This window comes from Aedes aegypti, chromosome 1, assembly GCF_002204515.2.
Source record: "Aedes aegypti strain LVP_AGWG chromosome 1, AaegL5.0 Primary Assembly, whole genome shotgun sequence".
NCBI lineage: Eukaryota > Metazoa > Arthropoda > Insecta > Diptera > Culicidae > Aedes > Aedes aegypti.
In genome coordinates, this window is record NC_035107.1 from 264,075,746 (window position 1) to 264,147,834 (window position 72,089).

Below are 72,089 nucleotides of genomic sequence, written 5' to 3' on the forward strand. Positions count from 1 at the left end.
TAAAAAAAGCCTATCCAAGAGAATATAAATATAATAAAAATAACTAAAGAAGTTTCAAGAGCATGCTCTTTCGTATTATCAAACAAAAGCAAGAATTCATTTCAAAATTTAGGACCCAATTTGAATCCGTACATGGAAAAAAAACTATCTGCACGTCAAGGTCGTGTGTTTTAATTACAGATTTGATCAATAAGAAAACCCACATGACACGAGTGTGGTAACCATATGGATTTCGTCACTGACTTCACGATATAAATTCATGTGTAGCATGCGTGAAGCAAACATGAATGTCTTAAGTGTCAATAATGAAAACCAACTGCTTTGCTTACTGATTACCATATGTAGTGGCTTTAGATAGCCATGTGTGTCTGAACTCGAATGTCGTGAGATAGAAAAAAGAAATTTGGATTCGAGGCACCATTGCTTGTCGCAAGTTCACTTGAATGTTATTTTTTCAAACAAGTGTGCCAGGATCAAGCGGAGCGCCACAAACCCATAATTTGGGAAGCCCGGGATTAGCATATTTCATTTTATTCGAAGCTGAAAACTTGGAAAAACTGTTTGTGGAATCCGATTTTTATCTAACACCATACATTATATCCAATGCTGGAAGTAATGCATTTTATTTATAGAAAATTAGAATGAACTCCTCATCTTAAGTCGGACACCTTCACTAATAGAAAGAAAAATCAATCCGCAAATTTTCCTCTAACACTTTCAGCTTCAGAATTTGCTTCTTCTCCTTTAAAACATGATGATGACTGTCGTTCGACATGCGGTCCGACCGCAATTTAGTTTGCTATGGGTCGAGCACTAACAATTTAGAAATCTGTAACACGGAAATCGACAGAAAGCTCATCGATTTTAAATCGACCTGCATGATCATGACACAAGATAACCATAAGTAAAACATACTGAATCCGTGTTGGGTGATGAGCTATGCACCCATAGGTTGACGCATACGAATCTGAAATCTTCAGTTACTTATGTGGAAAACTATAGAATTCATGATTTCATGAATTGAATGTGCAACACACACGAAGTTTGCAAGAAAATCACAACAAATCAATATAGTTGTTCATGAATCGATCCATAATTTAAAACACACGGATCATTTTTATCAGTGTACGCCCTTTAGAAGGGATCTATGACATTTGGTCGAAAGACATTTGGTCGAATGACATTTAGTCGAATGACATTTGGTCGAAAGTACATTTGGTCGAATGGACATTTCGTCGAATGTACATTTGGTCGAAAAGGTTTAATTGCAACATAAATCATATTACATTTGGTTGAACCGAAATTTCGTGGAATCTAAATAGTAAGGAAACAAAGTTTTGCGTTTAGTCTCATTATTGTCGAGAGAAGTATTTTGTCGCTAACTCACAGAGTGATTGAATAACTACATTTAACCATCAATTTATATGCGGTTATCAAATTTGTTTATTCAATTTGATTGACCCTACTACATATTCATCAACCTCTTGCGTTTTGACGTTTCATGCTACTTTTTCATTGTTCTGCGAGTTAAGATAAGCTTATCTTAAATAGAAGCAAGCCGACTTTTCTCACCTTAGTCAACTCATTTTCCATTACCTTATACATAGAATACGCACAATTATCTTGTTCAATTATTCAAAGTTTCTGCTGCAAACTCTGTTTTTCTCCCGAGGTCATCAACACCGCCAGCAAAGCCATATTAGATTGAAAAATAACATTAAGCTGAAAGTTAAAGTAATATGACACTTCGCCATACAGATTTTTCTTAGAACAAATTTTTCCCACGTTTTAAGTCTGATTTCCGTATTCAGAAATCTTACCCACGTCCGTAAGCTGCAAGGTCTGGAATTAAAAGAAAGATCCCGAGTATTCTCTCCGAATGTTTCCATCAGATGAAGAGCAGCAATTCATTACGAAGAACATCATGTTCACATCTTTGAGTAATAAAACAGCTTGTTGAATAGTTTTTCAAAGAATGATGATATTTGAAAAGAATAATAAACTCACTATAGCTAAATATTTCAGACAATGTACAAAACTTAGAAAACGATAATCATTTTTACCAAATAATCTTTCAATAAATCATTTTAAAATAAGCTTTCGACCAAGTATCCGTCAACTAAACGTCATTCGACCATATGTCATTTGACGAAATATTTTAAAGCCATTCGACCAAATGTCCATTCGACCAAATGTCCCTTCGACCAAATGTACTTTCGACCAATTGTCATTCGACCAAACGTCTTTCGACCAAATGTCATTCGACGAAATGTCTTAAAGCCCTTTAGAAGACATCGAACTGTCATTGCCAATAGACGAATTCCATGTCAAATCGGTTAGTCACAGAACTCGACCATCTTCGATTTTAGTAAATTTTGCACATGTTTCCGGTATGGTAGAATAAGTGTTTTCTATAGAATTATCGATAATTTTGACTCAAGAATAACTTATAAAAATCACCTTTAACATTTTGCATTTAATATATTTGAAAAAATCTAACTCCGAAACTGTTAATTTTAGAGAAAAATGTTGTATGAAGAAGTTGTAGTGAACCAAAGCTGCAAAGAAATAAACACTGAAAAATTATTGAATTTTTTTTCTTGAACAATTCAAGAATAAAACTTAAATTTAACATTACACAAAAACCCCATTTTCATGTTTTTTAATTGTCACCATAGATGCTTGATAGGAAACCGATGTTTGGGACTAAGTTTCATGTTGGAGAAGTTTTTAATATTTTTTTTTTTCCAAAAACAACTTTTGATCAATATTTTAACTTTTGATTTTTTTGTCAAAAACAAACATATTTTAGTGCTACAATTGAATCAAATTTGAATAAAAAAAATGATAAAAAAATTATTATCATGATCACTTTTTCACAAATATACTTATTGCTATATACTTATAGCTATAGCCCTTTTTGAATTTTATCAAGTCCAATTTAAAAAATAATTGTTAAAATTTTTAAATAGGCCATTTTCATTAGATATTTGCGATTTTGCATCAAGACGAATACGTTTTTGAGTTGAAAAGGCCATATTTATCTCCACTTACTTATTTTTTTTATTGAGATTCGTGAAAAACTAATAACCCATTTTATTGTTTTATTAATATATTTTGCATTAAAGTTGATATAAATCGAAATTCTGAAGTAACGAACAAACAAGTTACATAAGGCTCGACTTTTTGCGCTGTTTTCGGTTACACAGCAGTATTGTTCCATGTTGCAAATGTATCATATTGTAACTATTGAATATGTGAAGTAGCCGTTGTTGTAAGCTACTTGTGCTACAATATGTGCTGCTTGGGTACTTCTAAGGACTGTTCATTTTATAAAGTGGACACTTTGTTTATGCTATATCTTTTTTATTTATTGATAAAATCGTTATCGGTTTTCTGTGTATCGTTGACCTATTATTCTAAAATGCTATGAAAATATAAAATCTTTGAAAATGCTTTTGGTTGAAGAGCTAAATAGTTTTTCCAAAAACTCTTAAAAAAAGCTGTCCGTCAAAGTTTAACATTATTTTTCGCAAAACAAAAATCCTTATTTTTATCAACAAATTGTATGTTTGTATCCTTTACTATTCTACTAAAGGTAAAGCTTTAAAAATATCAATTATATTCCACCATTCTATGACATTAGGTAACTTTAGTGATTTACCCATTTATGGCCAAATTTGCTGATACACCATCCTTTCACTCCCAGCAAAAGAGAACAGTAAAAAGCGTGTTCAAAACTAGTTTGGATTACTAAAGAAACTATATTAGTATAGACGAAAGCTAAATCGTGAGATTAAACTACAGTCTTATGTATAAATTTTACTGTTTATGGTAGTTTTACTAAAAAGTCTCATACTTTTAAAATCATGTACGCATATTTATCGATCTACAGCAAATTTTAAACAGTTTTCTCCGAATTTTTCAATTGGTAATCTTAGAATAAGATATGATGAAAATAATACGTGGAAAATAAAATCGATTTTATTACAGCAGTGTTGCCAATTTTGATGATTGTCAATGTACTTTGATAGGTCTTCTAAGAATAAAACAATTGTGTTTCTGTTGTGCTTTGAATGTGACGTGGGGACTTACTAAGTAACTCTATGAAGGCGTAAGTTATTTTTCATAATAATACTATATTAGGACTTCCGTCAGGACGTACTTTTACACAAAAAATTCTACTCATATCAATTCCCATCAAATTTAAAAAAAATTTCTTTAAAAATATACGGGAAAATTGATTTTATTATATCTGTAAAATTGTTGCTCCAAAAATAACTTGATTTTTTCCATCAGGCTTCTGATTGATGATGCTTTCGAAGAACAAGCCTTTTTTGAAAATAGAAAATATAAATTATCGAATTTTCCAGCCAATTTCTTACAATCATTGATTTTGATAACCTCAAAAAATCGACCGATCTAATCGTTGTTCCATATTCGTGTGAAATTTAATTATTTTGGAGAATTTTTATTATCACAACATTGTACAATACTAGTCGAACGATGTGCAAAAAACCGATTGAAATTTCATTGATTAATAAGAAAGATACAGCTTGCACAAGGTGTCCACTTTATAAAATGAACAGTCCTTAATTCCACTGAACATGACGATTTTTTTTTAAATTTAATTTTTGTATTTTTTGAATCGCCTGAAAATTTGCAAACAGATACTTTATGACCAAAAATGCCATTTTGCACCTTCAGACCGCCATTTTGAACCTCGCCTTATTTTTGAGAAGGGCGTATCGGAAAATGCATAGCAAATCTTTAAAAAACTGTAACTCGAAAACGGTTTGTCCGATCGATTTGAGATCTTCTACAAAGTTGTAGGTATTGCTTAGGACTATATGGAGAAAAATATGCACGGTAAAAAAAAGTTACAGATTATTTTTTATTTCAAAAACAAAATTTAAAAATCAATTTTCTCCAGAAACGCAGTTTTGATTTTTTTTTTTTCATTTTTGGATTTGTTTTAGGGGACAACTTATGTGATTTATTGCACAATGTTTCATAATAGAAAAATTATGGACAAAAAAGTTATGATTTTTTTTTTAAATTACAGATTTTGAAAAAAAATCGGAATAGAAGAAAACAATATTTTTTTTATATGATTATTTGAAAGTACAGAAAAATTGCAATCAAAAATTACTTAAGTAAATTTTTTCTAGGTTGCATCAATTTCGAGATATATTCATATTTATATACAATTTTCAAATAAAAAGAGGAAAATAGGCACTTTTCAAACATATTTCGTGTTTCTCCATTCCAGAAATATTTTATTTTGATTGAGTGAATCGTAGCTGAATTGTTTATTGTTTGATCAAAACCTATATACTAAAGTATTTAAAAAAGTATGCACGGTAAAACAAATATAAATGAAATTTTCAAATGAAAATTTGATGTTCATTGTTCTTAAAAACCGCAAAATTGATGTTTTTAATTTTTGGATAGGTTTTGCAGCATATTGTTTGTAATTTCTTGCACCGCATATTTTCAATGATGATTGCTACAGTGATAAAACTTGACAACATAGCGCATTATTTTGTACCGTAATCCGGGGTAACATTGATCAGCGGGGTAAAATTGATCGCAATGACCCTCTTCGTAAAAAGCTCGAATCAACATTTGTTGATGAAATATTTTCAATGCATGAATGGCGATTCTCTTTCCTCTAATCATGAGCTAATAAACAATAAGGTTTTTACAAAAATAAAGTTGTGTTCATGCGTAAATTTTTCAACTTTTGTAAACAATGATTTTCATGATTATGGATGACACCATAAAAGAATCATGTCTCACATAAGTTCTGTAAACGATATGAGCAAGAGAAATGCGGTTGTTACTTAAAATGACATCGCCGAAAACGAATCCGTTGTCAAAATTTTCATAAATATGTTCAATAAAACATAATTCACAAATTATTATAAAGCGTGAAGAATTTCCTTAGGAAATAGCATACATTTAGGCGCATTCCACAATTCAAGGTGTTTTTAATTTTAAAATAACTCAAAAAGTAAATGACTTATAAGAGTTTGACCTTCATATTCGGCTTCAGGGACCATGATTTTAGTAAGTAATGATGTTTTCAATATTACCGAACGATGTTTTCATGGTGTGATCAATGTTACCCCATATCAGCTAAATCAAAAACTCACTTAAAACATTTTTTTAAACATGCTTTAAACTTTCAGAAAACAAAATACAGTACATAAACACGAATAATGGGTGGCAGTACTTGTTTTAAAAATATAACATTTGCAACACATGCATTTTCAAATCAAATGTTTAAGAAATATTCAAAAAAATGATCAATGTTACCCCGGATTACGGTACCCATGAAGTACGTTTAAAAAAAGCATAGTTTTTCTTTTATTCATTTACTATGTCCAAATGTATGGGTATGGGAAAAACGTGTTTGTTCATCATACCTACTAACACAGGCAAAAGTGATGAAAACCCTTGTGGAGCCTGTTTAGTAGAATGCCTGTAAATATACAAAAAGATGAGTAGTACTGTTTCTTTTAATTCTACTATTGTATCCTTCGACAGATACGCGTATTTCAAACTCAACTTAAAGCCGTCTTCAGTGTTGTGTACTTGACTTGACTTGGTTTGTGTTGTTGAAATCAAAATAAAATTTTCCGGAATGGAGAAACACGAAATATGTTTGAAAAGGGCCTATTTTTCTTTTTTTTTATTTGAAAATTTTATATCAGTATGAGTATATCTCGAAATTGATGCAACCTAGAAAAATTTTACTTAAGTACTCTTTCAATGCATTTTCTATACTATCAAATAAACACATATAAAATATTGGTTTCCTTCATTTCGATTTTTTTCAAAATTTGTAATATTTCATAAAATTATAACTTTTTTGTCCATAATTCTTCCAATATGAAACATTGTGCAATACCACTCTTTAATGAATGTTCGAATCCTCTGAGCAGTTTCTCTATTGTGCAATAAATCACATAAGTTGTCCCCTAAAACATGTCCAAAAATAATAAAAATCACAGATGCATTTTCATAGAAAATCGAATTTATTTTTTTATTATTAAAAAAATCTGTCATTATATTTTACCGTGCATATTTTTTCCCAAATAGTCCAAAACAATACCTACAACAACCGCAAAATATATCCAAAAATTAAAACCATCAATGTTGCAGTTTTTAGAACCATTAGCTTCAAATTTTCATTTCAAAATATCGTTTATATTTTTTACCGTGCACTCTTTTTTCAATCAAATGTTTTGGTCAATCGATAAACGATTTAGCTACGATTCGTTCAATCAAAATATTTTTTTTTCTGGAATGGAGAAACACGAAACATGCTTGAAATATGAGTAAATCTCGAGATATGAGTATATCTCGAAATTGATGCAACCTAGAAAAAATTTACTTAAGTACTTTTCGATTGCTATTTTTCTGTACTTTCAAATAATCACATAACATCCATAATGTCCATAATTCTTCCATTTTGAAACATTGTGCAATAAATCACATAAGTTGTCCCCTAAAGCATACCCAAAAATAAAAATAAAATCAAAACTGCGTTTCTGGAGAAAATGGATTTTAAAATTTGGTTTTTGAAATAAAAAATAATCTGTAACTTTTTTTACCGTGCATATTTTTTTCCATAGTCCTAAGCAATACCTACAATTTTGTAGAAGATTTCAAATCGATCGAACAAACCGTTTTCGAGTTACAGTTTTTTAAAGATTTGCCATGCATTTTCCGATACGCCCTTCTAAAAAATAAGGCGAGGTTCAAAAGGGCGGTCTGAAGACGCATAATGGCATTTTTGGTCATAAAGAATCTGTATGCAAATTTTCAGGCGATTCAAAAAATTCAAAAATAATCGGGTTTGCGAAACGGCGTGGAACCGCTCAGAGGTGATCATGATGATCATTATGATTAAGAATGATTCAAAGATGCTTATTGTATCATCAGAACGTATTTATTTTGACAAAAAAAATATTTTGATGTTCTTAGGAACACTTTTTTATTAAATGTTTTTCCATCATGAAATTTTGTCCCAAGCATCTGGTTTCGAATCTATGGCATTTCGTCGAATGAAATTTGGTCGAATGACGTTTGGTCGAATGACGTTTGGTCGAAAGACATTTGGTCGAATGACGTTTCGTCGAAAGTTCATTTGGTCGAAAAGAATCAAGAGGAATTTTAAAGATTCGTTTACAGAGTGACATTTTGTCGTTAATACTCGTTAATAGCGTGTATAGCACAAGGATTTGATGGCAAATTAATAATTCCAATGATTAAAGCCATCAAATCATGAATGAGTTCATACGACCAATTGTTCTGCTTATAGAATTGTACTAAATCTTCCCAAAAGAACATAAGGTTCCGAAGAATTTTCTCTCAAACATGAGATTCGTTAGGCAGGGCTTTACACATTTTACTACTCAATAGTTCATTGGTTGAGAATAGAGTATGAGTGTACCAACTCTGACCTCAACCAGTAGCTATATGGGTGGTGTTTTTGAATACTCTCAAAAATGCTATTTCCAGGTACAGGATATGCAAACATTTAAAATCGCTCGTATGCCCACATGTGCTTCCAAACATGCCAAACACTGCCCAAGGGTAAACTTCCTCATCAATCAACAAAGTCCGTGTCATTGCCTGGGCAAAGTTTCATGTTTTGGCAGTTGAATGGAAAATAGTTCTCCGACTAATGACCGCAGCCCAGTGAGGCCTGGCGAATGCATTTTTGTTTTCCCCTGAATTTTTCTCCAACCCCCAACTCCTCCCACAGACAATAATACAGACAACATTTGAAACGAACTGTCGGTAACCACTTAGAGCTGCAGCCTGCAACTCTGGGAGTCATTCACGTGCCGATGCTTAACATGTGGTTAATGGGTAGGTGGGGAAATGCAAACAGTAAAATGTACGTAAACAGTTTGCTCGGATGTGGCTAGGCGATAAATGTAACTAGTTTGCCAGCAATGAGCTGATTCGCAACGGAACGGTGAATAATTTTAACGAACAATATGGGATACGTTTATATTTTGATATGAAATCTAAAACAATGTTTAGCGGTTGATACCATTATATCAAAACAAATTAACAGCAGAAATAAATATGGGGTTTGATAACGGATATGCTTTATGAACACAAGTTCAATTTATACTTTTCAATTAATTACTCGATTCGGAAATACGTATTGCCAAATGTTGTTAATCAATGGATCACAAATCAATTTTGTTTCACTAACAACTCAACCACAATTTTAATCTCAAGCTCAATCTCATTTTAAATTTCAATCTTATTCTTAATATTTATCTCGTACTCAATCTCAATCTCATTCTCTTTCTCTTTCTCAATCTAAATTTCATTCTTAATCGCATTCTTAATCTCAATATTAATCTTAACATCTATCTCTATCTCTATCTCTATCTCTATTTTTTTCATATTTTAGTTTTAGAAAACGCTAAATTGTTATTTGCGAACTCACCCAGCGATCACGTTAGATATGCGGGCTAGTCATATCCAATTCGTCCATCGTGCGCCAGAGTGTCGGACTCGGACTGCTGCTAATCTTCTGTTTCTTGAGCTCTCCAGGTTTGCCATTTCCTCGTGGTTTCACCTCTGGCTCTTTTCCGAATTCCCTCGTGCCTTTGTTCCTGTACCCGAGGAGGAAAGAATAACTCGCCAATAACTTATGCATACCATATTTTGGTATCATACCACAATTAGGTATTGTTCAGTCATCAATACCTTTTTTTTAATTTCTTTATTAGTATCATTCCAAACATTACATTCATTATTTCTTATATCTAGGTGTTCTGTGTTATTAGACAACACTATCATCCTAATTTGGAAAAACAAATCTAAGATTTTATTAACATTTTGTTAATAACATATTACATTTCATTTGCCGTAGCAGTTCAGATTTTTTACAGGTGAGTTGATTTCACCTGCTTATAAGAGAATGTCATCAATACCTCATTTTGGTATTATAATTTGAAAAAAATGTTTAAAACAATTAGAAATACTTCATTTTGGTATTCGACAGCTATTGAGGACTGCTGGAGGTATTGAACTAGCATTGAAAAATTTCACTTCTGTATGAAAATCCATCAAGTATAATTTAGGTATTACAATACCTGATCTAATTATCAGCTTGGTATTTGTAGAACATGCAGAAGGTATTATTTGAGGTATTTTACCTCTTATGCAGGGCTCATTGATACCTCATTCAGGTTGTAAGTATTGGAAATTATCTGGTATGGAATACCTCAATTTGGTATTCAGTAGTTATTTTCTTCTGCTCGGGTAGTGCTCGCTGTTCTCTACGAGTTGAAGGTTTATAGGGATCAGTCTGAAATGCCATTCGTCTGCATATTCGACATGGCTGTTGAAGCTCAGCCGATCATGGATCATCACTCCCAGGTGTTCTGACCTCCCGCATTGAGTACACTGTCGGTACACTGTCCAACCGAGAGTCTCGCATGCTGCACTGCCCTTCGATTGCTTATCATCACTACTTCGGATTTGTGATGGGCTAACAGAAGCTTCTTCCTTCGCGTCCATTCTTTCACGGCGTCTACTGTCTCAGTAGCAAGTATCTCTACTTCCTCTAGTGATTCGCCGATGACTACGAGCATAACGTCATCCGTGAACCCGACGATCTTCACAACCCGGGGGAAGCTCAGTTTCACGTCATACATGTGGAGTTTAATTATTGAACAACCCTAAATACCGACCTTTGCGCTCTCACTCTCTCCCCATAACGTAGAACTCTTTCTACTCTTGAATTCATAGTCAGTACTCAAGTGATAGCGCAAAGTACCGGTCCTATTGCTGGCGTGAATTATTTCATTAAAAGTTGAACTCGAAATCACGACGTTATCTTCTCGTAATCCGAAATAGAAGTTCCCATTCCGATTCCCGTTGAAAATTACGCGGTGCGACAATTTTTGGGGGCTCGTCCGGGAACGGAAGTTGGATTCGGATATCGCGAGTGTCGGATATTGAAGGATTTGCAGTGAGCAAACGTGTTCGAAGGATTATTGCTTCATCGTAAAAATCAGTGGATTTTCTGAAGTAAATCCGCAAATATTACCACGGTAAACGTGACCGTGAAACGTGATCATAGAACTGTGCGTTGGGAAATAAGTTATTTCCAAAGACACGTGTTCAAGTGAGGGACAATTGGTATCCTATTGTTCCCTGATCCGCAAACCCCAGTTGTGAGTGTCTGAAGATCAAGGTCGGGCTAGACAATAGAATCGATCTTGTGTGGCTAGAAAAACAAATTCCCGGATCAAAACAAACTAGTGAAAGTGATCGTTTGAAGATCAAGGTCAGCTCAGACAATAGACTGTGATCGTGAAAACAAACTACCAGATCAAAACAGAAGTGAGAAAGATCAATAGTGTTCTGAGGTGTGTTAGTGTTACCATGGATGATAGGCCACCTATACCACCTTTTCAACCCCCTCTGTTTGTAAACAGCACTATGCCTATACAAATGAACCCGAACGACAACAGTTTCGCTAGACTGATTGATCAGCTGAATTTTTCCAATGTAACTGCTATGAATCTGAGCCAACAGATGAACAACTTGCGCTCTGAAATGCAAACCTTGATTCAAGAAAATGCAAGGCTAAATGGAATCATTCAGAATATGAGCGGGCTTTCGATGGCTCAACCATCGTGTAGTACTCCGCGAAGTGTTCAATATCGCTTAGACAATGAACAACAGAGCGCTATGAGGCACAGAAGTTTCGAGGGTCATGACGGTGCTAGGGGCAACATCGACGGTGCTGGAGGTGATCACGTTGGTCGCGGTAATGTTGAGGACGGCTACGGTGGTGAAGATGGCGCGAATTGCAACCGTGCATGTGCAAATAACCGGGTTGGTGATAACGGAGGTTTTGGCGGTTGGCGCGGTGTGCAAGTTGCGGAGAGGCGAGCTGGGGATGATGTTGGCGAGCAACGATGGAATATCGCTGAAATAGAGGCTGCGTTTGCCGAGTTCAGTGGAACAGATCTGTATCCAGTCAACAAGTGGATTGCAGATTTCGAGAAAGTAGCAAATTCAATTGGATTATCTGACCTCCGAAGATTTGTGTTGGCTAAGAAGAAGCTAGTGGGCTTGGCGAAGCTTTATATCAATACGATGAGTGACATTACTACGTGGAATGCTCTAAAGGTGTTTTTGCGAAACGAATTTGAATTTAAAGAAAACAGTGCAGTAGTTCACGAGAAGTTACGTTCGCGAAAGAAGTTCAGCGGAGACAATGTGTTGGAGTATTTTCTGGTTATGCGTGAAATCGGAGCGAAGGCCGATCTGGACATTGAAGCAATCATGACCCACACGATAAACGGAATCAACGATAACGGTCCGGATAAAACCGTATTATAGGGATCAAAATCGATAGCAGAGTTTCGTGAGAAACTACGACTATATCAAAGCTTAAAAGATGCGAAATACGGCAGAGATTCAGCAGATCAACATTGTGCTAGTGGGCGACAAGGACAAGGCAGTCAGCCAAGACCTGATGGAACTAGAATTCAATGACAAAAGCATCGCCCATGATTCTCTTACGAGGTGACCGTCGTTTTTCTTTCTTCTTTGGTTCCTTTCTTTTTCTATTCCACTCCTTACGTGCTGCATTCTTCTCATTTTGGCCTTTCACGGTGCGCCATTCACTGCTGTTATTTTGCTCGCAAACGCACTCAGTGCCGCTTCTGTGCTTTTTGGGATCTTCCTCTTCTCCTGATGTATCTCTCGTTATTTTCTCTAAACTGGTGATGGGATTGCTCCTAGGCGTCTCCTGTGAACCGGCTGTTGCATTCACCGAAATCAATGCCTGCTCGGTTTTTTCCACTCTAATCCCTGATTCCTTCTGTCCACTTTCTGCGGCTGTAACGAGATGCTCGTGACCAGCTGCTTGAACCTGAGGTGGAATCCTGCCAGTCGTCTTGAACAGTGCTACTCCCTCCGACTTTGGCGTGAACACTTGAATCAGGAAGCCTGCATCCCTCGTGTTTCCCGGTGGCTCACTCGGTGTACTGCATCTGCTAGTGATGGCGTCTGTGGTATCACTAGCGATCTCTGCATCTTTCCGCTCTTTACGAATAGTATCGCGTATTCGTTTCCTCCACTAGATTCTCCATTCAAATCGATTATTTGCTCTATTCGATTGGGTCCCCCTTCGGGCCGCTATCTCCACTCTTTGTATATAGTCGCCTCTCATGATCCCATGGTTGTCTTTGCAAGCAGGGAGGCAATGCGTAAGTCAGGAATGTTACATCTGAGCTGACCACTCACCGAGGGTGGTGACTGGTTTCAAACGTACACGAAGGCCTGCCAAGATTTTATCAGGACGGAGGCAGTCTCCTCACAGTCCTATTCGCCGTTTCAAGTTGGTGTCACTCTTTCTTACTCAGGGAACAGCAGTGTACACTGCCAGCCCACGACTGTTAGTCGACAAGTCGGCGTAGCAAATCCGTAATCCATGTCCTGTCTGTTGTTCTGCACAATGGCCAGTATACCATAATCAGGATTTTACTGGCATCCATCCTGATGTGCCGGTTTGCACTCCATAGGGCTAAGGCATTTTGAAAACGGTACCAGGTTGCTTGTTCAGGGCCAATTGCAGATATGTGTGTATTTTTGTAGAGATCCTAGGCAAACCAGACCATGGACCATATGGCTGTATGGATGAATTTGGCTTGGAAAAGGCAAGAATGCCAAGCTCCCACCTGGCATCCCCTCACTCGAACTAATTCCGAAACATATTCCGAAAAATGACAACTACATGACGACGTCTTTCCTATTCATCCCGAACAAATTTGTAATGAAAATGATCTAGTGGTCCGGATGCTATATGATACGACGTCACATGTTTACAACCAAATTAAATGTTAACACCAGTAAAGAGCCTGCCTCGTTAATGTTAATGCCGTGCTACCAGATAGTACGCAACCCTTAGCTAGCGGTCTTTTGAAGCTTGAGGTAGGGCCAGAGCTATGTTGGACGCTCCTTCCTGGTTCTTTATATCTCTCTATCTCTCTATCTTTTTTTCTCTCTATCTCTCTATCTCTCTATCTCTATATCTTTCTATCTCTTGATATCTCTGTCTCTCTATCTCTCTATCTCTCTATATCTCTATCTCTCTATCTTTCTATCTCTCCATATTTCTATCTTTCTATCTCTCTATCTCTTTAACTCTTACTCTCTCTTTCTCCATATCTCTCTATCCCTCATTCTGTATACCTCTGTATCTCTTTTTCTCTATGTCTTTCTCTCTATCTTTCTATCTCTTCATCTCTTTATCTATCTATCTCTATCTCTATCTTCATCTCTTTATCTAAATTTTCTTTGACCTCTGATGTAGTTTCAAGTTTAATTCTAACAATTTTCACCATCCTTGAATTTTCGCATTTAGACAGTGCATTATGTAAACATGTGCGTAAACTCACACTTAAGAATTATATCAGCGTCTCAGTACATTAACCACCGTCTCTCTTGTACTATCTGACAGCGCTCAACTTGTAGCCGTATTTTAGAAAGTGAAAACATTCCCCTCTAAGTTTGATTCACGGTGCAGCACCGTAATCAGGGTTCTTTTCTCCGCCACCCGAACGCATATGAATAATAAATATGGCTAGTTAACTCCGAGTGAAACTGAAACTCATCAAGAGATAAACACTTGTTTCGCACCAGGCAGCCATCCCTCGTTGTCTTCTTGCCGTCGTCTTTGCTTCATCGTCGTAGGTGGACTTCCACAACTTCAACACATCGCGAGCCTGAGCTTCGAGCCCTTGGATCCTTCAGGCGTAACGCACATTCATCTTTGGAGCCGTAGAGGGCCAAGAGAAAAACTTTTTCCTCCAGTCATGCGGCGCGCATTGGAGCATCTGAGGTGTAAGGCACTCACGCCGAGCGGAGGGATTTCACGAGCGCACTGCCCCATGCATAGTTGCATCACGCGACCACAATTCGATTGCCTATAAGGCATCTCCTACATTAGGGTGTGTAGAAAAAAATCAATGAACGAAAAGTCATGGTGCTCTGCCCTAGAGTGAAAGATATACTTGTTTATAGTACTTTTATTAGTATCAAACTGGTATAATCCAGTCAATAACTAACAAGTGCTAGAACAATCAAAAACCTTATATACTTATGTTATTATAACAATAAGAGAAACCATAAATGAATCTGAAAATAAAGATGAACATTTTGATTAAAACACAGGACATAGGAGTTTAAACCATAGTGACAACCAGTGCTGTCAAATGTTATGAATATCACGTGACTTTGACAATCGAATATTGCCAATATCATCGTTCCCTGTGGAAAACGTCATCGGAAAATGTGTTTCCCTGTGACCTTTTCCGAATTATTATAGGTAAGCAATATTTCGATATTTCACATGGGAGGGTGCTATAAGCATTTCAATTTTTCCAAAATTTTCACATTTAACAGCACTGGTGACAACAGCTATTATAGATGTATTGACTTTTAATACATTTGGGTAGTAGGCTATGCTTTTAAAATAAATCAAAAACGATACTATCCTTACCTAAAATAAGGCAATATCTTAGCCCCCTGATCATATTTTTAGATTTCTTTCAAGAAAATGCTCGTTGTACAAAGTGCTACCAAATATTAACCCATATCCGCCCAGCGTCCTAAAAATAGGACAGAAGCCCCGAACGCCCAGCGTCCTATAAATAGGACAGTACTTGTAGAGCAAATATCTAGAAAATAAAGAGGTTTAGGAGAAAACTGTCTTCAGCAAAGTTGATCACAGGACTGCTGACTTCCACTTGGTAACTATTTTAATTCAGAATTAACTCACCAGGTGGCGCACAGACGCCAACAAATGTCGCTTTTATAAGCAACATATGAAACAACTTTCCAGCGTACAAATATTTGCTTCGTTTATATCTCAGTCCAGCGATGAGATACAAAAATGGTGGTAAAACACTCCCAAGATGGCGCTAGTGAGCCAAAACTTTATTTGCTTATATCTTAGTTCAGTTATGAGATACAAAATTGGTGTCTTCGATAAAGTTGATCAACTGAATGAGAACTATTCACCTAAAACCTTATTTGTTCGGAAAATACTCAAAAGATGGCGCTAATGGTCGAACATTTTGATTTTTGAATGAGATCTGGTCACCCGAAAACTTATTAGTTGGGAAAACACTCACTGTATGGTGCTAGTGAGCAGAGATTTTATTATGCTTATTATTATTATCTCAGTCCAGTTATTAGATACAAAATTGATGTCTTCGACAAAGTTGAGCAACTAAATGAGACATATTCGCCTAAAACCTTCTTAGTTCGGAATACACTCAAAAGATGGCGCTAGTGACCGAACATTTTGATTGTTTATATCTCAGTTCAGTGATGACATACAACATTGGTGTCTTCGACAAATGTGTTCAACTGAATGAGATCTATTCGCCCGAAAACTTTTTAGTTCGGAAAACATTCACTAGATTGCGCTAGTGGGCAAATATTGTATTTGCTTGCATCTCAGTTCTGTTATGAGATACAAAATTGTTGTCTTCGACAATGTTGAACAACTAAATGATGCTTAGTCACATAAAACCTTATAACACTCACAAGATGGCGCTAGTGGGCAATGATTTTATTAGCTAATATCTCAGTCAAGTGATTAGATACAAAGTTTGTGTCATGGACAATGTTGAACAACTAAATGAATTCTTTTCGCCTAAAACCATATTAGTTCGGAAAACACTCACAAGGTGGCGCTAGTATTCAAATATTTTTTTTTATATCGGTCCAGCGATGAGACTGAAAAAAATTGAACTCTCGAAATTGGTATCTTCGACAAAAGTGTTCAACTGAATGGGATCTATTCGCCCAGAAACATAGTAGTTTGGAAAATTATCCCAAAGTGGCGCTAGTAGACAAACATATTATTTGCTTTTATCTCAATCTAGAGATTGGATACAAAGTTAGTGTTGTTGACAAAGTTGGAGAACTGAATGAGACCTATTCGCCTGGAAACTTATTACTTCGGAAATCACCTAAATGTCACTACTGGGCACACATTTTATTCGCTTATATATCAGTCCACTGATTAAATCCAAAGAAAGCTATTCGCCTAAAACCTTCTTAGGCGGCATCCACATATTACGTAACGCTCAAGGGGGAGGGGAGAGTAGGCTTAAGCGTTACGGCTCATACGAAAATTTAAAAATTTTCATACAAAAAGCGTTACGGAGAGGGGGGAGGGTGTCAAAAATTTCCAATTTCAGCGTTACGTAATAAATGGATGCTGCCTTAGTTCGGAAGTCATTCTCATGATTGAAGCCCAGTGATGAAAAATTTGGTATCTTCGAAAACGATGATCAACTAAAGGAGAATTTTCGCAAAAAAAACACTAGCTGGGATTTGCTTTTATGTGCGAAACATCAAGGAAACAACCTATAAGAAATTGGTCTGCCTAGATCAAAACAATGGATACATACTATCGATTCGAGCAACAATCACTTATTTCGGATGCAATGCTCCTTTACATTTTTAGATGAACCTTGACACCATTTAGATCTTTTGATCTTTTGAAGAGAGTGAAGAACGAAAAAACCAAATTGACTTATCCATCCATGAACTGAACTCCAAGGGTGAAGGGCGGCTGTCAAATAAGAGTAAAATTGAATAGCCGCCAACCTAAGTCTAGAACCAGTTTTATGACTTAAACGTGGAAAAGTAAAAATTATTATTCGCAAAATTACAGGTAATAAATGCGCTTGAAAGATATTGTTTGCAAGCAGTTTTTTACTACGCGCTACTGCAGTGCGTTGTTGCCAATTTAATCAGAAAATTCTACTTAATTCCCAAAATGAATGTTTTCGAGAAAATTGATTACGCCTTCGCCATTGTTTGGTCGTAGTTTTGTATGGCTGTTTACTTTTTAGAACCAGCGACGCGTTGAGGTAGCAGTGAAGAGCCTTCCTTGCTGAACTCACTCGGTTCAAGAATTGTGACATTTGAGCGGGCACGCTTCCGTATGTTCCCCAGGTATTCTGGCCAGCTCTAAAGTCATAAATCTTGGACCGCGTGGATTCGGTTCTATCGGTGAATAAGACTATATGCATCAGTGATGCAGTAAATTAAACGTTATAGCCGAATAATATTGGCTTCAAATATTCACATCTGTAAAGCATGTAATAGTTGGAGTCCAATATTTGACTGTTATTGGTCTGAAGGACTAACTTTTGATCAGCACTTACGAAATTCTGACATTGCCAAATATAAATTTCGATCACTGTCAGATCAGAGTCATATTATATACTAATAACTTGAGCCAGAAAAAAATATTTTGATAGTTATGTTTCCATTAGCAGCTGGCAAGTTTTATATAATCTTTTTGAAGACTATTCAGAAACATCTGTAGGATTTTTTCTAAATCAAAATATTTGATGTAAGATTTTATTTTGTTTTTTTTTTTTTTGGTATAAATGGTTTAAGTGTGGATTATTGTACATGTACATGTATGGAAATGTATGTATGGCTGTATATTACTTACGTGGAAGAGTAGAAAATTGAATTGCAGTCACTGAATGATTTAGTTCTGGCATGCACATTTCGCCTCTGAAATTTTTATTCTTTATGTTGCAATTTCTTCTTCAGGGTACATCCATAAATTACGTCACGCAAAGTTTTGCCATATTCATCCTCCTCAATTTTCCTCTGTATCACACTTTTTGTATGGATTCCAATTTTTTTTATGGGTAGTCACGTTTCCTCCTTCCTCTTCTGTACGTGACGTAATTTATGAATTACCCCTCACCAGCAGTTTTTTCCAACTTGTTTACATTGTATTGGGTCGGACTGCATGAAAATATGTTTGAATTATCTCGAAAATAAACATATAGAACAGCTAGATATGGACGACACACTTTCAAGAATGTTTTTGGATCCCCACCATAGACTTGAAATTTTTTGGTGAAATAAGGTTTAATTTATGGGAATACGACTATGAGTAACAAAAACGGAGTTGAATTCCAATTGTGAGATACCTTGGGCGTTAACGGGTTAATATAAAATTCTAAGTGTTTCTGGAACACCCTACTCTACATACTATTACATCGCAGACGGACTTTAAAGGAAAGTGAAACATCCGCTGCCTGCAAGCCGTTGACATACTTTCTTGAATGGAGAGCATGGCTATTTACATGTCGACGATGGAGCGAGTGAGAGAGATGGGAAGTGCTTTTTTTTCTGCCAGAAGGACCCGTTCGGCGAAAGATGTAGACCTTGAGTTGGATGCACGAGCATTAATCAGCGGCACCGAAGCGCATCGCTCGAACACGATGTTTTAGCTGATCGACGATGCTGTTGGAGAGGAGGGATTTGCGTTTTTCAGATAGAGAATTGTTCGTTGCTGGAATGCCATACTGTTGCACAGGATTCAGTATGGCTATACAGAAAAAAAAACAATCAAAACCAATCTCTAGGAAGTATCACTTTGAATTTAAAATCCCGGAGTCGTATGTCTGCCAGTAACGCTTTGAAATATTCCTTCAAGATCACTACAACATGAATTTCAGAGCACTGCAATATTTTTTTAATGAACATTACACATATCATTTGGAAAGACAACAGTTTCCTGAATAAAATAACATTCAACAAGTTTTTCGACTCTCAAGCCTTACGTCCCAACTGGGACAGAGCCTGCTTGAGAGTTAATTGAACTTATGAGAACTTCCACATTTGTTGACATCTTTGTCATTTCAACATTTTTGCATTTTCATGTCGTGTGGGAAACACGAAGATCGAAGTCAAGAAAATTTCCAATCCAAATATATTTTTGACCAGTGGGAATTGAACTCACGACCCTCAGCTTGATCTTACTGAACATGATCTTACTGTGAGTTCACCGCTACGACTATCTGGGCTTCACTACATTAACTATTAATTAGAATATTTGAAACTATTGAGAACATTATTCTCTACAATTGATGGATTCTAAAACTTTTCAGTTTGCAAAAGCAAAATGGGGGGTTTGAAAAAGGAGTTTTTCCTAAATCCAAAATCCAAAATCCAAAATCCAAAATCCAAAATCCAAAATCCAAAATCCAAAATCCAAAATCCAAAATCCAAAATCCAAAATCCAAAATCCAAAATCCAAAATCCAAAATCCAAAATCCAAAATCCAAAATCCAAAATCCAAAATCCAAAATCCAAAATCCAAAATCCAAAATCCAAAATCCAAAATCCAAAATTCAAAATCGAGGAGGGGCCGTCCAAAAATGACGTAGCATTTTTCAACGATTTCTTACACCCCCCCTCCCCCTAGTAACATTCCATCACAAAAGGGGCGATCCATTAATTACGTAAGGGATTATGGGGGGAGGGGGGGTTTGGGATTTCTTACGCGGCATACAATTTATTTTTAATTTTCATACAAACAATCCTATCATGGGGGGAGGGGGGGGGGGATTGAAAAATCCCGAAAATTGCCTTACGTAATAAATGGACCGCCCCAAAGCTGATATCCCCCGCGGGGCCCATAGAAAATATGTAGCGTATAAAGCACACCCTCCTCTATAACTTTTTATTTGTTTCCAATTTTGGGTTAAAACAAATCAATGAAAATTAGAAATTCTATAATTACTAACTGAGACGTCAGGATAATAGAATAATAGTTAGATTCAACGTGGCACTCAAAAGTTATTTTTCAAACAATTTTGAACAAATTTATTTCCTGCTCAAGTAACATCATTTTGCTTGCCAGTTTCATATAAGTTAAATTGAATATTGGTACTTTTGCTGTTGTTAGCATGAAAACATAAAACAAATTTACAGCTAAGGAGGTCGAAAAAAGTGTGAAAATTGAGTGCGTTAGATAATTGGACCCTAAAATTTGATATGAATTCTTGTTTTTGTTTAATAATACGAAAGAGCATGTTCTTCATATCAAATAACGGCTATAACATATTTAAATATTTATTTTAAAAATTGTTCCAAATATGATCCTTGACTTTTTTGATCATGTTTGGCGTTCGCTTAGTCGACAAAAACACCACAGGGGTTTTAGTTTCAACACTGGAGTTGTTCCTATCTGACATTTCGGAAGGGACACGGAAAACAAAATATAGCCAAAATTTGAGTTTAAGCCAATGGATGTCTTTCCTGCCTCCTGTTCAATATTGCACTAGAAGGTGTTATGAAACGGGCGGGCTTCAACATGCGGGGCACGATTTTCAATAAATCCAGCCAGTTCATTTATTTTGCTGACGACGTGGACATTGTCGGAAGAACGTTCCAGGTGGTTGCTGAACAGTATACCAGGCTGAAACGTGAAGCAGATCGGGTTGGATTGAAGGTAAATACGTCGAAGACGAAATATCTGCTGGCTGGAGGAACCGAGCGCGATAGAGCTCGCATTGGCAGACGGGGATGAGTTCGAGGTGGTGGACGAATTCGTCTACCTCGGATCATTGATAACGTCGGATAACAACTGCAGCAGAGAAATTCGAAGACGTATCATCGCCGGAAGTCGTGCTTACTATGGACTCCACAAGACCTTGCGGTCTGGTAAACTTCACTTCCGTACTAAATGTACCATGTACAAGACGCTAATAAGACCGCTTCAAGACGCTAATGAGACGTGGACAATGCTCGAAGAGGACCTTCAAGCGCTAGGAGTTTTTGAACGACGTGTGCTTAGGACGATCTTCGGCGGAGTATGTGAGAACGGCGTATGGAGGAGAAGAATGAACCACGAGCTTGCGCAACTCTACGGTGAACCCAGTATCACGAAAGTCGCCAAAGCTGGAAGGGTACGATGGGCGGGACACGTTGTGACAATGCCGGACAACAATCCCGCAAAAATGGTGTTCAACTCAAATCCGGCCGGTACAAGACGAAGGGGAGCAGGATCTTGGAAGTGTGGGGCGATCGAGGAATTGGAGGTTAGCAGCCATGGACCGAGTTAGTTGGCGTAACATTGTGACGCAGGTCACGTCTTGAAGGACGTAGAACCATCAAAACCAAACCATGTGACAAAATCTAAAAAAAACATAAAAAATGTTTTTTTGGACTTAAACTAACGAAAAACATTAAAGAATAGAGTAAACATGTGATTTTGGACTAAACTTAAGAGTTTGCAACTAAAATTGGGACAGGTCTTTAGGACAGTATTGATAGGGAAATTTCGATATACCTCGAATTTTATGTCCCCATTATTATCCAGGCTATTCCACCAAGAACATTGATATATCAAAACAAATCGATGAATTGATTGGGCGGAGATCTCCTGCAACATTGAACATTGAATACATATTTTGTTTTACTGTGATAATATGAATATTTGCCTATATGAGCATATTTTATTCTTTATAGCTTCAACTGAAAATGAAAATAAAACTGAAACGGTTTATTATTTGTTTTGATAAAAAATGGAAAACAATGTTTATCATCATATCTCTTTGAAATTTCAAACAAAAAAGCGTTAAAAAACGAAAATTGAAAATCAAAAATCGAACATCCGGAAGTCAAAATCTAAAATCTAACAACTAAAATCAATCCAAAGATGTATTTAAAAGGTTCAAAATGACTTAAAATGACTTGTAATTTAAACGACTCTAAATGGCTTCAGATGGTATAAAGTGGATTAGAAATGCTCAAAACGGATTAAAAAGGCTCAAAATAGCTTCAAGTGGCTTAAAACGGCTTAAAAAGGGCTCAAAATGGCATTCAAATGGATTGAAGAGTCTCAAAATGGCCAAAACTGGCTTGAAACGGCCTAAAACCTGGGGGATGCGAAATGAACATCAACAAGCAGCCAAACTGCTATCAAACAAAACTTTTCTTAAAAAATGATCCGAGTATGCCCAGGAATGTTTGGTCATGATTTCGTCACGCTAAACAATGTTATGCTTTTTATATAGACTGTCCAACTGAAACTTTGTGATTAGGTCTGTTTTTGGAAAAATCGTCAGCATTGAATTAATGATACTTTGTTTGAAGCATTTTAAGAGTGCAGTTTGGATGTGGTTTCCTGCGAGACAAGCAAACAACGGTTAGCACTCGCGGAAAAGATTGTGTTCAATTTGAACAATTCAAATATTCTACAAACTCCCTAGCCTAAAACGGCTTAATTTGCTTAAAATGGCTCAAAAAGGCTCAAAATGGCTTCATGTGGCTTACAATGGCTTTACATGGATTAAAGTGATTATAGAACGAAGCCATACCTCAAATTTTCAAGAGCACAAGACTTGAGAACCAAACAGCGCTCCGCGTTGAAAATCTATCCCATAAGTCACTACCAGCAAGCAAGCATTGTGATTGGTTTTCATCGCGATCTGTTGTCGGATTCTCTCGTCTTGTGCACTTGAAAATTCAAAGTTTGGTTTAGTTTTATAATCACCTTAAAACGGCTTAAGATAGCTGTTAATGGCCTAAATCGTCTTAGAATGGCTTAAAATAGCGTTAAATGACTTTAAATAGCTTCAAATAGCTTTAAATGGCTTATACAGGTTTAAATAGCTTAAAATGTATTAAGCAATTTTAGGACACTTTGAGCCAATTTAGTCTATTTTAAGCCATTCTTAGCCATTTTAAGCCACTTTTAGCCATTTTAAGCTATTTAAAGCCAATTTTGAGCCATTTTAGGACGTTTAAAGCATTTTTAAGGCACTTTAAGCTATTTGAATCTATTTTAGGTTATTTTAAGCCGTTTTATGCTTTATTAAGCAATTCAAAGCCATTTGAAGCACTTTTGAGCCTTTTTAAGCCATTTTAACTCCCTTCAAGCAATGTATAGCCATTTTAGACAATTTGAAGCCATTTTAAATCATTTTCAGCCATTTTAAGCCATTTTATGCCATTGTAAGCCACTTGGATCCATTTTGAGCCTTTTTAAGCCATTTTAAGCCGTTTTAAGCACTTTTAAGCTAATGCCCTAAAGTGCTGTCTAAAAACTGTTTTGGATTTTGGATTTTGGATTTTGGATTTTGGATTTTGGATTTTGGATTTTGGATTTTGGATTTTGGATTTTGGATTTTGGATTTTGGATTTTGGATTTTGGATTTTGGATTTTGGATTTTGGATTTTGGATTTTGGATTTTGGATTTTGGATTTTGGATTTTGGATTTTGGATTTTGGATTTTGGATTTTGGATTTTGGATTTTGGATTTGGATTTTGGATTTTGGATTTTGGATTTTGGATTTTGGATTTTGGATTTTGGATTTTGGATTTTGGATTTTGGATTTTGGATTTTGGATTTTGGATTTTGGATTTTGGATTTTGGATTTGATTTTGGATTTGGATTTGGATTTGGATTTTGGATTTTGGATTTTGGATTTTGGATTTTGGATTTTGGATTTGATTTTGGGATTTTGATTTTGGATTTGGATTTGGATTTTGGATTTATGGATTTGATTTGGATTTGATGTTGGATTTTGGATTTTGGATTTTGGATTTTGGATTTTGGGGATTTGGATTTGGATTTTGGATTTTGGATTTGGATTTTGGATTTTGGATTTGATTTTGGATTTGGATTTTGGGATTTTGGATTTTGGATTTTGGATTTTGGATTTGTGGATTTTGGATTTTTGGATTTTGGATTTTGGATTTTGGATTATTGGGATTTTGGGATTTTGATTTTGGATTTTGGATTTTGGATTTGTGGATTTTGGATTTGGGATTTTGGATTTTGGATTTTGGATTTTGGATTTTGGATTTTTGGATTTTGGATTTTGGATTTTGGATTGTTGGATTTTGGATTTGGATTGGATTTTGGATTTTGGATTTTGGATTTTGGATTTTGTGATTTTGGGATTTTGGATTTTGGATTTGGATTGGATTTTGGATTTTGGATTTGGATTTTGGATTTTGATTAATTTAAAGCTTTTTTCAGCAAATTTAAGCTTAAAATGGATTTAAATCTGATATTAAAAATGGCTTCATACGATCTAAAATTTCTTAAAATGGCTCAAAATGGATTTGAATCGAAAATTAAAAATCGGTTAAAAAAGCTTAATATGGCTTAAAAGGGCTTAAAACGGTTTAAAATTAATTAACGTGGCTATTTAAAATAGTCTAAAATGGTTTAAATAGCTCAATATGGCAAACATGGTTTAAAATGGCTTGAAATGGTCTAAAATTACTTAAAACGGCTTTAAATTCAACCGTTTAACCAATGACTGAAAGTGAATTGAAATAGTTTAGAATGGTTTAAATTGCTCAAAATGGCAAAAATGACATAAAATGGCTTGAAACGACTCAAATTGGCTTCAAGAGGCTTGGAATTACCAAAAATAGTTCAGAATGGCTCAAAATGGCGCAAACTGGCTTAATATGGCTTTAAATGGCTTGAGTTGGCTTTTAACGCCTCAAAATAGCATAAAATAGATAAAACAAATGTCTTATAATGGCTTACAGTGGCTTGAAGTGGATTAAAATGGCATAAAGTGACTGGCTTAACCCTCTAATACCCAACCCCGCCTTTAAACGGGGTACACTTTGGAATTTTGTTTATTTTTCCGAAGCTCGGAAATCAAAATTATTTTAATTTTGGCTTAAACCTTGACTCATAAAATGCATGTAAGAAAAGTTTTTTATGAATTTTGAATCTTTTTTGTATTTTTGAAAATTGTTTGAAAAATTGTATTCTTTTATAACCTATAAATGCCCGGAGTTAATTTAAAGTGTAATATAAAAAACAATACCTTTTATATTTTTCTATGATCGACCTATCACAAAAGAAGAGCCTGGTGGTATCAAAATAATTTCAAACCTGTTTTTCCGTTAGTTACACGGAAAATAAAATTCGCTCCGAAAAATAATTGAAAATTTAACATTTTTAAAAGTAAAGCAAAAATTTAAATTTTTATTATTGCCAAAAATCAACAACCAGAAAAGGCTTCAAGAAAAAATGAAAAAAGCTAGGGATGCTTAAAAATAAAAATAATAAAAATCAAAAACCAAAATTCAAAAATTCAAGAATAAAAAAAAATAATTGCCCAGAACGTGTTTAGAACGATTTTAGATAACGAAAAATTATATTTAAGGGTTTTTAAGGGTTAAAACTTTTTAAAATTATTTAAAATGGCTCAAAAAGCTTAATATGGCATACATTGGCTTGAAGTTATTAAAAATGGCTTGATACTATTATTTTTAAATGGCTTAAAATGGGTTTAAATCAAAAATCCAAATGCAAAATGGGTTTAAATGTTTTGAAATGGCTTAATATGGTTTAGAGTATTCTTGGCGGTTAAAAATTATAATAAATGGCTTTAAATAGCTTGAAGTGGCTTAGAATGTATTAAAATTGTTTAGAAAATGCTTAAAATGATTAGTTGATTTCTCTTGATTTCTGCTCTAGGAAATTTGAGGTTTGGCTTCGGTGCATCTTCACCTTAAAATGGCTTACAATGGCTTAAAACGGTTTAAATTTGCTTTAAATGGCTTCAAATGGATTCAAAACCAAAATTCAAAATGGCTTAAAACAGCACAAAACGCCTTAAATGGCTCAAAGAGGCTTAATATGTCTAAGACTGGCTCTAAATGTCGTCTTAAAATTATTTAAAACACTAAAAATAGCTTCAAATAGCTCAATATGGTTTAAAATGGGTTAAAATGTGAGCTTCGTGGCCGTGCGGTTAGTGTCATCAGGCATTTGGCCGCATCATGTCAAGGAGTGTGGGTTCGATTCCCTTTTCGTCAGAAATGTATTTTGACTGTGGGGCGTTGCATGCTAGTCCGTTGTCTAGTATGATGCTTCCTTCAAAGGACATAACCGTCCACTGGAAGCATTAACGTGTTGGTGTATTTTTAAATGGTTAATGTGGCTTGAAACAAATTTTAAGTTGCTTAAAATGGATTGTATCCAAAATTCAAAAAAATAAAATGACTTCAAATTGCTTTAAATGGTTTCAAGTGGACTAAAATGGCTTAAAATTACTTAAAATGCATTTAAATCAAAAAATTTAAATGGTTTAAATGAATAAATATAGCTTAATATGGTTTAAAGTGGCTAGAAATTGCAAAATATGTATTTAAATGGTTTAACATTGCTTAAAATGACTTAAAATGGATTTAAATCCAAAATCCAAAAATTAAAAATGGCCTTAAATAGTTTGTTGTAATGTCCTAATAGACTTCAAGCCAGGGTCAAATCGAAATACTTTTTTTTAATTGAGATTAACTTACATATACAAAACTGAAACGGGTGGCATCGAGTTAGGAAACATCCTGTTGGACAGGTATCGACTTACAAGAGGGTTAAGTAAGGGAGAGTTGACTGAAACAAATTCATATATACCTTCACATTTTGGTGCTCATTAATTTAGCAGTGGAATTTGATAAAATTTCGAGAAAATTGATCTTAAATCTAAATAACGATTTTAGTCAAGCATGTATCTCTTATTCTACCATTCCAGAAAATATCTTGGAATATAAGCACACAAAACTTCTGATCAAAAGCAGAGTTGCTTGTTGTCACTATCAACGCTTGAAATTTGCTGATTTGTACAGGCCGACTGCGATACAATTTGGATCATTCCATGTCACATCAACATCATGCTGTCAACTCCATCACCAGCGTATTGATGGCGATAGACTATGGATATCACTGATAGTTCAAGTTTAGCCTTAAATTAAGCAAATAAAATGGCAATTTTTCAGTACGATATTCTTTATAGTGCTACAGACGGATTAAAACTGTGTGTTGGTCACTGAAAAACACTAATAGCGTGGGTAATTACCACGTGACCACTCATTCTGCAGTGATTGTGATCTAGAGTGTGATGTCGCATCACCGCTGCTGGTTGTCAGAACACAGTGATATTGATAGTTGGCAACTAATATTGATAGTTTTAGTTAATCAGCCATCAACTGATATGACCGATATTGTGCAACTCTGATCAAAATATCGCCTCTAAACAGGGTGGTTTTTTGACTTTACACTCATGGTTTGGGGACGACAATACTGTATTTTTCTTCAAAGAAAAGTTATACGAAACTGTTTAAGGAAAAAGGAACATGTTGTAACAAAATATAGGTCTACGTTACTTATAAACATCTTATTGGACCATTAACGATGCAAAACATTCTTCACTCTCACGATTCATGGGTAAGTACATGCTGAAAAAACTAGCATGTGAAAATATATGCAAAACAAACGATACGACATTGTCCAAGAAAAAAAAAACAAATTTACCCACTTAACAGGCGATAACGTTTGACCATTAAAATTAATATCGGCTATCACAAGCCTAAACGCGCCTGTTTCAAAACGCGACAGGAAAGAAACCTGTACAAAACGACCAATTTCTGTTCGATTTTTTTTGTGTTTTCCACCAAACATCATTTCGTTTTGCTTTCATCACAGCATGCAAAAAAAAAGGTTTGATCTCAACGGGGAAAGCCTTTTTCCTCAGCACCTTCGCGTGTCGATAGCGCAGTTAATTAATCCAATTTGAAAGCATTTTTTTTTGCACCGCTTAAGGGCTCGGTGTGGCTGCACCTGTAACTAGAGGTTTGTGGCTGTTGCTGTTGTTGGTGCTTGCATTCATGGGTGGGTGACTTGGGCGCAGATCCTCTTCGGGTGTGGGTGGGAAAGACACCGACATGTTCCGTCTCAGTCGGGCTCCCACACGTGGGGGTGTTCGGTGCCTTATCAGTTTTCGCGGATTTGCGATTTGTTGATTTTTTTTTTCGTTTGCTATTGCGATCCTTGCGCTGGACTCGGTGGAGGGGGCTCCGATGCTCACCAAGTGTGAAATGGATAAAACTCGTTGTAATTTCTAAAAATCTATCATTTTATTGCTTCATAGTGTTTAGTGATAACATACGATAAGAGAGCTGCTCCAAATGAACAGCAGATAAAAAGCGTGCGTCTACCGATTCCGTGCTGAACAGTTACTTGCAACTGTTCAAGGACTTCAGTTCGGCCTCCGAGAAGCCCCGCAAGTGTGTAGTGACTTAGGTGTCAAGTGCTGCCGAGGCCTCTGAAAAAAGTGTGTCGGACTGTGTGCAAAAGCAATCAAAAATGTTTCTGAAAAAAGTGGTCTCGATCCTGGTCATCTGCATAGTGACCCAAAGTGCGCTGGCCGAAGAAAGCAAAGCATCCACGGAAAATGTCCTGAACGAGCTCAGCTGGTCCTGTGCGAATAATGCCACCTGCGTAACCCGGGTGGCACGTGATGTGGTGCTGAAACTGAAGAACGGAAAACCACTGGACTTCGGAGCATTCAGCGTGGAACCGGTCGAGCGCATCCCGTTGACCGTCGAGGGACGATCCTCCCGGGCCTTGGACTTCTTCAGCAGCAATGCGCTGAAGTTCCCACTTGGACCGATGGTCGTCAACATCGAACGCTCCTCGGATTATCCCAACTTTATCGAGGTTTCTCTGCTCAGAAAGGCCGATGGTAAGTCTGGGGGTGAGGGATCACCGGATAGAGGACACCGTGAAAATTGATGTATTCATCGTTTTGTTTTCCCCTGTAGGAGCACGAGGCAGAACCCGCAAGCACATGCGCTTCTTCGTGCCAGCTTTCCTGGTCTTCAGCCAAATCGGCTGGTACGCGCTCGCCATCGCCGGTGTCAAGCTGCTCGCGATTAAGGCCTTTTTAGTCGCCAAAATTGCCCTAATTGTCGTTGCAGCGATGACCTTCAAGAAACTCCTGGAACCAGTCGCGTAAGTATAACGAGACAAAGATAATCGTTCTAGAACAATGACCTTTCGTATCGATGCTCTATCGTATTTCGAGGCCTTACTTAGCTCAATAGATATAGATGAACCATAGCAGTTGAATAAGGTTCCTTGGCCATGAGCAAGAGCATGAGCATACATTACCATTTCGTAGTTGCTGCTCCTTGATTGTCCAGAACTATCGAAGTTTCACATAGATTCAATGTAACTTAATGTGAACAAATCGAGAAGCAAAAGAATGTGAGTTAGACAACCATTTCTGCTGGAGGTCCAATATACCTCTGCATCTCAACAGTTGTCGTGAAAAGGATAATTGGTCAGTTAGATAATGTAAGAATCTGAGAGTCATCTTCGATGCTATGGTGATACATTACATATCTAACAGGATCCACAATTTTACTTGATAAAGACATTTTATGCCGAACAAATATGGTCCCGATTCTGTCGCTCGTTCCCGTAGGAACAAGCGACACAATCAATGGATCAAACACTAATCGGTTGAGTAAGTTTTCTTGTCTAGTCTTAAAACTTTTCGGATGGAAAACATTATCAGAATAGGGAATCAAAAAATTATTTCATTGGAAATATGAAATTTTTATCAGGGACGTTTTACATATTGAATTGCGTGAACTTTTTGAATAAAAGACGATCGGCATGAGGAGTATTCTATGATTTATTTGAAATGTAACTTGTGCCTGTATGAAACCGTTCAATGCAGGCTACTATAATTCTCATTCCGACGAAACTATAATTGTGATCTAATCGCAAATTATTTTGGTGTTTGCTACTTTTGCTGAATCATCATCGATCTCATCTCATCTAAAATGAACATAAGTAGAGGAAGCTCGTCAAGTTCCAGTGGAAACGCAGAGTGTTAAATAAGAGGACTAATCAGTTTTCGAGATGGAAAGAAATAAAAATGGATAAGTTGGTGACATCATTGATAGAGTTGGAAGTGCTAGATGTTCAATTTTTTCACATAAGACAATATACAAATACAAATTCGATCTTTACCTAGAAAGGTCTCCCATCTATTGTCGTAATTTTTTCGGAGAGCGCTATTCTGAGTACCATGTCAAACTTAGCCATCGGCCAATGACAGGATATCAAATTGAAATCTTCTCTGCAACTGAGCCCCAATTTTCTCACTAATAAAGATAATCTCAACTCTGATCTCTTCCGATGCTATTTAAATATCATCTATAACCAACAAGCTAAATTTCATTATTCTATCTCAAATGTAGAGAGAACATTTTCATGAAATCATCAAATATCATTTGGTCTGGTCTGATTCAAAACCGAACATAGTACAGATTTGTATTGTATTCAGATTTGCTCAATATCAGTCATATCAGCTGATGGCTGATGAACCAGAACTATCAATATCACTTGCGAGCTATCAATATCATCTTGGTTCGACAACCAATAATCAAGCATGGGAAAATTCACTCACTCACCAGAACGCTACCGATAAAAAATAGCAAAGTATCTACTGTCATCGAATGTACAGTGACAACCGAACGTTACTAAGGTGAGCCAAATCCCGACGAATGACAAACGATTGAGATAAACCGAGCAGAAAGAGAACCAATCCGCTCTTAACTGGGAGAAACGTAAGAACGCGTTCACCACTCGAACACTGAATGCATTCAGCTGAATGCACGGATTTCGCGTTCACTGAAACATTCTGCTGAGTGTGTCTTTCCAGTCAGTGAGCGCTCATCGGCACTCTTATACGAATGCCGCTCGAGCGGCATCGAAACGTAAATAGTCATTCGCAACTGGAATCGGATGGCTTCGGCACACGTTACCTTTCTCTTTAATGAATGTTCGAATCCTCTGAGCAGAATCTCAAATAGAGAAACTTAAAAGTAGATGGAGTACCGTGTACCTTTAAATTCCGCTCCTAAATGCTTATCTTTGACAGATACGCGTATTTCGACTACCACTTGCAGTCTTCTTCAGTGTCAGTTACTCGTATCCACACGTTACCTTTTTTTCTTGCTTGTCACTCAGCATAATAAGTAGAAAGCACATTAGAAATTGAAACACTCAGCTTGGTTGGAGAAACGGTGCACTCGCTCTCGATTGCTTGTGGAAGTGAGCGAAAGGAACGCAATAATCAAGTGAGTGTTTCCCAAGCTTGATCATAATCAATGCAGAATGAGTGATCACTTGGTAATTATCCGAGCTATTGACGTTTTCTAGTAACCAACACAGTTTCATGCCATCCATACCACTGTCAAAAATATCGTACTGATCAATTGTCATTTTATTTGCTTTATTTAAGACTAAACCCATAATTGATGAGCTGCTTCGAAAGATTTGCCATTAAGTTGTGATCTGGTCCGTTACAGAGCGATTGACGACTAAGTTGGCTAGATATCTTCTTAACCTTTAAGAGGAACATAACCATCATCGTTTTAAGAAATTTTCAAATCAATATAAATTGACGCTTATATTGAGCTGTTCGGTAGTGCAATCCGCCTTGTTGTTAAATTAATTAACTCATTACGCGTGGTAAAGATGGACAAATTATGGGTGAAATTATGAAAAAAATCCACGTGCTCGGCTGGGATCCCAGATGATAGATTTTCATGAGGATTTCTTCAAATACAATAGAATCCTACCATCAAACCATCTTTCTATAAGCTTACACAACGGTGAAGTGCATTGGCTATCGCTTCCCAACTTGCTCTGTTGAACGCATTATTCACATCCAGAGTGACAAGCACGCAGTAACGGATGCCGCTCCTTTTATGCTCGATTGCCACCTCAGCTGTCTGAATTACCGACTGGATAGCGTCCAGAGTAGATTAACCTTTTCTGAAACCAAACTGGTTGTTGGACAGGCCGTCCCCACGGTACTAGCCTGTTGAGGATCAACCTCTCCAATAACTTGCCCATCGTATCTAGTAGACAGTGTTTTTAAGGCAGGAATCTGATTTTATTTTCTTATACGTAAGAGATGACCCCATTAAATTTTACATATGTCAATACACTTTCGGTATATAAGGGGTACCGTAAATGGTATGCGACACCCTCCGTTTGAAGGCATCTTGAGGGTGTTGAACTTCTGCAGGTATAGTTCCTGTTGCGTGCTCATCGAAGACGAACAGATCGATAGCGGATAGGTTCCCTAATGGATACTTCCTTGACATCCCTGAGCATAGAGTATACGAATGCAAAAATGGCAACTTTGGCAAAGTAAGCCCTCAGTAAATAACTGCAGAAGTGCTCATAAGAACACTAAGCCGACAAGCAGGCTCTGTCCCAGTGAGGACGAAATGCCAAGGAGAAGAAGAAGATCCATGGTAGAATTCATCTCCAGACGCGTATAAGTTCATGGTAGTACGCCAAAATCAATCAGCTCTCCGAATAATAAAAAGATTCGAATACATGACTTCAAAGGCTCTTGAGAGCGGTCGGTAAGAAAGGATCTAGAAGTCCACATAGTTCATGGTACAGAGAAAGCCGTTTCGTCTAGCGATTCCTAATCACATTACATTTATATCAAATCTTTAAACAAATTATTTTGAAATTCCAAAACAGATGATAGGTTGACCAATGATAATTAAACTACAAAAATATAAGATTACACACTCCACATTTGTTCATTTGAACTTCCAGAAGCTACTGTGGAAATCTATGCGCAATCCGTCAACTCTAAGAGGGAACGAGCTTGAAGTTTGAATGAATGAAATCCAAATACATGGGAAAACGGTACCAATCACATTTTCAACCATTGGTGGTGTTGTAATGAATGAATATCTTTCTCCACTCGCTGGATCATTCCGCCGGGTGTATTGCCATTCAGTGAGCACTCAAACATGGAAGCCACTTGAGCCGGGCAGTGTTGTTAGCAATCACGGTAGTCCACACGTTATCATTGACTTTCGACAGCCTTTGCCTTCAACATTCACAACACGAGCAATCCAATGAAAAATGTCAATTGAATGTAGTTGATCACGATGCATCAACAGAAAAGAATATTTCCCAGCAAACCAGAGATCATATGAGGATGTTAATTTCAAATTGTATAAATGTGCAGTTTACGTTGGAATTGGATATGAAGCAGAATTGAATTGATTGAAATTGTTTATAAAGCAAGTAATTTGATCTGATTCGAATTTGCATCTAAACAAACTCCAATTTCAAATAACAGAATATGTAACTTCAAATTGTCATTGCTTTACGATTTACACTTCCCTTGGTTTTATTCTATTATGATTCTGAATGTGAGCTTAGATATGAGTTCATCTGAGGCAAATATAAAATCATACAAGGGGAGATGATGTGCACTCTGATTGCATCTAAAAAAACAGGCATAATCCAAACCAGAGGTATTCACGAATAAATCGACATTCTGAACAATATAATATCTAAGTTTTACATTACCAGAATAACATCACTTTAGGTAACCATTTCTGTTAATTTCTTCAATAATTAACTCACTACGAGGTAGATGTACTGGGAGAGCGACTGTGGTCACTAATCGGACCGCAGATTTTTTGTTCTCCAGTCTTACGGTGCTGTTACAGCTGCATACGTTCATTCGACGGCAATCACACATGAGAAGAATTTACTTACTTATTACGTTTTATTTTCTTGTTATTATAACTATTAATATTGTATATTAACTTGATAATTGATGGCCACAAATTTGCGGACTGCCTCACGATTGTTTGTAAAAATTAAATCATATAAAGTGCAACACACTGCCCTACAAGTTAGTTATAGTAAACGCCAAATCAACTTGTCTGGAGTTGCAATGGCCATGATGAATTGCCTCCATGTTTGTACGAATAGAGAAATCGCGCAATCTTATAATTTGTATTTATCGAATAAGCGTTTTTTATGCGGACATTTTTTTTGGCTGGGTAATAATCATAATGCCTAACGTTTTATTTTCAATTGAGGAACAAATTGATTACTTCAGAACAAAGCTGTGTCAATTATTGGAGTTAATTTGTGTATTTACGGAATGCACCGATGACAAATTCTATTGAACATGGGTTGTAGTATGGATGAGGTAGACGTTCGTGCAGATGAGTTATATTGTTGGATTTATATTTGCCAGATTTCCGTGTCATTCTATAGTGATTGAACGGCACAGCGGTAGCCAATATGATTAGCGATCTGAAGATCATTGTATGGAGGCTTGCACCCACTTGTTTTACCTTTTTTATTTTTTGTTTGTTTGTTAAACCAAAGTCATATAAATTGCAATATACTATTATATACAAGATTATAAAATGCACCAAACGAACTCGTCTGAAGTTGTAATAACCACACTGCATTTTCTAGAATGTACGTATATGGCCTCCACATTTGTCTACATAGATGGAATCTATGCATTTTAAATAATCTTTTATCTCCGAATAAGCATTCACTTCACTGAGTTGGATCTCAGTTATGTGAACAAATTTGTTGGCTGGGTTCTATCTGTATCTATTTCAAGAGCTGCTTTCTTTGTATGTATGTGACATTCGACATAACCAGTTAGATTAAACTGTTCAGGTTGTTTAGGTTCGGTCATTCCTGAAATCTGTGCAAAATTCATGATTTATGAAAATGTCATCGTGTCAAACGACATTCGCTTCACACTTTTTGTGTTTCTTGATATTCGTTCTACCGCTCGTGCTGTGTGTGAAAAACGACCGTAGCGGATGAGTGTAGAAAAATCATTTGACTGTTGCCAATGGAAACGAACGAACGTCACGAAAAATGTCGAATGTTTACAGCACTGGTGTGCATATTTCAATTCACAGTCAACAACGCCAACACGCAGAACGATCCGTCATCGTTGATTTCTTCTTGGGTTGAATGTAGACAATTTGACAATTTGACAATACATACAGTTTGTCAATTACTTTTTCTACATTGAATCTCATCCACCTACTGACATTTGCTGGCTGCAATTTCAATTTCGACTGTGTGAAATGCATTTTCATTAAAATACCCTACAAAAAGCATCCGCAAATAGCAAAAGTTTTACTTTTTGCTTAAGGTGAAGATGACACGAAGCCAAACTTCAAATTTTCAAGAGCACAAGTCTGGAGAACCGAACACCCGTTTGAGCTGAAAACCTTATCGATTGGTCACCATCAGCTAGTGACTAATCGATTAAGTTTTCAGCTTAAACGGATGTTTGGTTCTCCAGATTTGTGCTCTTGAAAAATTGTGGTTTGGCTTCGATTCATCTTCACCTTAATAGATAATCATAATTCATCAACTAGAGGCATCAGATTGCCGTTTTCTTACGCCAATAAAAAAACTTTAATTTTCAATTTATTCTATACAGTGCTCAATGTCAGTGCCTCTACACGGAGAAAATGAAGCACTCAAAAGTTAGTTCATTCCATTCAATTTGGGGAGTTCATGCGTTAACTTAATTTTGAGTTGAGTGGTTTTCATTTGCAGACATGCAAAAATATACCTACTGGCTAAGTTCTGTTCACTCAACCGGTAGATTAAATAACTCAACTTTCAGTACTATGCCACTTACTCAAATTTGGGTTGTTTTGCTTTTCACTCTCTGTCAACAATAGAAGGAGCGAATGAAATAGGGAGAGAAAAATACTCAAAAATGAATGAAAAAATACTCAAATCTGGGTTTTTTTTTGTTTTCTCCGTGTAGGTGAAATTGGATATTGAAGAGACACCAACAGTGGGTGACACTTGAAAGTGCTCTCACCCGAACGCCACCGATAAAAAATAGCAAAACATCTGCTGCTACCGAATGTTCAGTGCCTTCGGCTTTTAGAATCGGTAGCGACTCAATCAGTTGCCGTTTTTTGTTTCGCTTAGCGCTCGTCGAAGACTGTATGTAGAAGCGAATGAGGGAAATGCAATAACTGAGTGAGTGCTTCCCATTCTTGGTTGCTCTTACTCTCTTTCTCGTCGCATTCGCTTCCAAAGTCAGATTGGGGCTTCGTGCTGTCGGAGTTTGGTTTTGCTCGTTTTTGCACTGATTGGGAATCATTCGGCTGAATTTTTACGGCACTGGTCTCTAGTTACGCGATATATTATTGTGAGGAATCCTTCTCGACTGTGTCATTGATGCAATTGTCTACTAGTAAGTTACGATCTGTACAGCTTCATGACTAAGCGCAATCTACAAATTTCCTTACAAAGTTTGACATACTCAGTAATGAAAAGCATATCAAATTTGTATACATTATCAACGTATCACAACGGAAGAGTTTGAAAGTATTTATTACGAACAGTTATTTATTTTGAATTTTTTTTAGTCTTTTAATTCCATATTGCAAACGTATTATAGAAAAAAACGTATGTCTAAGAATTTTGAATCCGTATTCTAACAGATTTCACTCTAAAAGCATAATGAATGAAAAAGCTAATGCAACATTGAACTCAGTTTTTACCTGGCGAGGTCCTTAACTGATTAACCATTGAGAGCTTGTACTAATTTTCCATGTCCCCAGGCATTTTTTGGCTTTTTTGGGAGACCTTTTAAGGTTACAATACAATTTTTTAATTTAGATTTGTTGGCTTTTATGCCATTCTTTTGCAAGTGTTGAAATTAAGCTAACTTAAGACTCTCCCAGTTATAACTTGAGCATGCGCTAATGAATTTAATACTATTTTAACATACTAAGTATGTTTCATACTTACTCTCATATATAGGGGAAAACGCACCGCATATTTTCTTTCATTGAATTCAATTTAAATTGTAGGTGGTTCAGTATAATCAATGCTATGAATGAATGGTAAAATTCTGAATGAAAGGCATGTTTACTTTGGGAAGTATTGTAACATGTATTCGTTGGCCATATTCTGCTCTACACTAAAATTGGCGTGTTGAAAATAACTTACTGAAAATAATTGTTTTATCATTATCATTTTATCATTGATTGATTTATTTTTTTGGCAATATGAGATTTCCAAATTATACAGTGAGGTGGATTTTTTTTTTGTTGTCGCCTGCTTTTGAAACTCAATCATAATTTATTAGTATGAAAACTGAACTAAAAATTGTTGTAAACTAAGTTGTTCCAAGCTTTTCAAAATTATATGACCATAGATCCCATTTTTCTCCACATTATTCTTTGTATTCAACCCCGATGTACCGTCGTATTTTTGTGACTGCTAATCCAAGGAAGTTCTTGAACAACTTGGAATAGAGTTTGGGCAAAATGAATTGGAACCGTTCAAAAGAACAGAATCACTCAATTGAACGAGGGATCCGTAGTTATTTTTTGGTGAGAGTCGATTTATTCGATCAGCAGCAGTCTCACTACGGATTAGGCAACAAGTTACCCGTAAAACGAACGAGTTGACTTTGTGCGCCTTTTTTCTTTCGTTTGTATCTCTGCTTTATTATAACGCTAGCCACTTGTTTTGCGCGCCATACTACATGCAAGCACAGTTTGCTGCCTCTCTGTACTCTCAGCGCTCTCAGCATAGACAAGAGAGAAAGTGCTCACCTGAACGGCAAAGCGCATAGTTTTGCATTATTTGTTCGATTCGGATAGGGTAAATCGATCAAATATTGTGTTGATGTTCAATCGAATCGTGAGTTTCTGGTTAAGAATGTACGAAGAATGAGGAAGGAAAAGAATGGATTGAACCGTTGGATCCGTTCACTCGGTTTAGTTCGCTCTTCCATTACGAGCCGCTAAGCCACTAAACCGTTCAAAAGATGCGATTCGCTGAAGTAAGTGATTCGGATCAGATCTGTTCACTAAAAAGGGCCGTATTGCCCATCTATAACTTGGAATATCCACAAAAAATTGTAAAGCAACCATAGGACGTGTAGTAAACACTGAATTTTCAATGCGCATATTTTGGAAATGTCTTGGATACCAAAGAATTATAATATCTGTTCAATTCAACACTACAATATGGCTTGAAAATAGATATTTAAACACAAGCCTTACCTCTGCTCAAAGAACTTAGTGAAAAGTTTTTAATACAAAATTTCAGTAAACATACTTTCTGAATTCATTGCTTAGCTCTAGTATAAATCTTCTAAAAAAAAAATGATTCATTTCTTCTCCCCTTTTTCTCCCACAAACAGCGTCCTGCCACCGTCGTACTTTGACCATCAGGAACCGTACCTGATGCCGTACAGCATGGACTTCCACCACGGATTCCCCGGCGCTGGACACGACATGTACCCGATGGGACTGGGCGCCCACCTGGGACACCACGACGGCCCCTCAGCTCTGCACGCCGCCGAAGGTGGACTTGGTGCCGCTAGCAACGTCAACGCCGTCGTCGACACGAACCAAGCCGCGGACAAGTCGGCCACCGTTGGATCGTCCACCAGTGGAGCGTCCTCGCCGGCGGCCAGCAACAACGACCAACGTCATCACTTCCCCGGAGGCAAGATCAAGCGACAGGACTTCTACCCGGCAGTGGTGGCCCAGACCGGAAAGTACTACTGAGATAGGACGGAAGACTAAACTAACGTCTGAGCAAAACCCCCGGAACTGACTTCAGAAGAGTCAGTCAAGAGAAGCCAAATCCACCCGAAGTTAGGAGATGAACCAGAGAAGCAGTAAGAAGTAGTAGATGAAGAAGAAGTAGAAGCTAACGCAGATTTCTACCTCCAAGTCCAAGTCGCGCCGCCGCCACCCATCCCTGAAAACCATACCTCCCTCCCCCCATAAAAAAATGACGATGATTATTCCCGGAGAGAGAAAGATCGTGAACCACCCTTATCAGAAGCTGATAGAGAACTGTTTAGTACGTAGTCATAGTATTTATGCTGGGCTTTGGCCCGCTCCTGCTACCCCCAATGCAGGTCCGACCCGAAGCGTTTTCAACTCTGTTGTACAATTAATTTCAATCGCGCCTCCGCTGTAGAATGCTATTTAAAACTAATTATTTATTTATTTATTAAAGAACTGGGAAATTGAAAATCATAAAACCGATGGTCGTTTCACTCGCAATTGGTGTTCATCCGAAAAGCCCTTTCGTCTCTAGAAAGCGCAGAGAAATATCGCTGCTCATCGCTCTAGCCCAATTGCCGGCGCAAATCACGCCATCCTCGCCAGGCAGCTCGCTCGTGTCTAATCGAATGGAACGAACATGCAATGCAATGTAGTGGATGCAAAGCATCTGTTTTTCGTGTTGAAGAAGGTGAAAATCGGATCCCAAACAACGGAGATGCTCGGATTCTTTACCAGAACAATACATCACGGATGTAACCGGGTGGCACAGCGCGGAACAGACTCTCTTGCTGCTGCATGCCCTGAAGAGATGCATGACGAATTCAGTTGATGGCTCGATGTAACTTTTCTCCTAATCAGTTTTTGAAATGATCTTGAAAAGATCATCAATTAGATTTGCTAAATCGATGGTTTCAAAAAATTATTTATACAAGTTTTATCATGGTTTTTCAACTGAAATTTAAAATCATTTTTCGGGAAAGTAAGTACTTACATCCGCTCCACTTATATTGCATTCATAAGAGTTTTACAGACATCCGTTTCTGAGAAAATCAGTTTCCATAGACCAAGTCATTGAATTAATTAAATTTCCAAAGTTGAATGTAAAGAAAGGCACAGAAACTGACGCACAGCCTTCGCTGAGAAAGATCCAGCCTTTGTCGCCTGGAAGACCGACCGACTTTTCCGCCGCAATACTCCACAAACGCTTTCCGTTGCCGAAGAAAATCCCACAATGGAAACGGAATCCACAGCGTCCAACCATCCGACAACAAGGGATTTCCACTCGAACAGATGTAGCTGAAAATTACTTCTCATTTATAAGCGAGATTACAAGTGGCTGCGGGAGGAACTTAATCATCCAACCGGACAACCGGATCTGCTGCAGGGCGCTATACATGCGAGCAGAGTAGGGTAGATGCAATGTGCTATAATACATTGGGGTAGATGTACCGGTATCCGTCACCACAGATTGTTTACCGTTTTGTGACGCAAATAGGCATAAATAGCTCATTGTCCATCAAATCACTTTAAAATAATACGGCTACTGAGAATTTATTTGCAGCAGTCGTTTAACATATTGAAAAAAAAAATCTTTGGATTGATTTAGAGTAAAATATTTTCTTCAGGGTGGCGAATATTGATACACTTACCCTGTAGTGCAGTTGCAATCTTGGGCGCTAGAAAGACGACAATGGTGTGCAAACATTTTATGCCTAGATGGGTGCGCTGCGAAGTTTAAATTGAAACTTGCCGATGTGCGGAAAATGAAGACGAGATAGTTCTGCTAGTGGAGAGATTAATGATTACAGGTATACCTCGATTTAGTGGACAATATAATTTAAAAAATGTACATAAAATCGAATTGTCCATAAAATCGAGGCAAATTTTTTTTTCACTTTTTTACAATTTCTTGTTCTTAAAATTTCATATTAATGCAATGTTATTGATATAAAATTATTTTTTCATACAAAGCTCAACATTACACAATTGGGGGTTTTCATCATTTTAGCGCTTTTAATAAATAACGCCTTAATTATGCTTCCTAGCGTTTTGGTGTCTTCTAGAAAGTTTTTCAGTAAGTTAATGCGCTCCTTTTGATGTATTTAGCATTTTGATCTATCCTCCTAAAAGTGATATAGAAAATTTATTTTTTTGAACTTTTCAATATACAGGGTTGGTGTCTTCACAAAAGTTGTAGAAAAAACTATTTCAAGCAACTTTGTCGAAGACAACAAGTTCATAATATCATTACTTTTAAAAATATAATTTATTTTTCGGGGAAGAACCCGTATAAGTGTTTTTTTCCACATCACTTTTGCATTTTTGATTTTACAATTTAAGAATGTTCTAGAAACTTAAAGATATCGTTGAAATACACAACTTTGCAGAATTTTGCATCTCTCTATATTTTGAAACAAACAATTCATTGCAATTAATGAAGTATTTTGGCATATTTCGCATACTTGTAACTAAAAAAGATACGATAATGTTGAAATGAACAAATCGTAAGACATGCCTAATGCAGTAATATTTAGTCATTATAGCCATTGAACGATACTGCCGATTAAAATTTCCTGTGTATGTGTTAGTGTTTTTTTAGTTTAAGAATTTCACAACATTTGTAAGTGTGAGTGTATTCATTGCTTTGAGGCCCAATTAAAAGTGGTACAAAGGTCAAAATTGAAAAAGCAGTTTTCTCCTTTCAAACTAAGAAATAAGGCTATGTCAACATGGCTGCCAAATAGAATGACGGGCTACTTAGCCTTAAGTGCGAAAAAAATTAGTTATGTTTTTAGTGTAATTTAAAATAATGTCAGTGGTCTATTTTGTAAATCGAGCAGATTCGTATTTATTCACTGTAGATCAAAGTAAACATGCATATTTCAGATGTCACCCATCGATTGCCATAATGATCCAGTCTTATAGAATGACAACAGTCGAAAAACTCGAGTGACAGAGCCATGCCGAGCAAACTTTTGTGGTCGACAGTGACTCCAGTTGAGTCATTATGATCGATTCGATTTATAAAATATGTTGAGGGCCCTAATATAAATATAGGGGTCTATTTTGTAAATCGAGCAAATTCATGTGACTCGTTCGTATTCGCTGTCGATCAAAGTGAGCATGCATATTTCAAATGTCACCCGTCGACTCCCATAGTAATCTAATCACATTAAGTGACAACTGTCGATAAACTCGAGTAACAGAGCCAAGTCGAGCGAAATTTTTGATCGACAGTGACTCCAGTCGAGTCGTTTTTGATCGACTCGACTCATAAAATAGAGCCCATAAACAAGCCGAACGAAGCCAAAGTTCAAAATTTCAAGAGCACGGATCTGGAGAACCAAACATCCGTTTGAGCTGAAAACCTAATCGATTGGTCACCACCAGCTGGTAACCAATCTATTAAGTTTTCAGCTTAAACGCATGCTTGGTTCTCCAGATCCGTGCTCTTGAAAATTTGAACTTTGGCTTCGATTCATCTTCACCTTATCATAGTAAATAAAACAATGGAAAATCAAGGTTTTGAGTTAGATTTATTTATACGATTTCTCATTTTGTAAATGTTTTTCAACACAGTTATTGTAAAAAAAAACAATCAATTCAGTATTGCATGCAACAGTGCATGCTGTTACAATTTCAAGATGAATTTCTGTCCGCAATTTTCTCAAAGATTTTCGTTCGCATTTCACGCAACGAAAATTGAGAATTAAGGGGCCAGCTATTGTCTTCAGCATATTTGACCATAACATCAATAGCATTCAGAGCATACTCATCCTGAACCGGTTGGTAATCGTCATCAACTAGTTCTGAATCATTCAAAGTGTCATCGCCTGGTACACTGGAATCCATGGTATTGTAAGACATTTCATCATCTGCTGACGGGTTTAGCACTTTCTCAACAATTTCTTCATCTTTCATGTATTCGAATTCTGCGTTCTCCTCGTCGATGGTATCTGAAGTCCTTATTTTCTCCGAGATTTGTGACAGCCGATTTTTGATAACAGACAGTGGCAAATCATCTTCATCTTCAACTTCGGGGTTGTACAGCAAATTCCACGATTTTCTTATCGAAGTTTGGGGCACCAGATCCCATGATTGAGCAACCCAAAATATGGCATCTTTATCGTTTATTTTCTTGACATTGTCATGGAAATCCCCAGGCCTTCCAAGGACTTCTCTCATCATGATTTGTCGGTAACGTGATTTTATCATTTGAATCACGTTTTGGTCCATTGGTTGGATAACAGCAGTTGTGTTTGGAGGAAGAAACTTTGTCCATATTGCTCCATCATCAGTTTTTAGTTCCTCTGAACTGTAATGGGCAGAGCAGTTATCTAAAACTAAAACTGCCCGAATGGGTAGTCCCGAATCCTCCAAAAACTTCTGAACCTGTGGCACAAATTGCTCGAAAAACCATGCTTTGAACAAATTGCGTGTCATCCACGCATTTTTCGATGCAGCGTAATGAACTGGCAACACTTTCAAGTTTTTCAATGGCCGAGGATGAAGATATTTTCCAATGACCATTAGAGGCAATTTCAACGATCCGTCCATATTGGAACATGGCATGAAAGTTAAGCGTTCCTTCATAACTTTCTTTCCTGGTGCATCAACAGAATCTTTATCGACGTAGGAATTGGTAGGCGTGCTTTTGAAGTAAAGGCCGCTTTCGTCTGCGTTGAAGATTTGACACGGTTGTAAATCTTTGAAATTCATTTCAACCGCAAACTTTTGGACGTATTCGTCAATAACAGCCAAATTGCTTGATAATTTCTCACCCGTAACTTTGAGAAGGCGAATATCGTGTCGCTTGATAAACTTGTCGATGTAGCCTCGACTTCCAAAATTTCCCTCACCAACCAATTCGTTGAAGAATTTTTCTGACTGCACTTGCAGCATATCTTGGCATACCGGAATATGACGTTGCCTTTGTTGTAGAAACCAGATGTACAATGCTTCATCGACTTTGGGATGGCGTGCTTGTTTGAAGTGCTTTCGATGCGCTGTAAACAAACTAAGTCTCGTATTTTCCTCAAATTGAAATATTAATTTCTTACCAAAATTTCCTTGAATGTTCGCAATATTATCCATGATCTTTAATTTATTTCTCTGGATGTTGTAAATTGTTGAACGAGCCTTGATGCGGTACTTATACATAACATGTCGGACCGATAATCCATTTTCCAAATCCTTAATAATCTTCACCTTGTCACTAAAAAGAATACCCGACCGTCCTTTTTTTACATTGAATGCTTTGTTGGATGCCATTTTTAAAAATCAATTTCTTTTATTTAAACGACGCTAAAGTATACTCCTTCGTGATCGGAAGTATCAATAAGTATGTTTTGAAATCTACTGTCCCTTTCGTTTTCAAGCCTAGGTTGAACTGAATTGTCAAAAAGAGTAAACAAAACCAACGTCAGGTAAATTTCAATACGATCGAACCTGAATCAGGTTAGTGTCGAAACTATAGATTAGCTCGGGACTCACTGGTTCCAACAATATCAGATCGAAACAAAAACAGTGATACCAACCTTAAAAACTAAAACAAAGTCGCGATTCAATTCGACAGTTTGATTAATGTGAATAATTGAGTAAAACCATATTGTTTCAGCATGGTCACTAGAGCAATAGAGTGTCGTTAGTTCTATACAGTTTTTAATCGCATATCGGTCCCATATATCCTAGTTTTCCCTTCTTCTTCTTATTGTTTATGTTGAGCATTTTGTACTCTCATCTGTAGAACATTAGTTAGAAATATTATGGTATGACCCATATTTTATTTGATGCTCATCAAACATCGTATCACAATTAAGATGATATAGATATTAGTTGTGGGGCCAGCCTATTCCAATGTGATATAGAAGAGGTGAGGAGAAGGTCTGTGTGTGATTGTATTAGTGCAGTGAAAAATCAAAATAAACATTGAGGGGAATATGGGTGACGTCATACCATTCCAATGGAATGCTAAGAGTGAGTACAAAACGTTCCATATCGTGGAACAAGCTAAGATTAGACCGAAAAAAACAGCAGCTAACACCTAGACGTAAAAGTCATACAAGTATATTCCAGGAAAATGTTTGTTGGCAATCAATTCACGATTTAAAATACTTTTTTTCATTTTCCCTATCAAATTGAATAAGCACTACAGCACTACAAACACGAATGCATCATCTAATGCAAAGTGTTAGTGAAATTCATGTACACTCATTATCTGCAAGTAATCCGCGGCTCAGTACTTTACGGCTTAACTTATAGTTTCATCTTATGCATTGTAAAAATCCATCCTAAAATAAAACAAAAGTTAAAAGTAAATTACATGAAATACCTCGAGTGCCGTCTTCCCGTGCTGATATTTTTTCGTGTTATTGTTTGAGTAACAACACACTAAACAACCTTGGTAACGAGAGGGGGACTAGCAACGCAGCCTTAGAAACTTTCGATAACGAACTGTATGACGTCACACATAGTCATAATGCAAATGGTTGCTGTGTGAAAACACAATCAGTGCACTAATACATACAAACAGTTGTGTATTATACAGAATCATCTCCTCACCTGTATTATAGCACATTGAGCCTATTCGGGTATTGGGATAATGATAAATATAAATCATCATGAGTGGTACTATGAAAATTGTATTTTGTACAGAATGCCACTGCTTTACACTCAGTATGCTCTTGACAAACAAGATCTGTTAGCGTTGGACCGATATTTTGAAGATAAGATGTACGTATAAAAGGCAATTTACACCGACTTCAGCCCAAAGCTGCACAGACTGGACGATCACAAACATTAGGCAACGGACAACACAAAACACCCAGTAGCCCAATTATCAATTTTTCGTTTGACGAAAAGTTTCCACCGACTGGAGCGGGAATCGAACCCACACTTCATGGCACAATACGAATCGATCCCACACCCAACGACACAATGCGCTTTAATACCTGACGACACTAATCGCACGGACACGAGACCCACATTCTGAAGCTGTATTTGAAAAAAAAAAGTTGGAATTGTGGAAAACTCTTGGAGGGAAACTTGAAAGACTTAATGTAAACATCCATCTGTAATACTGAAGAATGATGCATAATCGTTAGAGTACTCTGTTGAGAAATCCTTGCTGGATTGGGCAACTCCGCCTTCTTTGAGAAAATTGGAAGAGCTCTTGGATCAATTTCTTAACCCCCTAAAATCTACAAATGAGAAATTTATAATAGTGGAATTTTATGAACAATCCTAAGAATAAAAGGATGACCCAAAATAATTTCTATTCGTGCAAATCACAAGAGACTTAGTTCTAAAAATATTGAATTCGTGAATGGCGACATGTTTAAATTTATCGTTTATTTATGTCACACTATACATGGTTGGGACAAAATCCAAAAAGAAAGCACTTGAATGTAAAAAAAAAACGGCTGAGGAAGTCACACTGAAGTATTTATTTTCTCATCTTGTAAAGCTTTGTAGAATATCTTCTATATATATATATATAAATATATATATATATATATATATATATATATATATATATATATATATATATATATATATATATATATATATATATATATATATATATATATATATATATATATATATATATATATATATCTATATAAATTAAAATGGAGTGGTGTTTGTATGTCACGAAATGGCTTCCGAACGGGTCAACCGATTCGAATGATTATTCTTTCGTTTTGTTCGTCAAGTGTTCCGACGTGTTTGTGTGTATAAAAATCCCTGGATATTCACCGAGAAAGTCGGAAAAACGAGCGTAAACGGAACTGTCATTTTGTATGAGACGATCCATAGCGTTTTTCAACAGCCTACTTGATGGCAAAACGAAGTTTGCCGGGCCCACTAGTTTAATAATATTGCTGTTTGCATTTGAGATGCAAATCTTGTCTAAACGTCCTCCAAATGCGGTAACACAAAACAATCAAAGGACACCTAGCAACGATTACATAAATCACCGCCGCCCTAGCAAGAAAAATCCATATTTGACATCGCATTACTTGTGGAAAATCTTACCGCATTTGGTGTTCCCGCATTTGATATTTGCATTTCAAACGCACACAGCAATACATATGTACCATTTTGCAACAAAATCGGACCCAGGCACTCTATATGCATAACGCAAAGTCCTTAAATATAATTAATTTACATAACGCATGTTTAGAATTGGGTAAACATAAAAAAAAAATATAACATGACATTTCAATGTCCATAAAATCGAGGTAAAATGTACATAAAATCGAAGTACATAAAATCGAGGGTCCATATAATCGAGGGTCCACTAAATCGAGGTATACCTGTATATGCTGTATTTATTGTGCTGTCGAGTTTCGGTGTGATACAACGTTGGGAAAGGATTAGGTTGGAGTGATCTTTGTACTACACTGTGTAGCTAGTTAAGAATTTATTTGCTAAGCTACCTACAAGCAAGTGATGCGATGAATGAGCTTACTTCACAAGAAACTAATCTTGGGAAAGTGCGGAGCAAGTGGTATTAGCTCTCGTAGATGAAGTTTGGACAGATTTTCCACTTTGTTTTTAACGTAGAAGCTTATATTTAATTATAGCTTGCAGGGGTTCTTTGTCAAATTATTTTCCAGATACCCCAATTCCTAGGAAGGTTATTGTGAAAAATAGTAAAGAAATAGCAAAATTTTTAAACTTTGGACGTTTATATCTAAGAAATAATTTACATAAATACTTTCGTTCGATTAGCAGCAAAAGAAGGGCCACTAGGTAATACATTGGTTGTTATTGTTCCAATTTGTTAATTACAATACGGACTATCTGTTCCGGTGGTAAAAGTTCACCTCACAGGTGGCCCTTAATTCATGGTGTGATGTTGGCTTCATGGTTGCCGTGCCTAGGAATGAATGTTTAGGGGGGTTCAAACAAAACTTAACCATAAACGGAGCCTGTGGAATACCAGGGTGCTCTCTACAGTATTGTGCCCTTCCTGCGCCACTCTCAGCAATGGTGTAAGCGACCTTGTGTGCCTCTGAGATGATCGACTTCCCTTCTTCAGTCTTAAGCCTGAGGATAAGTAAGGGTGGAATTTGAACATGTTGTAATTTAATATAATTTACCTACATGGATTCACATTATGCGTTTTACAAAGTGTACTCTGTGCTTTGCCTTTGGCGACTTTTAATAGAAACCGATCTCTTTTTTTTGTTGCTGTTGTTTTTCGTGCTGAAGGTGCAAAAACCTTAATATTGCCTAGCTTGCGTAGTAACATAGGTTAGGATAATTCAGATCAATCTTCAGCATAAAAGAACAGCAACGATCAATCTTTGCAGACTCATGCAAAATGGTACAACCAAAATGTACGTATAACGAAATCACCAGGAGGCTTTACACGTGCAACATTTCACTTATAAGATGTCGCGAAAAGGCTTTCTACGTACAAAAGTGAAGGCGATATATGTGCATATATTACGTGATGAATAATAGCATACAATGCGAGTGTACAGAGGGGCGCAGATAGCCGTAGCGGTAAACTCGCAGCTATTCAGCATGACCAAGCTGAGGGTCGTGGGTTCGAATCCCACCGGTCGAGGATCTTTTCGGGTTGGAAATTTTCTCGACTTCCCAGGGCATAGAGTATCTTCGTACCTGCCACACGATATACACATGCAAAAATGGTCATTGGCATAGTAAGCTCTCAGTTAATAACTGTGGTAGTGCTCATAAGAACACTAAGCTGAGAAGCAGGCTCTGTCCCAGTGGGGACGTAACGCCAGAAAGAAGAAGAAGCGAGTGTACAAATTTTTTACTGAACTAACCTGTGATCTTATGCGTCTTAACTAATGATAACAAATGTTGATTTGACAGCTGCTATGGATTTATTCGACTTACTTTGTACGAGTGTACGGGTGTAGCGTCCGGTGCAAGTGATATTGAACAGGACGATACCAAGTCAACGCATTCCAAACAGTCGATTGATGACCAGCAGCAACAGGAAGAAGAAGATGAGGATCGCGATGATAAGGACGAATCCGCGGTGAGTGTGTACTATTATCTTCTTTCCCTAAGTTAAGCTCTAAACTCTTTAAAAAAAATCTCTGACTGCGATCCAATTTCCTCAGTTGTAAACAAATGTTTATATATTTTAAACCTTGGTTTTCTGTTCCATTGTACATATTGAGTCGATAGGGATATTTTTTTCCTTCTTTTGAACTATCAATAGAAGAAGACTGTTGAAACAAGTTTTAAATATAATATCGATTATTATAGAGTGAATGAAATAGCGTAGATTTTAAGCCACTAGTGTACCTTTTAAGAGAGGGATATTATCGATTCGATATTATTTTGATTTCTCAAAACAGATTGCCAATTTGCGTGGTCAATTGCAACCGTAGGAACAGGCGCACTGATAATGATAGTGTTTTTAATTGTCCTTTTTATCTGCTGCTTTAAAGGACGAATATCGTGTTCGAATCAGAGCGGATACAACTCTACTGGTCCAATAAAACAGAGACCAAATTGTTCCCCTCCCCAAAAGCCCACATTAAGAAGTAAAGATATAGTTCACTTAGGGGTAATCACCCCACGGGAAACGGTCCCTCACGATGAGCTAATAGGGAAAATGACGGATATTTTTTCGAATCCGGAGATGAAGACTCATGGAACAATTATGTTACGAAAAGAAGGTAGCCGAAGCCTACCGATAATAAAAGAAATTGAAGACGATTACATGACACCAAACGCGCCACCGAATATAGCAAGCGCAGTCAATATGAACAATTTACACGAAGTAATTAAAGAAAATAGAGAAAATCATATCCATCTTTCACCGCTCAGGATAAAGTGGTAAATTAAATGAAGCATTGAACATTAATGAAAAATGAGGGGAATTGCATACCCTCAGTAAATACAAAATGAAACTTTAAAGTAAAATAAGAGAGGAATTATATAATGAAATTAAAAAAAAAATATTATTGATAAACTATGAGCCTACAGCTAATTTATAACAATGAATGCGTCCATCAAACTCAGTTTTGAATGTACCGAAGGGCTGGAAAACCAGAGTAATTACTATTCTGTAAGGGCCATAGATATCAAGGAACAAAGAGAAACAAATGATTAAGGAGAGGAAAACACACCCTCCAGAAATACGAAAAGGGAAATGCGCTTGATAAAAGAAAATTGAAGAAAACATATTGATAAATAGAAAATATGAAAACTTAAGAGAATTAAGAGAGGGTTTACAAAAAAGCCCTCTGCAAGTTTAAAAGAAATTATGAGAAATTTTAAACACAGAAAAAAAATTTTGACGAAAGAGGAAATCCAAAACCTCTATGAAATAATGAAATTTTAAGAGAACCTAGAGGAGCCCATATCCTCTATAAAATAAAATGGAATGTTATTTACAACATGTTTTTACGCAGGCTAATCAAGGGAAAATGGAGTATACTTACAGGTCCAACCTACAACCTCAAAAAGGAGAGGGGTGGAGCTATGCCGGCAGCCAAGGACTCGCCACAACAAACGAAGAAGAAAAAAAAGTGAGGTACCTAGAGGCTCGGCGAGTTAATTTTATTTTTTTCCAAGTTTTTGCAGATATGCAAGAGGGATAGATTATTGTCTTGCATCCCTGCAACAATATGACAACTTTCTCCGGCAGCGTAGAAAAAAAATTATTTATATAGGGAAATCCACATTTGAAGGGATATGAAATTCAATTTGTTTTTTTCTTACACAGATGATTTTCTGAAGTTGGTTCAATTGTGTTCATTTGTTTTGGATTTTTGGTTTGTCACATAATTTGCCGAAGGCATAAGGCTAATCAAGAGTGTCCATTGATATTTGAGATATTTAACTAATATTGCATATGTTAAATCTATTAAGAAAAAAGGCAAAAAAAATACATTTTCGAAAAAAAAAACAAATATTCGATAACAAAAATAAGAAATGTTCGAAAAAAAAACAAATATTCGATAAAAAAAATAAGAAATGTTCGAAAAAAAAAGTATTTCGAAAAAAAAAATTAAATGCCATTAAAAAAAAATAAAAGAAATATATAGTTCGTATTTAATACAAACTTTTTACTCTTAGAAAACAAAAAACTATACTTTAGAAAGAAAAAAAAATCTTTTTACTATTTATTTGACTAATTGACTTAATTGATATAGGAGACGGAAATTTCGTAGGGACAGAATAGGGTCAGGAGGATCATGAAGCGGTAGTCTGTGATGCTAGTCATGCCGACAAGGACGAGCCGTTGGGGGTTGTCCGATCAAGAAGAACAAGGTTTACACGTTTGAAGGTGTTGGTTTGGCGCCGATGGAGAAATGCTGGGCTGTTGCTGCTTAAATTGCCATGTTAGACCGCAGTCCTAGTCTTTGTTTTTGGTAGTGAGATATGCATTTGGAATGGGAAGAATATTCTGAGCTGTGCCAAGAGAGTAGTCATTAGGCATCTGGAATGCCTCGCAAGAGTACTAGGGTAGTGATGTCAAGGAGCTGATGAATACCTACGATGTCCACATTGAGCTGTCTCCTTAGGATCAGAAGCTGGACATCATCAAGGCCACTGGTGCCAGAGCGAACATCGGAGAAGCCAAGATTGCAATTGCCAAGAGGATCGAAGAGCTCGCCAGCTGAATCCGACAAAGTGAAGTTGAACGGTGACATGGAAAAGGAACACTCGACGAATCTCTGAGAGTGGTTCGATGGAATCGGAATGGTGATTGGTGGCTAAGGTTACTCAACACATGGAAACGACTTTGTTCAGATAGAAGGTTACGTGCAATGGATGGATGTTAGTTACTATCTGGAAGATACTCCGGTTTTTGGTCTTGCCGGTTGATTGGGAGATTTCGTTCAATGGACAACCTTACAAATAACTCGTTCGGGGCTCGAAATCCAGTTTCGTTCGAGGGAATTTCTATTGGAACACGAACACGAAGCGGCAAGGAGGTAGGTGAATCATCTTAGAGCAGGGAAAGAAGTAAGGAATAGATTAGTACGCATTTGCAAAGGAAAAAAAAATCTTTGTCTTAGAATGTAGAAAAGTCCTAGGGATCAGGTATCAGAAGCCCGGCTCCAAAGGCACGTTCCCCACCAGTTGGGAGATTTGTGCCATCGCCATATTTGAGCCTATTTCATCATCTACCCGATGGGAGAGGAAAGGGAAGGGAAAGATGGGAGGAAATAGGAGTGGGGTCCCTTGAAGAGGGAAGAACGCATAAGCGAAATGAGAGCATGTAGCTCCATACCACAATGGGTTCGAACAGCGCCCTAAAAAGGGCACTGCAAAACGCATGAGCGTAAAGAGAGCCTATAGCTCATTACCACAGCGGGTTAAGAATAACAGGATGTCCTGAAGATTCAGGCTTCTGTATTCAGTTTCACTTAATAAGTGTTTATCAAGTAATTGGAATCGCATTTGCGCAAAAACTGGACAGTTACATATCAGGTGATACGAAGTTCCATAATCTGAGTCACAACTATCACACACAAATGAGTCAGCACGCTGAATATTTGCCATGTGATAGTTGAGTCGGCAGTGGCCTGTCAACGCTCTGACCAAGAGACTGCAATTCTGCTTTGACAGATTTGTTAAATACTTCGCCAACTTTGGAGATGGCTCAGTAATATACAATTTTGTTTGACGACATGACTCCAAACTATTCCAATATTGCTTGTGCTGAGTTGCCGCCCAAGAGTTTATCTGAAGCTTCACCCAGCACTTAGAAATTGGAATAGCCGGCTCAGGGCCAATGAAGTCATGCGATGCTCCATCGCGAGCTAGCTCATTAGCCAATTCATTTCCAGCGATGGAAGAATGGCCAGGTACCCATACAAGGTTTACAAAGTTGACTGAATTCAGTTCCTCAATTTGAGTTCGACATGCGATAACAAGCTTCGACCTTGAGTTGGCCGAAGCGAGAGCTTTTATAGCAGCCTGACTATCTGAACAGAAGTATATGACTTTACCCATTACGCGCTGTTGAAGTGCTGATTGCACTCCACACATAAGAGCAAATATTTCCGCCTGAAAAACGGTGCAGTTTCTACCAAGTGAGTAAAACTGATTCAGCCTTAGCTCACGAGAATATACTCCTGCACCAGCTCTACCTTCAAGAAGGGAGCCATCAGTGTAACATACTATATTGTTTGATATACTTCTTTCCAAATAGCCAGACGTCCACTCTTCCCGTGAAGGGAATTGTGTGGTAAATGTCCTGTAAGGAAAGTTACAAGCAATTGTGAGATCACTTGGAGCAAGGACAATTTTGTCCCAATTCACCAAAAGTGGAAACAACGAAGTGTGTGTAGATCTACGATTCACTGGATTTTTCTCCAGTAGATCTAGTACCCATAAACGGTAAGAGCAAGAAAGTGCTTCTCGTTTAAGATATATGTGTAGTGGCGCAACGTCGAAAAGGGCCTCGAGCGCTGCTGTGGGAGTTGTAGAGAACGCACCAGACATCGCCATCAAGCACATCCTTTGGAGATGGCCCAATTTTGATTGGATTGTTCGCACTTCGCCCTTTTGCCACCACACAAGACATCCATATGCCAATATTGGTCGAACAACTGTTGTGTAAATCCATTTGATATATTTGGGTTTGAGGCCCCAAGTTTTACCAAAGGTTCGCCGGCATTGACCGAAGGCCATACAAGCTTTTTTGACTCTGAAATCAATGTGAGCAGTCCATAAAAGTTTGGAATCTAGAATGACTCCGACATACTTTACTTGATCAGTCACATTAATCTCAGTGCCAAAAAGACGTTAAGGTCGAATTCCATCGCGGTTTCGTTTTTCCGTAAATAGAACAATAGATGTTTTATTCGGGTTAACCGAAAGGCCATATTGGCGACACCAACTCTCGACTACCTGAAGAGCACTTTGCATCAGGTCGAATAGGGTGCTTATGCACATACCAACTATCAGAGCTAGATAGTCGTCGGCAAATCCATAAGTTGGAAAACCGCAATTATTGAGTTGCCTCAATAGCGTATCTGCTACGAGTTTCCACAAAAGTGGTGACAAGACTCCCCCTTGGGGGCATCCGCAAACACTCAATTTTCGAATCGCTGCTTGACGCAATGTCGAGAAGAGATGTCGGTTTTTGAGCATTTGATGAATCCAATTGGTAATCATTGTAGGTAGCCCATGGTTTCGTGCTGCTTCCAATATGGCATCGAAAGACACGTTATCAAAGGCACCCTCAATATCCAAGAAAACACCCAAGCACGATTGCTTCTGAGCGAATGCTTTCTTGATATCGTATACAACTTTGTGTAAAAGAGTCACAGTGGACTTTCCAGATTGGTAAGCATGTTGATTCACATGAAGAGGCATGTTTGCCAAATAAACATCACGGATGTGATGATCGATAATGCGTTCCAGATATTTCAGAAGAAAAGAGGTCAGACTGATTGGCCTAAAACTCTTCGCTTCCTCATACGACGCACGTCCTCCTTTTGGGATAAACTTTACAGTAATATCACGCCAGGATTTGGGAATGTACCCGGTAGCAAAACTGCTTACAAGTAGCTTTTTCAAAACATGTTTGTTAGACTCAAATCCCTTTTGGAGCAGAACAGGATAAATCCCATCCGCTCCTGGAGATTTGAAAGGAGCAAAACTATTAAGTGCCCATTGAATCGATTCAGTAGTTACGATACTGCGAGTCGAGGCCAGAGACTCGTAACTACATGAAAAGACATTTGGTTCATCCGTAGATGCTATGTCCACACATCCGGGGAAGTGTGTATTGAATAAACATTCTAAAACTTCTTCATCGGAAGAAGTAAATTCACCATTAGGTAAGCGAATTTCGTTCACTTGGAAATCCTTAGATTTTGCAAGAATTTTGTTCAACCGACTGACTTCACTCAAACTGGAAACATTTGTACAAAGGTTTTTCCAGCCGGATCGTTCAGCAGAACGAAGAGCCTTCTTGTAAGCCTTGCGAGCTGACTTGAACGACTCTGATCCAGCTGAACGGCGTCTGTTCCAACTCCTTCTACATTGTTTCCTGAGTCTAGTCAGATCGGAATTCCACCATGGGGTTCCTCTTGTAGTCTTTACAGACCGCAGAGGACATGCTTCTTCAAAAGCTTCCATAATGTTGTAGTATCAACGGCATCATCCAGATCACTTGGATTTTCAATGGACGGAGAATATCCATGAAATTTGGTCGCAACCAATTCAATGTAGAGTTCCCAGTTTGTTGACCGGGGATTCCTAAAACGCAAAGTCTGCGCAATTACATTTGAATGTTCAAAGAAGATGTAGCGATGATCAGATAATGATTCCACATCTGATACATGCCAATTCGTCAACTCGTGACTGATTTTATTCGAGCAGAGCGTTATATCTAACACTTCTTCTCTATTAGAAACCATGAAGGTTGGGCGATTGCCTATGTTAAGTAATCCAAGGTCTGTACTACTTAACTATTCCATCAGACTGGAGCCTCTTAAATTGATATCCGAGCTGCCCCAGATGATGTGATGAGCATTGGCATCACTGCCCACAATCAGCGGAAGGCCTTTTGTTACGCAGTATACGACAACTCGTTTGAAGTCATCCGTTGGGGATGGTTCATCATGTGGTAAATATACCGAACAATAGACGTATTTCCTGTTGAGGTCACTAACAGAAACATCGATTGTGACAGCACATACATCTCTGGTAGTTAACTCAGAAATGAGTGTAGCAACGATTGCTTTATTAACGAGCACGCATGCGCGGGGCATGGAGCGCGAGTTTGCCATTTCAAGCTTGCTAAAAGTAGCAAAAACTGGGTCCACAAGGTCTTTGTCTTAGAATGTAGAATAGTCCTAGGGATACTCTTTACGCTAGCCAAATGCCTACTGCAAGTTTTTCTTTGTTTCACAAATAAAAACTTAATTTAAGGGGGGGGGGGGATGTAGCGGTCCTGCCGACCGAAAGAAGCATTCCCCTCCCCGTATTGAATAATTTGAAAGACCAATGATCACCAATGATCTAAGAAAGAACCCTTCTATTTTTCGATGATGTTCCACGCAAGTTAGTGGATTTCATCAGATGTGGGTTTTCACTAGGTTAACTAGAAACAAGCGATGTAAGCAGAAGACAAGAACCTTACTGCTTGTTGCTCGTTAACGTGCTCCAATGCCGGAGAATGTTTTTGTTTTAATTTTTGTTTGTGTGTCACCCGACAGCGCTGACTGAACGCCCCAACAAGGTCTCGGTCACATGGCTGCTCTAACCGAGCCACAGCGACGCTCGTTTTGGCTTTTCTCTTTTTCTCTCTTTATTTCTAGATTGGGAGATTGAGTTCCCGGCGGGAGCGCGATAAAACGCCCCGATCGCTGGCGGTGAGGCGCAGTTCTGGCGGTTCGTTACAGGAGGTGTCCGGGTGTGTACGACGCCCCAGTTCTGACGGTTCGTTCCAGGAGGTGTGGCGTTCGGGTTAAACCTACTTTTTGTATTCGACATTTTCGTTCAAAGTTCAGTGGGCATTTTCTGTCAAAAATTTGACGAGCAGGTCATTCCGGGTCGAGAGTGTTTGATAGTGATATAAGGTGGATAAAGTATATTTCGGCATATTGGTGGAACCACCCACATACGCGATCAGAATCGAGGGAAAAGTGAAAGTGTCTCCATCGATTCCTTAAGAACGATTCTAAGGGCGGAAAGCTAGTGAATTGTGATGACTTTTAGTGTGCCTAATAATAAATAAAATTGTGGAGAAGGAAAAAAAGATTGTTCAATAATCCGAAAACCAGTGTCGAGTGCCCCGGTACGCTACACGGGACGAAACAAAATGTGCAAATGAACTAAAAAGAAAAGCGCTTTATGCGACAAAACTCATCAATCTGACCATTGTGTCCACCGTGTTTTGCGGGTTTGTTGTAATTTGTATGGATAAACAAGCTATTACGTGAACTTTGAAGCGACTTCTGGTTGTCTGGGAAGTGGCGCTAGTTTAAGATCTTTTCTTTCCTAAGGGGAACTACTAACTTAGTGACCTTGTGGATGCAGGACCGTAACTACTACCGACTCAACAGGCACTTAATGGTTCTGCTCGTTTCAAATCTTCAGGAGCAGATAGGATATATTCGGTTCTGCTCCAGAAAAGACTTGAGTTCATCGAACATGTGTTGAAAATGCTACTTGTGAGCAGTTTCCCTACCGAGTATATTTAGAAATCTTGGCATGATATTATTCGAAAGCAGGACATGTATAGTATGCGTCTAAGCGAAGAGTTTTAGACTAATCAGTCTGATCTCTTTTGTTCTGAAAGGTCGATCATCACATTCGTCCGTAATGTTAATCAAATGCTTACCAATCTGAAAAGTCCATAGCGGCTCTTTTACACAAAGTTGTATACGATATCGAGAAAGTATTCGCTCGGCAGCTGCCCTTTATTTTTATATTGAGGGTACCTAAAAAACCGACATCTCTTCTTCACATTGCGTCAAGCTGCAATTTGGAAATCGAGTGAATGCGGATGCCTCCAAGGGGGAGTGTTCACCAATATTGCAGAACTTCGTAGCAAATAAGCGATTGTAGCGACTTAATAATAGCGGTTTTTCAACATATGTATGGATTTGTCGACGACTTTCTTACTATGATAGTTGGTAGCTGAAAGACAGAAGACAGTTGGCTTAGATTGAGCTCCCAAAAGTCAAAGTAACCTGTCCTCCACTGTTACTGGAAAACGCACATTCGAAGAGCAGAGTGTAAAAAACCATCAAAATTCAAATGAACGTAGTTTAAATTTTTAGGTGCTTCCCGATGATTTCACATTTCAAAAAGTTGAATATATATATATATATATATATATATATATGTATATATATATATATATATATAAGTTAAGTATTGGGCTATCGGAGATCAGTTTTTAAAAAGAATTAAACTTATCACTTCCACGATTGAACAAAGAATGAATTTATTGTCTAATTAATGCTATAATGAAACCTACACTTGCCCTACTCTGCTGACCTACGTTTATAGTCCAGTTTGCATACTCTGCATACTTCCGTCGTCCGGGGTCCGTCTGTTGCTAGGTCGATTTGCTACGTCGTCGTTTGGTGCACTTGCCGTGGCTCCGCCTGGGGTTGGACTTTGGTGGTGATGTGGACTTATGCGATGTGACCGGATGATACCTTTGGTTGATTATCGAACTTGATGACCGTTGCGAATTTGTGTGGGTTGATGTCCTCCGTAACTACTCCCCCTTCGAGACCGATTCGTCCCGAATTGGTAAAGGTGTACTCCTTCCTTGCATTTATGTTTCTTGGTGTAGGATAGAGTTGGCTTGAACTCCCAATTGCTCGTTTTGGTATATTGATGTAGATGAGAACGGTGGTGGCTATTACTGAAATTATACTGAGGATTGCGAAACCTACACTAGTGTAGGTGTGGGTTATGTTCTTAAGCTCGAGGCTTGAAATCTGTTTTCGGTTGTGGAGATGTAATTCTTGTAGCATCTCCATTGTTATGTTTGGCTCTAAAATGTGTTGATCTATTTTCACTCCATCTAGTGGTATAATGGTCTGTTGTGGTTTGGTGTAATAAACAGTATTGCTGTATGTGACATTGTCAAGAGTCACTGAGCAGTTCGCGAAATAGATCAAAAAGGTACCTTGCAAGGTTCTGTTGGAGAGGTTGCAGGTGTTAGTCATTTTGACTTGTGGTACGTTTTTTATCACAATGTAGTTTTCAGTGAGCCTTTTGATGTTTCCGTTATCCCTGTTGTATTTGGTGAATGAGCAATTACCTGGTAAGCCCCTGAGTAGTTTGGAAAAACATCTGTCCTTGGAGATGTCTAATAATTTGTCCATGCTGCACATCGTATTCGGTCCAATAGAGTGACATTCCTCTTTGACTAGAAATGTCTTGTTATTTCCAACAAGTGCGGTTGCAAATGGCAGTGTGATGATTCGTCTGTCGACGGGTATGGGCTCCATCAAGATGCGATTGAAGTTTGTGGACTCTAACTGTGGAATGAAGATGATGAAATATAATTTTTGGTCCTTGAAGACTGACCTAATCCCTAATAACTCATATGTTTGATCAAGGTTTTGAAAGGTAACGTTCTAATTTTTCTCTAATAAGGTACAATTCTGATCTATCTAGGATATTTCTGGAAATTACATTAAGGTTTGCTAAGTGTGTTGTTTCGAAAATTGATTCTAATTCTTTTTCTATCTGATCTAGCTGGTAGGTTGTTTTGAAAGTCTGAATAAGGAAAGATATGTTATTGATTCCTGTTCTATTATTTAGCCCCTGTTTGATTTTAATCAGCTCTCTAGTTATCAAAGTTTGTTGATCGTTAAATGTTTTTGTCAGTTTATTAACTTGATTTTCTATTTTTTTATTTATTCTAATCTGAAGATTGTTTTGTTCTATTAGGCTGTTGCTTTTTACTTTCAAATTTGAGATTTCGTGGTTAATTTGCAAAAGATCATTATCATCTAGATTTCCAGTTATTAATTTAATACTTGAGCCTAAGAGATTAAATGCTCCTCGTTTGTTTCTACTATGGGGCAAAAGATTATTGAAAAGTTTCAAGATACTGTTATATTTGTTGGAAAGTAAAACGGTGAGATCATGAAAAGCATCAAAATGTCTGAGTCCTTGTATGATTGTGTCAACGTTATTCAGTAGTTTTTGGTATTGGTCGTGGTCGATCTCATGATACAGTCTATCTTGTCCTTTGATAATGAAACAACGTCCAGATGTGATCGTCAATAGTCCTGGGTTCGTTGATAGGTCCTGTATGTAAATTGTATGCGTTTGTGTACTGGCTACACATAGAATCCCAATCATCACAAGTGTAGTTGATCCCATGGCTTCCTGAAATAGAGAAATGTATTAATCTAGGATTCTTCTTATTTTCATTTTATGTAGTCTGCGGTTCATGTCATCAATGAATGTCTTTGTATTATCATTTTTAACATGTACCTCAGAATACTTTTCGTTGGTTTTATTTTTGATTCCTTGTACTTTGTGGTAGATTTGATCGTTTTCTTGTAATTTTGGGGCATTTTCCAGATGTTTATTTCTTTGATCTAAATTCGCTTTTTGTGTTTTACTCAATTCGAGAGTTACTTCTTCGTAGAGCTTATTTCTTTTTTCAATTATTTCATTGATATCAAGAGGTCTGACATCTTGATCCTTAATACCAAAGAAGATTTCTCTCGGTTTGAGCTTGGTTGCCGAGTGTATAGTTTCGTTGTATTGTGTACAAGCAATCAAAAATTTTTCTTTTTGAGAAAGGTCTTCATGTCGACCTTTTATACACCTGAAGATTTCTGCAAGAGTCGAATGAAATCTTTCGACTATTCCATTTGTCTCGCTATGATTTGCTGGCGTAAAGTACATTTGGACGCCAAGGTCCTCCATAAGCCCTCTTACTTCTATTGATTTTATAGCGGGCTCATTGTCCGAGACAATCAGCTCTGGTTTTCCGTGCGTGCTAAAGAATTTTAGTATAGCTTTACGGATATCTTGGATTGTTCTAGATTTAATTGGAATAATGATTCCAAATCGAGATAGTTTGTCGACAATTGATAGAAACATATCGGGTTGCGCAATAAAAATATCTAAATGGATGATTTCGAGTGGTCGTTTCGGTATGGGAGTCTCTCCCAGTTTAATTTTATATGGTTTTCTTTCGTATTTATTTTTGTTGCAGATTGCGCATAGTTTGACAAATTGTCGGATTTTAACTTTCATTCTTGGGAAGAAATATTTCCGCGATATTTGCTTATGATTTTCCCAAATTCCTCTATGTGAAGATTCATGTGTTTTGCGAATGATAAGATTTTGGTCTTCTGGTAATTTCAGATCTTGTAGCATTTTTTGTGAAAAGGTAACTTTAAGACTTTTATTATGTCCGAAATGGTTCTTGTATACTGTCTGTAAACTCATGATGAGTTCTTCGGGACAATATAGACAATTAATTTTTGACGGGTTGCAGTAATCTTTAAAAATGCGTGTTATTAGTCCCATTCCGAAATGCATCCTAGTAATGGTTCGTCTAAAAACTTTTGGAAATACTTCTTCTATTTGGTCGTCGTCGAATTCTCCTATTTTAAGAATAATCTGATTTGAAAAGTAGTTAATAGGCTTCAATGTCATGGGAATATATTCGCTATCGTCTGTGTTTGCAGAATGTACAGATATGTCTGATGAACTATCGTCGCTGTCAGTTTCGGATCCGCCTTCGTTAACGTTGATTTCGTGAGGTATCCGAGATAAACCATCGGCGACTACATTCTGTTTGCCGGGTTTATATTTAACCTCAAAATCAAATTCACGGAGGTCTACCATCCACTTTAGAACTTTGTCGTTAGGGTTTTTTAGGTGCAGGCCATACGTCAAGGGTTTATGATCAGTGTATAACACAAATTTTCTACCAAAAATGTATGGCCTAAAGTACTTACAACCCCAGTGTATTGCGAGTAGTTCTTTTTCTATTGCTGGTAATTTCTCTTCGGATTTCGTTAGAGTTCTGGATGCATATGCGACAGGTTTATCACTACCAACAATTCCTTGTGACAGGACGGCACCGACAGCATGATTCGATGCGTCCGTGGTGACAATAAATTGTTGTGTAAAATCTGGGTATTGTAAGATACTGCTGCTTGTCAACATATTTTTAAATTTGTGGAAGGCTTCTATGAACTCCTTTGTGTGATGAATACTCTCCCCTTTCCTGAAACAGTTTGTTAGGGGTTTTGCGATTCTCGCAAAATCCTTAATAAACTTCCTGTAATATCCTATCACACCAAGGAATCCTCGTAACTCCTTTTCCGTTTTGGGAAGGGGCCAATTCCGCACAGCTTCGATTTTTGCTGGGTTCGGCTTGACGCCTTCTGGGGTAATAATGTGTCCTAAGAAACCTACTTCTTTCTTAAGAAACTCACATTTATCAAGTTGCACTTTCATATTGTATCTGTGCAAACATTCGAAAATTTTTGCAAGGTTTTCTATATGTTCCTGCAAACTTGTCGAGAATACTATGATGTCATCCATGTATACCAAACATCTGACACCTATGTGTTCTCTTAATATATTGTCCATAACCCTTTGAAAGGTTGATGGAGCATTTCTTAATCCAAAAGGCATTCTCACGAACTCGTAGTGTCCATGCTCGACACTGAAAGCAGTTTTGGGAATGTCTTGGCTATTAACTTCTATCTGATGGAATCCTGATGCAAGATCCAACGTAGAAAAATACATGCATCTACCTAATTTATCTAATATATCCGATATATTAGGTATTGGATAGCGGTCTTCGACAGTCTTGTCATTCAACTTCCTGTAGTCGATGACAAGCCTCCATTTTTGCTTTCCTGACGCGTCTAGTTTTTTCGGCACCACCCAGACAGGTGATGACCATGGACTATTGGAATGCCTAATAATTCCTTGTTCCAGCATATCTAAAATTTGCCTCTGTACTTCTTCCTTATGGCAGAATGGGTACCTGTAGGACTTGGAGTAAACTAGATTTTCATCCTTCGTTTTGATATTATGTTTAATTGCATTCGTAAATGATAAAGGTTGTTTTTCCTGGTGGAAAATGCTTCCGTATTTTTCAATAATTTTTAACAATTTTGTCCTTTCTTCTTCGTTCAAATGTTCTAGTCGAAGATTTTTTTTCAGTTTGTGCTTGTTATTGCCATTCTCTGATAATATTTGAGATTTTTGTTCGAAATTATTCACCTCCGCAAAAAGAGGTCTGTTTGGGTTTATTTGAACTGGAGAGCTAGAGGTATTCAAGGCGATGATATTTGCTTTATTATCCTTTGCTTTATAAAGACCAGGAATGACAATCACATCTTCTGTTAATGGAAAATTATTTTCTACCAGAAAATCTCCGTCTCCTGCGGTTGTTGGCAACTCAATAACCGTTTGTTCATGAGCGTTAATTTTAATTGAAAATGATTCCGGATACAATCTTCTCATAGAGATCGTTTCATCTGGGAATTGTAGTAAATTCGATGATGTAATAATATTAGCTTGTAGATGGGTTAGCGATTCGTACCCTATCAATCCGTCGAGAAAAGAATGGAATTTGAAGAGAAAGAACTTGATTGGTGGTTTATCTTTAAACGGTGCAAAATATATGGATTGATTAATTTTATGCATACCTGAAACATTTTTCACGACAGAGGGTGTTTCATGAATAGTTATAGTTTTATCTTTTATTAGTTGAGGGTTTAAATAATTTTTGTTCGCTCCTGTGTCGATAAGGAGCTTAAGTTTTCCGAAAATTGTTGTAACTTCAACGTATGGAATGAAATTGTGTGGCTCTATGTGCCTTGTGGGTTTTCGGAATCCCTCGAAAAATTTATTTCGTCGGTCGAGTTCTCTTCATTTTGGCATATGGCCTTTGATGTATTTGGTTGAACCTCTTGCGATTCTTGGTATTCAGGATAATCGTCACTGTAATCGTAGCCGTTATAGCCATAATAGTAGTCTTCAGGGAAATATGGATGATATGAATAATCATGTTCAAGATTTGTTAGTTCTTCTACAATAAATTTCGGAGCCTGAGTTTGTCGAAATGGTTGATGGGGAAAGGTTGGATTCCCAAAGGGTCGAGGTGGCATTGGTGGAAAAGGCTGTCTTGGCCCCATCGGTGGGTTTCCAAAAGGTCGAAACGGTTGTTGGTGTCTAAACGGTGGGAATCGGGTTGGTGGTCTATTTGCGTAATTTATGTTCGCACTTCTAATAGATTTATCTACTTCCATGGGAACAGGTTTTTGTTCTTGTGGGGGATGTGGCCTAAAGAACGTATGATTTCTGAATGGATTGGGAGCGTAATAATTTTGTTGCCGTGGAGGTAAAGGAAGAGGATTACCATTAAATGTTCTTGGAATCCCGTGATTGGGTTTTTCTGGAGGTAAAAATGGGTTTCTTGTGTGTTTTGGTGGCATATTATTTGTAAACCCTGATTTATTTAAAAAGTTTTGTTCTTCTATGCAAGCGTCAAACGCTGATTTCAACGTTTCTGGTCTACGGGCTCTAATATTTCCACCTATCGGCTCTTTCAAGCCGGCTAAAAATACTTGCAGAGCGTTCTCACTGTGTGTTTTAATTCGGTCGGTTCTCACAGTAGGATCGTCGATGGCAATATTTGCGTGGTTGACGAGTAAGGAGAGTAGATGTTGCACTCTCCCGTAAAAGTCTTCGATAGAAGAGGTTTGGTGTGCCAAAAACAACTCCCGTGTAAGAGTTGTAGCATCTCTCTTATCGTTATAGTGAGAAATTAAATTAGCCTTAATAATTTTCCAATCTAGCGGTGTGCCATATACCTCAAGAACGGTATCGGCGTCACCGATAATTTTATTTCTTATCGCTTGGACCCACACATTATGATATGGTGTGGCTTCCAATGCATCGATAAAAGGCATAATGTTGTCTACACTGCGTAAGAACGAGTGTAGTTTAACGGGATTGCCGTCAAATGGCTGAAGAATGTTAATCCCTTGAGGGGTTTGTAACGTTTTCACGATTTTCTCGGCATTAGCCATCATTTGCTCCTGTTGGGCGAGCACTTCTTCGCTGGTTTGTGGCATTGTAAAATTGTTAAATTTGTTTGAACTATCACTACTTATTCACTTAATCACTTGCACTTTAAATCACTTTTCTTAATCTATATGGTTTTTACTCACGATTTATTCCCGATGTCCTTTCGGGGATCCTCTATTCGTTTCGGTGTCCTTGCAGGGTCCTCCTCGGTAATCCTCCGGTGAGATCTCCGCAACTCTTAACTCTTAACTCTTTTTATTCACTACTAAAAAAAACGATCCGCACGACTGCGCCAGTTAAGTATTGGGCTATCGGAGATCAGTTTTTAAAAAGAATTAAACTTATCACTTCCACGATTGAACAAAGAATGAATTTATTGTCTAATTAATGCTATAATGAAACCTACACTTGCCCTACTCTGCTGACCTACGTTTATAGTCCAGTTTGCATACTCTGCATACTTCCGTCGTCCGGGGTCCGTCTGTTGCTAGGTCGATTTGCTACGTCGTCGTTTGGTGCACTTGCCGTGGCTCCGCCTGGGGTTGGACTTTGGTGGTGATGTGGACTTATGCGATGTGACCGGATGATACCTTTGGTTGATTATCGAACTTGATGACCGTTGCGAATTTGTGTGGGTTGATGTCCTCCGTAACTTATATATATATATATATATATATATATATATATATATATATATATATATATATATATATATATATATATATATATATATATATATATATATATATATATATATATATATATATATATATATATATATATATATATATATATATATATATATATATATATATATATATATATATATATATTGTTGTTTGTTTGCAAACTGCTATTGATTTTTTTTCATATCCTTTTTCATAGTGAACAACAAGATGTGAACATGATTTTGACCGAAAGAAGTTCATCTGATCGTACAACTCAATAATTTGAGATAAAAGTCAAAGAATAGGTCCTTGATGAAATGAAATCCACGGGTGTCCACGTGCTTCGAGCACTGGTGGGCGGAATCTTCGTTTAGCTGCTTCATACAACATTGGTTGTCCTCTACAATAGTAAACGGGTACGTGACTTCTTCACCAATCGACTTGGACAACTTCACGATCTAAAATAGTTCCTGACCACCCTCTGCCAGGGAATTATACTCTGTTAAAACAGGATTCCGGTGTTCGATTTCCGATCCATTGAATTTCCGGCGTCTGCATAACCAGCTAGCTTGTCGTCATCGCACTCCAATTCAGATTGGACGTCGTGTTCAGGTACCGCAATGTAAGCATTGCCTCATTCGAATCTTCCGTTGTTGGGCAACTCACCTATCTTCCGAGAATCGATGTTGAAATAGCGATGCCCGATCGACTTTGGTATTTGTTCTTTGCTAGTTGATAGTTCTACTCCTTCTGCTGGATAAAACCAGACACCATCGACAGACTTCAATGTTTTGCATCTTCCAAACCTTATCGAATTATCAGTTTCTTAATGAAGATCTCCTGGATCAAGCTGAATCCTTCCACCGTGCGCTCGATTCAAATCCCCAGAAAGTGCCTTGCATCTCCAAGAACCGTCAACGTGAAGTATCCTTTCAGGTAGGATAGCAGGCTGTTGTTCTTCTCCTGGCTTGGGGTTATTATCAAAATGTTGTCCACGTACAAAAGAATATAGCTATATTTGCCATCCTGCAGTCGCACGTTCAAACAGGGGTCAGGATTTGATGGTTTGACACACTTTTCCCGAGTTAGTTTCGAATCCGGGAGGCTCCTGTAGGTCTCTTCCAATTCACCGTAGAGGTACGCTGTCTTGATATCTAGACACCAATAAGTTCCGTCGTCCAGCAATTGCCAATAGCAGTCTCAGGGTAACTTGTTGCATGACAGGTGTAAACACTTCATCATAATCGTAGCCATACTTCTGGGTAAATCCTCGGACAACCAGGCGTGCTTTGCAGCGAAGTACTTCACCCTGGTCGTTTTCTATCGCCTTGAAGATACATCGGCATCCAACTGCTCGCTTGCTGGCTGGAAGGTCCACCATCATGACCCACGATCAGGCTTGATAATTCTCTCCAACATCTTCAGAGTTCGGTGACATACTCTAGAGCAGCGTGGTGCCTTTGTCTCTTTGCAAGGGAGCGAAAAAATGCTATGCAGAGAGGCAACGAAAAATGAGTGAAGAAGATGCATGAGCATGAGCATGAGCATGATTGACCGCCCGCAGTTGCTACTCCGTTATTGCAAGAACAGCTGTACTTACACAGGGAACCAACAGACACTACTCAGGATCAGTAGCATCCTCAATGTGTAAGTATTGGTGCTCTCATTATTATAACAAACAATACCGGCGCCGGCTGTGTCCGAATGCAGGTCAATTTGGGAATGGGAGGGACATATTGACGTGTTACTTGCTTTACAGATGCCAAGGAGTTCTCTGCACTTCCACAAGAAAACACTGGGAGTTTGGATATGGGAAAGGATTCGTTTTGGTAAACGATAAATATATAATTCGAAATGAATACGTGAGCATATACACGAATGACCGACACTGATAGTGCGGTTACTATGCAAACCGGACACGATACTGATTTCGTTGCTCGCTCGACAGGAGCATACAACCGGTTCAACGTATCAAACTCTACTGACGCGTTTTTTTTTGTTTTTCACCGGCGCATTTCGTGTTTTCTTCCGCGAAACGCGATCTGGACACAATGGATCCGGATTCCGCCGCTCGCCCACAAGGAGCATGCAACAGATTCATCGGATCCAACACCACTGACGCGTTTTTTTTTCACTTGGTTTTATCTTCCGCGAAACGCAAATCGGACACAATGGATCCGGATTCCTTCGCTCGCCCACACGGAGCATGCAACAGATTCATCGGATCCAACACTACTGACGCGTTTGTTTTTTTTTTTTTCACCGGCACACTTCGTTGTATCTTCCGCGAAACGCAAATCGGACACAATGTATCCGGATTCCTTCGCTCGCCCACAAGGAGCATGCAACAGATTCAACGGATCCAACACTACTCTCAACGAAAAATGAGCGAAGAAGATGCAGCACAAAACACAGCAGAGTAAAATTCTCGCGAAACTTTACTAAAGGACCTATCTAACATTGAGAGGCTCTCTTTGTTTACTTTCTCTTTAATCAATAACTGAGTCACATTAACCTATTCTGTTGCGATTTTTGTATTTAACGCTAGTCATTACTAAAGGACCTATGTACAAATGAGAGATTCTCTCCTCTCTCGCTCTCTTTCGATTATAAAAGTGAAATACTAAAGCTTTTGGAAAGTTTTTCACTACAGATCGAAATGCAGTTTCCTTGACTAGCGTTTAAATCAAAAATCGCAACAGAATAGGTTAATGTGACTCAGTTATTGATTAAAGAGAAAGTAAACAAAGAGAGCCTCTCAATGTTAGATAGGTCCTTTAGTAAAGTTTCGCGAGAATTCCATCAAAAAAGGGTGCTCACCCAACTCCCCGAGGACTGTTTGTTCGGGCGGCAGACTCAAGAGCTTTTTTAAAGTGTGAGTAAAGATGAGCATCCCAACAAGAGAGAGAGAGTACCTCAAAATATACTCGCATTCGTTATTCGTCAGGGAGTCCATTTGCTCATGTAGCGCAGTTCTCCATTTCCTCCAGTGTAGACTGTTTCCCGCTACCTCAATGGTCCGTGATACTCGCAGCTGTGCAGCTAGAGCCACGATCGGATAAAGTGGAGGTGGAACGCCGTTGTTGGTCATCGATGAATATCTTACGGCTGGATTCTCAACCGTTTCCGCCGGCTCCTCCTGAACTTCGTTGTGCTGCTCCCATGGATTTTCTTCAACGATAGTTTCATCTTCCATCATGATTTGGTTGTTACCGCTTCTGGGATCGAATAATTCTTCATTTGTTTCAAAAATAATGTTTCTTCATCCATATCAATAACAAGCTCTCGGTCTCTGGGTACGGAGTCTTGAATTTCATCGAAATGGTATTGAACGGTAATTTCATCTCCACCATTTGGAACAAATCGCACATCTCGAGTTATCAGCTTGTGTTCCTTCGGGTCTATCAGCCTATAGCCCTTGTGTGACTATCCGAGTATCCAACAAAGATCACCTTCCCCAATCGTGGATACGGCTTCGATATCTTCTCTTGGGGCACATGAACAAACGCCGGGGTTCCGAAATCTTCTAGATGAGCCAAATTCGGTTTCTCTCCATGCCACAGCTCGTATGGCGTCTGCTTCACTGCTGTCGTTGGAAGAATATTTTGTAAAAAAAAAATGCTGTATTGAGTGCTTCTGTCCACAACTTCTATGGTAGCTTCGCATCCAGGAAAATAGATTGAGCGATCCCGACCAATGATCGATTCTTGCGCTCAGCGACTCCATTTTGCTGAGGTTTGTACGCCGTCGTAAATTACAGCAGCAATCCTACTGAGTCGCAAAACATCTTTATATCTTGGCTCGTGAACTCACCTCCTTATCCACAGCACGCACGAATTTATTGAAACAACTGACTTTTGCTTGAGAAAAAAAAACCGTCGTGAATCTACTGAAATCATATGCCAGCGTCAGGAATCATCAGAAGCCTCTAGGAGTTTTGGGGTTCATCGGCCAACACACGTCGCTTCGCACCAAATCCATAATTGCCTTCGACCTTCGTTTTGCCTTCTTGGGAAATGGCAGTCTTGTCATCTTCCCCTCGATACATCACTCGTACGTAACACTGTGTCGATGTTCTAGCTTCCGATGCCAACCGTGCACGCAGTCGGATTGCTGTTCACGTAAAACAGTCCACTTCGGGCGATCGCCGTGGCCGCAATCAATCCGCCTTTCTCTATTGTACTCGAAAATGGCCTTACCTTCTTTGCCTGTCAGCTTAAGAATGGACATCGAATTGGTATCCAGATCTAATATAAATAATGTTTCGCTCAGCTTCTACGACTTTTTATCACCTTTCTCGTCCAACGTTTCCGATATTCACGTCCCTACGCCCTTGGACAGGATTTGCTTGCCATCAATCAAGGTGACTTCATCGACGACGCTAGAATCGATGTCCACAAACTTGGGTTCTTCGTTGTACACATGACAGGATGCTCTGGAATCTACGATCCATTGCGATAGTGGACATTCGGGTCCTCGGCTATCTGCAGTTCTTTGGATTTCTTGTGACAAGTTTTCCGCTCTCTGTTGCTACAGCCATTGACGACAATCCTTTCCCTTGTGCCCGAGCTTCTGACAAAAGTAGCACCGAAATGGCTTCTTCTTGAACTCCGTTCTCAACGCTGATTCCAGACCACTTGAAGGCCGGCGCCGAGCAATTACATCTACCAGCTAACTTCGGATAAACTACATCGTCAGATTCGTATCCGGACGACCCTTCAACTCAGTGACTAGTGTTGAAAACGAATTGAGTAGGCTGCTGAGCACAAGCAGATCCTTGTCGAGCTCTTCAGCAGCATTCACGAGTTTCTCAAAATGATCCTCCATCCGGCTAACGTGTCCTCACAGTCATCGTATTCCATTTTCATCATCCTCCTGATGGTGGTGATGGTGTATATTCTCGTGAGCTTAGACTGAACCAGTTTCACTCATTTAGTAGACACTACACCGTTTTCCGGTGGAAATATTGCTCTAATGCAGCCCACAGACGCGTTGACTCCGCCCTCAGGTTGATGCTCATGTTGGCGCTATGTTTGACCGTGTGTGATGCTGCTGGACGAACCAATTTGACAGTTTGTTAAACCGATTTGACGGTTGATAAATCGGTCGTCTAAAATCAGACGAGTTTGATTTTGCTCAAACCACCGCTGGGCGAAGCCAAATGTTTGACAAACTGATCGTACTGTCTATAGGGATGTTGCACGAACATCTACGTCATCATGTCAAATTGAAGCTTCGACGTCCCATGAACTGCCGATGCCGATGATGACAAGTCAAACTGCGTGAATTTACGCAGCGTCATCGCCATGGTTGTTTAGCAAATGTGCGCTTGAGTTGTTTCTATAGGTCCCCCCCAATCTTCAACCTATTTTTTTAGCGACAACCTGTGATTCTCTCAAAAGTTCAATAAGGAATTCCTCCAGGGATTGTACCAGGAATGCCTACAAGGAATCTATCAGGAATTTCATGAGGAATTCCGCAACGTATAGATGCAGGTCTTGTTTAGGAGTTATACCAAAATGTACAGGAATCGACTGTGATGGAGGTTATGTTTTTGGGGTTTTTCGGCTTTCAGTCTCTAGGGATCATAAACGGATTTCCGTTCTACACCTGACGTTTCGAAAAAGGCACAATAAATGTGACCGAAACGTCAGGTGTAGAACGGAAATCCGTTTATGATCCCTAGAGACTGAAAGCCGAAAAACCCCAAAAAGTTATACCAAAATTTCTTCATGGATTTTATCGGAAATTCCTTCATGATTTCACCAGGTGTTCCTCTACAAATTTAATCAGGATTTTGTTCAGTGATTTAACAGGAAATTCCTGTAAGAATTCCTTTAAAAATTCCTTCCAAAACTTCACATGGAATTCTTCATGGGATTCCACCAGGGGTTCCTCAAGGGATTCTATCAGGAGTTCTTCTAGGGTTTCCTTAAAAAGTTCTTCAAGGGATTCCATCAGGAGAACTTCAAAAGTTTCCATCAGAAGTTATTGTGAGGATTCCACCAGAAATGCCTTCAGAGATTCCACCAGGAACTCTATCAAATTTTCCTCAAAGGATTCTATCAGGAGTTCCTACAGGAATTCCATCAGGATCAGGGATCAGGAGTTATTCTAGGCAATTAAACACGAATTCGTCAAGCAATTCCACTTCTAAAGATTCAGTCATGAATTCCACGAAATATTCCATCAGAAGTTCCTTCGGGGTTTCCATCTAGGGATTCAACCGAAAGTTTCACTAAGGATTCCCTCGGAAGTTCCTCTAGGGATTCCACCGTAGGTTCATTCAAAGATTCCATCGAAAGTTTCTCTAGAGATTCTATCAAGATGTTCTTCTAGGGATTCCATCAGGGATTTCTTCAGAGATTCTATCTCGAATTTCCCCAGAGATTCCATCAGGAGCTCCTTTAGGGTTTGCACCTGGATTCCATCAGGAGTTCCTCTAGCAGTTTCATCAGAAGTTTTTCCAGGGATTCGATCGGGAGTTATTTCAGAGATTTAACTTGGAATACCGCCAGAAATTCCATCAGGAGGTTTTCTCGGGATTTCAACAGTAGTTCCTCCAGTGATTCCATCATATGTTACTTCAAGAATATCTATAGAAATTCCTACAATGATTCCATCAGGATTTCTATCAGGAGTACCTTCAGGGCTTTTAGCAGAGTTCTTCAGGGGATTTCATCAGGAGTTCCTCCAGGGGTTCCATCAAGAATTCCTTCAATGATTGAACCTAGAATTCCTCCTTCTAATTCCTTCTGAGATTTCATCAAGGTTTCTTATAGGGATTCCATAGAAGTTCTTCA

General features: G+C 37.9%; 1 protein-coding gene across 1 annotated transcript; it reads left to right on the forward strand.

Annotated features, from left to right (window-relative positions):
- Positions 1-28,670: 28,670 nt before the first annotated feature.
- Positions 28,671-39,579, forward strand: LOC5573630. Its single transcript, XM_001660909.2, has 3 exons — positions 28,671-29,397; positions 29,477-29,666; positions 38,725-39,579. The coding sequence occupies exons 1-3, from the start codon at positions 29,019-29,021 to the stop codon at positions 39,092-39,094; spliced, it is 939 nt and encodes a 312-aa protein (XP_001660959.1). The 5' UTR covers positions 28,671-29,018; the 3' UTR covers positions 39,095-39,579.
- Positions 39,580-72,089: the final 32,510 nt, after the last annotated feature.

Coding starts and splice junctions, on each gene's coding strand:
- LOC5573630 (XM_001660909.2), top strand. CDS start 29,019: ATGTTTCTGAAAAAAGTGGTCTCGATCCTGGTCATCTGCATAGTGACC. Junction 29,398..29,476: donor TCTGCTCAGAAAGGCCGATG/GTAAGTCTGGGG, acceptor TTTCCCCTGTAG/GAGCACGAGGCAGAACCCGC. Junction 29,667..38,724: donor AAACTCCTGGAACCAGTCGC/GTAAGTATAACG, acceptor TCCCACAAACAG/CGTCCTGCCACCGTCGTACT.